Source organism: Oncorhynchus nerka, linkage group LG22 (genome assembly GCF_034236695.1).
Source record: "Oncorhynchus nerka isolate Pitt River linkage group LG22, Oner_Uvic_2.0, whole genome shotgun sequence".
Taxonomy (NCBI): Eukaryota; Metazoa; Chordata; class Actinopteri; order Salmoniformes; family Salmonidae; genus Oncorhynchus; species Oncorhynchus nerka.
Window position 1 is genome coordinate 294,409 of NC_088417.1, and position 72,089 is coordinate 366,497.

At 45.7% G+C, this 72,089-nt stretch overlaps 2 protein-coding genes across 2 annotated transcripts; both read right to left on the minus strand.

The window, feature by feature from the left end:
* Window positions 1-4,254: 4,254 nt before the first annotated feature.
* Window positions 4,255-20,202, minus strand: bdh1 (3-hydroxybutyrate dehydrogenase, type 1). The gene is made up of 5 exons (XM_065006852.1): window positions 19,556-20,202; window positions 18,669-18,779; window positions 18,261-18,402; window positions 15,011-15,163; window positions 4,255-9,907 (listed from the first exon to the last, which is right to left on the minus strand). The coding sequence occupies exons 1-5, from the start codon at window positions 19,766-19,768 to the stop codon at window positions 9,441-9,443; spliced, it is 1,086 nt and encodes a 361-aa protein (XP_064862924.1). The 5' UTR covers window positions 19,769-20,202; the 3' UTR covers window positions 4,255-9,440.
* Window positions 20,203-23,595: 3,393 nt separating this feature from the next.
* On the minus strand, window positions 23,596-45,864 carry gyg1b (glycogenin 1b). The gene is made up of 7 exons (XM_065006853.1): window positions 45,756-45,864; window positions 42,099-42,234; window positions 40,552-40,726; window positions 40,316-40,478; window positions 32,887-33,028; window positions 25,778-26,006; window positions 23,596-24,077 (listed from the first exon to the last, which is right to left on the minus strand). The coding sequence occupies exons 1-7, from the start codon at window positions 45,763-45,765 to the stop codon at window positions 23,892-23,894; spliced, it is 1,041 nt and encodes a 346-aa protein (XP_064862925.1). The 5' UTR covers window positions 45,766-45,864; the 3' UTR covers window positions 23,596-23,891.
* Between the last annotated feature and the right edge of the window lie 26,225 nt (window positions 45,865-72,089).

Below are 72,089 nucleotides of genomic sequence, written 5' to 3' on the forward strand. Positions count from 1 at the left end.
CAGTCTTCCAGAGATTTGATACTGGGACGGAGGTTCACCTTCCAGCAGGACAATAACCCTAAGCATACTGCTACAGCAACACTTTAAGGGGAAATATTTAAATGTCTTGGAATGGCCTAGTCAAAGCCCAGACCTCAATCCAATTGTGAATCTGTAGTATGACTTAAAGATTGCTGTACACCAGCGGAACCCATCCAACTTTAAGAAACTGGAGCAGTTTTGCCTTGAAGAATTGGGGAAAATCCCAGTGGCTAGATGTGCCAAGCTTGTAGAGACATACCCCAAGAGACTTGCAGCTGTAATTTCTGCAAAAGGTGTCTCTACAAAGTATTGATTTCGAGGGGGTGAATAGTTATGCACGCTCAAGTGTTTTGTTTGTTTCCTATAACAAATATTGGCTACCACAGCATTCTGCAGCAATACGCCATCCCATCTGGTTTGGGCTTAGTGGGTCTATCATTTGTTTTTCAGCAGGACGATGACCCAACACACCTCCAGGCTGTGTAAGAGCTATTTTACCAAGAAGGAGAGTGATGGAGTGCTGCATCAGATCACCTGGCCTCCACAATCACCAGACCTCAACCAAATTGAGATGGTTTGGGATGAGTCGGACTGCAGAGTGAAGGAAAAGCAGCCAACAGGTGCTCAGCATATGTGGGAACTCCTTCAGTAGTGTTGGAAAAGCATTCCAGGTGAAGCTGGTTGAGAGAATGCCAATAGTGTGAAAAGCTGTCAAGGCAAAGGATGGCTATTTGAAGAATCTCAAATTCTTTAATATATTTAGATTTATATTTAACACTGTTTTGGTTACTACTTGATTCCATATGTGTTATTTCATAGTTGATGTCTGCACTATTATTCTACAATGTTGAAAATAAATGAAACCCCTTGAATGAGTCGGCGTTGTAAAACCTTTGACCGGCGGTATATATGGTATATGTATATATATATATATACACACACATATATATGTAATAGAAAGATACCATTAACTGGAACACTGCTGCTGATAGACCACTCATTTATCTGTCTAACATGTTGAACTGTGCAGTTCTACCATCTAGTGGCCAGCTGTAGTAGTGAACGTTCCTCTGGTGGTTTGGACAGAAGTCAACGACATGAACTACAACGACATGGGAATGAAGGAAAGAAAGAATTGACTCAAACTTAGTTGATTTTTCAAATCGTCCTCTAACAACATTTTTACTATTAACTTTTAAAATGGACCAATTCCAATCCACACATATTTTCCACAGCAGGAAATGTTTAATGATAATAATAATAATTAACATGTATGAAAGGATTGAAACACATTTTAAAAGGCCAAAGTCCCATTTTTAAAACAAACTGTGTGGATGAATAGAATCTGACAGTAGCCAGCAACACAAGCCAGTCTGTTGTCATTATGTAACCTGCAGTGAATCTAGCCAAGGCTCACAGGGTCTTACAGTAGACAGCCTGGGTCTGTTCCGGACTGGGCCACAACAGAACAGCAGGAACCCTCCCTAGCTCTGGACCCTGTTAGACGTATCCACAAAGCGTCTTAGTGTTTTAGATTAAAATGATTCAGATTGTTAGGGACAAGGAGGACCTGATCCTAGACCAGTACTACTCTTAAAGACGCTTCGTGGAGAGACTACCCTCCTCAGAACCAACAGTAGAACAGAGGTTATCCTCCTCAGAACCAACAGTAGAACAGAGAGGTTATCCTCCTCAGAACCAACAGTAGAACAGAGAGAGAGGTTATCCTCCTCAGAACCAACAGTAGAACAGAGAGAGGTTATCCTCCTCAGAACCAACAGTAGAACAGAGAGAGGTTATCCTCCTCAGAACCAACAGTAGAACAGAGAGAGGTTATCCTCCTCAGAACCAACAGTAGAACAGAGAGGTTACCCTCCTCAGAACCAACAGTAGAACAGAGAGAGGTTATCCTCCTCAGAACCAACAGAGGTTATCCTCCTCAGAACCAACAGTAGAACAGAGAGAGAGGTTATCCTCCTCAGAACCAACAGTAGAACAGAGAGAGAGGTTATCCTCCTCAGAACCAACAGTAGAACAGAGAGAGAGGTTATCCTCCTCAGAACCAACAGTAGAACAGAGAGAGGTTATCCTCCTCAGAACCAACAGTAGAACAGAGAGGTTATCCTCCTCAGAACCAACAGTAGAACAGAGGTTATCCTCCTCAGAACCAACAGTAGAACAGAGAGAGGTTATCCTCCTCAGAACCAACAGTAGAACAGAGGTTATCCTCCTCAGAACCAACAGTAGAACAGAGAGGTTATCCTCCTCAGAACCAACAGTAGAACAGAGAGAGGTTATCCTCCTCAGAACCAACAGTAGAACAGAGAGAGAGGTTATCCTCCTCAGAACCAACAGTAGAACAGAGAGGTTATCCTCCTCAGAACCAACAGTAGAACAGAGAGAGGTTATCCTCCTCAGAACCAACAGTAGAACAGAGAGGTTATCCTCCTCAGAACCAACAGTAGAACAGAGAGGTTATCCTCCTCAGAACCAACAGTAGAACAGAGAGAGAGGTTATCCTCCTCAGAACCAACAGTAGAACAGAGAGAGGTTATCCTCCTCAGAACCAACAGTAGAACAGAGAGAGAGGTTATCCTCCTCAGAACCAACAGTAGAACAGAGAGGTTATCCTCCTCAGAACCAACAGTAGAACAGAGAGGTTATCCTCCTCAGAACCAACAGTAGAACAGAGAGAGAGGTTATCCTCCTCAGAACCAACAGTAGAACAGAGAGGTTATCCTCCTCAGAACCAACAGTAGAACAGAGAGAGGTTATCCTCCTCAGAACCAACAGTAGAACAGAGAGAGGTTATCCTCCTCAGAACCAACAGTAGAACAGAGAGAGAGGTTATCCTCCTCAGAACCAACAGTAGAACAGTAGAGAGAGGTTATCCCTCCTAGAACAGAGAGAGGTTATCCTCCTCAGAACCAACAGTAGAACAGAGAGAGGTTATCCTCCTCAGAACCAACAGTAGAACAGAGAGAGGTTATCCTCCTCAGAACCAACAGTAGAACAGAGAGAGGTTATCCTCCTCAGAACCAACAGTAGAACAGAGAGAGGTTATCCTCCTCAGAACCAACAGTAGAACAGAGAGGTTATCCTCCTCAGAACCAACAGTAGAACAGAGAGGTTATCCTCCTCAGAACCAACAGTAGAACAGAGAGAGGTTATCCTCCTCAGAACCAACAGTAGAACAGAGAGGTTATCCTCCTCAGAACCAACAGTAGAACAGAGAGGTTATCCTCCTCAGAACCAACAGTAGAACAGAGAGAGGTTATCCTCCTCAGAACCAACAGTAGAACAGAGAGAGAGGTTATCCTCCTCAGAACCAACAGTAGAACAGAGAGAGAGGTTATCCTCCTCAGAACCAACAGTAGAACAGAGAGAGGTTATCCTCCTCAGAACCAACAGTAGAACAGAGAGAGGTTATCCTCCTCAGAACCAACAGTAGAACAGAGAGAGAGGTTATCCTCCTCAGAACCAACAGTAGAACAGAGAGAGGTTATCCTCCTCAGAACCAACAGTAGAACAGAGAGGTTATCCTCCTCAGAACCAACAGTAGAACAGAGAGGTTATCCTCCTCAGAACCAACAGTAGAACAGAGAGAGAGGTTATCCTCCTCAGAACCAACAGTAGAACAGAGAGAGGTTATCCTCCTCAGAACCAACAGTAGAACAGAGAGAGGTTATCCTCCTCAGAACCAACAGTAGAACAGAGAGGTTATCCTCCTCAGAACCAACAGTAGAACAGAGAGAGGTTATCCTCCTCAGAACCAACAGTAGAACAGAGAGGTTACCCTCCTCAGAACCAACAGTAGAACAGAGAGAGGTTATCCTCCTCAGAACCAACAGTAGAACAGAGAGGTTATCCTCCTCAGAACCAACAGTAGAACAGAGAGAGGTTATCCTCCTCAGAACCAACAGTAGAACAGAGAGGTTATCCTCCTCAGAACCAACAGTAGAACAGAGAGGTTATCCTCCTCAGAACCAACAGTAGAACAGAACAGAACCAACAGTAGAACAGAGAGGTTACCCTCCTCAGAACCAACAGTAGAACAGAGAGAGGTTACCCTCCTCAGAACCAACAGTTAACACTAGCCGTCCAGTGTCCCTCTTTTCATAATTGAATGGAAACGTATGAATGTCAAGGCATTGCATCATTTATAATAAGTCAGACAGTAGCAGGTCAAACACCCTAATCTCAAGTATTCAGCCCCTTGGATTTTGTTGTTAAAATTGGATTGGAATGATTTTATTTATTGTTCTACACAAAATACATTTCTACAAATTAATAAAAACAAATCATTGCATAACAATTCACCTCCTTTGTTTAAGCAAACCTAAATGAGTTCATTATAAATGACCAGTACCGTATGAAATAGTAGGGGTTGACGTGATTCCTGATTGACTACCCCTTCATCTGTCCCCCATACATACGAAAGGTCCCTCGGTCAACTATTGAATTTCAAGCACACTACAAAGACCAGGGAGCTTTTTTGAAAGTCTCATTGCCACCCAGACACAACAAGTATACAGTCCTCCTTCTGAACGGAGGGCAGGAAGGACAATACCATGAGAGACCCTTGGTGAGTTTAAAACAGCTACAGATTGTAATGGCTGTGACAGGAGATAACCGAGGACGGCTCAACAACTCCAAAACAAGCATCCTGTATATAACAAGGCACTGAAGTAAAACTTTTTTTTTTTTTTAAACACTGCAAAAGGAATAAACATTTTGGCATAAATGCTAAGTCTTATGTTTGGGGCAAATCCAACATGTCACTCAGTAACTGCCTCGTCCTAACCTGACACACCAGGCTAAATAAAACTGGAGTGCCTTACCAAGATGACATCGCATGTTGCTGAGTGGCCTAGTTACAGTTTAGACACTTAAATCTGCTTGAAAATATGTATATATAATATATAATATGACAATTGAGGTGTGGAAAGCTCTCAGGGGGAAGTTCAGTACAGAGCGCTGTGTAATTTGGCTTTTTATACACTTTCCTGTCTACCTGACCTGACCTGACAGCCACGGTTGGTGCCGTTTGAGATTGAGGACGGCCTTATTTCTATTACAGCATATTGGATGACTGTCATTCATATTTCATTCACCCAGTTCAATGTATCGTCGATATGTTTAGGCCACGACATGATACTCTAATTTGACCTATACCCATCATGAGGTTGCTACAACAGACTTAGAATGAAAGTTTTACAATGCAGGTGAAAAGGTTGGGAGAATAATTTGAGTAATCAAGGTGACAGCCAGTGAAAACATTAAATACTGCCTTACACCCTCTTGCCTGCCTCTAGCGTGTAATCATTGGTTCTGTTTTGCTAATAAAAAGAGTTTCTATTGGACAAATTCAGGTAGGTCCCTCCTCATTTCGTGCCATTTGCTTAAGAAACGTTTTGTAACAGAATCGTCAGATTTACCTTCATTTTGTTCTTGATAGAAATAAAGCCATTCCTTGTCATTTATAATCATTTATTTAACTAGGGAAGTCAGTTAAGAACACATTCTTATTTTCAATGACGGCCTACCGGGGAATTGCCTTGTTCAGGTGCAGAACGACAGATTTGTACCTTGTCAGCTCGGGGATTTGAACTTGCTCTAACCACGAGGCTACCCTGCCGCTAGGTAAAATGAGGAAGCTGTTTGGAGATAGCTCTAACCACGAGGCTACCCTGCCGCTAGGTAAAATGAGGAAGCTGTTTGGAGATAGCTCTAACCACGAGGCTACCCTGCCGCTAGGTAAAATGAGGAAGCTGTTTGGAGATAGCCTACATATAGTAACTGTTCTAGATTATTTTTCCTGGGGACAAATGTGAAACCAGTCCTAAAGAGGCCAAATTAAAGTCATATCAACATGAGATGTGTTACGGCTCCTCGCCACAGTGAAATAGACTATAAATAGCTGTTATGCCCTAATAACTTGCAGGGATTGACATTTGAAGACCCTATACTCTATAGGCCTTTAAATGGCCGAACCTGCAGCCATGATTTATTCTCTTCAGAATGTTTTCATTGTTTTCTCAGTTTATCTTTACAATGTGTGACATGTTAAATATGAGCCACTATCGGGAGCCACCGTCAGTAATACCCACATGCAGTTCTAACTTTCACTATAGTTTCCTACATTTAGCACCATTCCCCTTCCTTCCTCGGTCGTCTGTCGTTGTTCCAGGCTAACGGTGTCTATTAGAGGCCTTATGGAACTCGGGACGTAGCAGTTTAAACCTGCCGCACGGTTCATCACAGTGCCATGTTTAGTTCATACGACTATTGTCCGCATTTTCCCACCTTCCAATATGTTATGGATTGAACTTGAACACGGCAACTTTCAGGATGATATATTTAACGGCTCACCAAACCGGATTAGAATGATTCACTTTCCTAACATCGGCACGAAATAATCCACACAAAAATATACGAGTTGGTGCTGAAAAGAGATCGATATATTTAGATGCTTACATTTCATTGATCCATAATATTCTCACGATAGTCTGTAGACTAAATTCAAATTTTAAAAAAGGTACAGCATATTTAAAGGGATGGCTTTCGATAAATGTACTGAAAACACTATTGAATGTGAACTTTGAACTTCACAACAAAGAAGATAATCGGTTAGCCAGCAAGTGGTTTGTCAGTGATTGAATGATATTTATTCATTGAGGGCATGGTGTAGAGCTGTAGAGCGCAATACGTGCTTGGTAAGTCTGAATACCAACTGAGAAGTGCAAAGGCATTTCCTCAGACGGAATCGGCCCCTTAGATACCAACCCAAGAAGACACACAGCTGTAATCGCTGCCAAAATGTGATTCTAACATGTATTGACTCAGAGGGTTGAATAATTCTCAATCAAGCTTTATATGGGTGGTGTCTAATCCTGGTTGGTTAAAACCACATTCCAGCCATTGTCTATTCTACAAGTTACCACAGGCTAAATCTATGACGTTAATGATGTCTATTTACTCTAAGCAATCCACTGTCTCATCAGCCCAACCAGGCAACTTATAAACTTGATCTCCACTATAAAAAGCATCTAGACATTATCTCACATTTCTTTTAGATTAACAATTGGTTTTCAACAGTGGAGATTTGTAATAACCTTGCATTTGCAAAAACAATAATACAAAAATACAATTTTGAAATTGGATCTCCAGCTGTTAATGTACATGTTGGGACAAACAGGCAGCTTCTCTCAGCATCATTTTTATGTATCTATACATGTATACATATATATTTATGTTTATATACATATGAAATGTCAACAGAACAACAGTAACTGCTCATCATTCCAGCTTCAGTTTGGGAAGAGAGAGAACCAGCCAGCGTTCCATGCCAGGAGAAATCCTTAGCTCATTGTTATGGAGGTATCCCGAAAGAGTCACTAGAAAACAGCTTAAACCCCAGCTACTGTGCTGTTATTCTGGCTACACTGTTTGACATGACTGTGTTAGCCAAATAGCAAGCAACGGATAAGATCATTGCCAGCCATCATGGCAATGGAACATTTAGAAAGAACGACTGGGTCGCGTCCCTAGACACAGAACAACGACTGGGTCGCGTCCCTAGACACAGAACAACGACTGGGTCTCGTCCCTAGACACAGAACAACGACTGGGTCGCGTCCCTAGATACAGAACAACGACTGGGTCTCGTCCCTAGACACAGAACAAAAGGACAACGACTGGGTCTCGTCCCTAGACACAGAACAAAAGCACAACGACTGGGTCGCGTCCCTAGATACAGAACAACGACTGGGTCTCGTCCCTAGATACAGAACAAAAGGACTACGACTGGGTCGCGTCCCTAGATACAGAACAAAAGGACTACGACTGGGTCTCGTCCCTAGACACAGAACAAAAGCACAACGACTGGGTCGCGTCCCTAGACACAGAACAAAAGGACAACGACTGGGTCGCGTCCCTAGATACAGAACAACGACTGGGTCTCGTCCCTAGATACAGAACAAAAGGACTACGACTGGGTCGCGTCCCTAGACACAGAACAAAAGGACAACGACTGGGTCTCGTCCCTAGACACAGAACAAAAGGACAACGACTGGGTCGCGTCCCTAGATACAGAACAAAAGGACAACGACTGGGTCTCGTCCCTAGACACAGAACAAAAGGACAACGACTGGGTCGCGTCCCTAGATACAGAACAAAAGGACAACGACTGGGTCTCGTCCCTAGACACAGAACAAAAGGACAACGACTGGGTCTCGTCCCTAGACACAGAACAAAAGGACAACGACTGGGTCTCGTCCCTAGACACAGAACAAAAGGACAACGACTGGGTCTCGTCCCTAGACACAGAACAAAAGGACAACGACTGGGTCTCGTCCCTAGACACAGAACAAAAGGACAACGACTGGGTCGCGTCCCTAGACACAGAACAAAAGGACAACGACTGGGTCGCGTCCCTAGACACAGAACAAAAGGACAACGACTGGGTCTCGTCCCTAGACACAGAACAACAAGGACAACGACTGGGTCTCGTCCCTAGACACAGAACAACAAGGACAACGACTGGGTCTCGTCCCTAGACACAGAACAAAAGGACAACGACTGGGTCGCGTCTCTGGCAACCGAACTGATAGAATGAACAACCAGCCGGCTTGGGTAGCAACCCCAGATTTGTGTCGGGACTATATCTCGTGGAAGGATGAAACTGTATGAGTAAATTCATCAAAATAATGTTTCTGAAAATATGTTAATAACCCGTATAAAAGTGATAATGCCCTGGGAGCTGGTGTTCACCTCGGGCCTAACACCCGCGCCAATATAACCTCCAAACTTCGGCTTCATCACTTGAATATTACAGCTTCAGTTATTACTTAAGAAGAAAAAATCCCATTTCCAAGGGGGTGAATAACGTATATATTGTAGATAGGACAATAGTGCATAATGTTCAAAATGGCTCAGTCACTGAGATTTCCAGTGTGAAGGAATCCTTAGCTACAGCAGTGGTCTCTGGACCTCATGATCCAAGGAGAATAGAAATTGTTAAATCAGTCAAGTCAGGAAATTCATTCAAATTAGATTAACATATTGAGAATCGATCGCTTGTAATTTTCCATAGGGAATTCCCCAATTTTAGACTCTAAAGTGGAACGGAACCCTAATGCAATAGGATACACTGTACGTATGGAGACGGTCGGAGACGGGGATCCTCCAGGTCAGAAGTAGAGACGGTCGGAGACAGGGATCCTCCAGGTCAGAAGTAGAGACGGTCGGAGACGGGGATCCTCCAGGTCAGAAGTAGAGACGGTCGGAGACAGGGATCCTCCAGGTCAGAAGTAGAGACGGTCGGAGACGGGGATCCTCCAGGTCAGAAGTAGAGACGGTCGGAGACGGGGATCCTCCAGGTCAGAAGTAGAGACGGTCGGAGACGGGGATCCTCCAGGTCAGAAGTAGAGACGGTCGGAGATGGCGGCCGGCAGGTGTGTCATCACCTGCATCCTGATCCACCAGTGAGGCTCCATGGGGTTATAGCGCGTGAACGGGCGGCGCGACGTGATGGCGTCGGTGATGTCATCTAGGACGGGCTGGACATCTTTCTGTCCGCTGCTACAGTATGACCTCATCAGAGCCATGCGTTTGTCGAAATGGGCGTGGCCATAGTCCTCCTGGACACCAGGGGGAGCCTCGCGCCACAGTTTATCAGCCGTGGTCGCCACAATGTCCCGGGTCAGGATGCCCGTTGCCACAATGAAGTTCCCCGGCTCGATGACGGAGACCTTGACCCCCCAGGCCTTCATCTCGTAACGTAGACAGTCGGAGAACGCTTCCACGCCATATTTAGATACGCAGTATGGAGAACGCAGGGCATTGCCCATCCGCCCATACATACTGGCCAGGTTGACCACACGACCTGCAACACAGTGGCATTAGGTTATTACATGGATCAATACCTATTGATCAACACAGTGCCATTAGGTTATTACATGGATCAATACCTATTGATCAACACAGTGCCATTAGGTTATTACATGGATCAATACCTATTGATCAACACAGTAGCATTAGGTTATTACATGGATCAATACCTATTGATCAACACAGTGCCATGAGGTCAATACCTATTGATCAACACAGTGCCATGAGGTCAATACCTATTGATCAACACAGTGCCATTAGATCAATACCTATTGATCAACACAGTGCCATGAGGTCAATACCTATTGATCAACACAGTGCCATGAGATCAATACCTATTGATCAACACCTATTGATCAACACAGTGATTTAGAACACATTTAAAAAGGTAGATTCATCACAATGCACAAAGAAAACAGCAATCGATTTCTGAAACAACGAAGAGCGTTGAAACACGGAAAAGTATTGCATCACTCTCATGTGAATATCTGAGGTGCTGCAGGTGACAACCACATAACGCCGAGTCTACCTTTTCACTTTTTATTTCAAGAAGAAAAGCAGTAAGAACCCAAGCTCTGAGCCGGTTAGTCAAAGCTCCAGTGGCGAGCCTCTACAGTCCAACTAGCCTCAAAACCACATCTTAAAAACATTCTTCAGGAGCTTTACAGAACAGCGACTGATTGACCAAAGCGCCAGTCAGTTTGTCACTCATTTTCTACCAGCTCAATGCAGTACATTACATTCCACACAAACAACATTTTGCCTAAACAGAGCCCCCGTACCACCACCACCTAAACAGAGCCCCCGTACCACCACCACCACCTAAACAGAGCCCCCGTACCACCACCACCACCTAAACAGAGCCCCCTGTACCACCACCACCACCTAAACAGAGCCCCCTGTACCACCACCACCACCTAAACAGAGCCCCCCGTACCACCACCACCACCTAAAAAGAGCCCCCCGTACCACCACCACCACCTAAACAGAGCCCCCTGTACCACCACCTAAACAGAGCCCCTGTACCACCACCACCACCTAAACAGAGCCCCCTGTACCACCACCACCTAAACAGAGCCCCTGTACCACCACCACCACCTAAAAGAGCCCCCTGTACCACCACCACCACCACCTAAACAGAGTACCACCACCACCACCACCTAAACCCCTGTACCACCACCACCTAAACAGAGCCCCCTGTACCACCACCACCACCTAAACAGAGCCCCCCGTACCACCACCACCACCACCTAAACAGAGCCCCCTGTACCACCACCACCACCTAAACAGAGCCCTCCGTACCACCACCACCACCACCTAAACAGAGCCCCTGTACCACCACCACCACCTAAACAGAGCCCCTGTACCACCACCACCACCTAAACAGAGCCCCTGTACCACCACCACCACCTAAACAGAGCCCCTGTACCACCACCACCACCTAAACAGAGCCCCCTGTACCACCACCACCACCTAAACAGAGCCCCTGTACCACCACCACCACCTAAACAGAGCCCCCTGTACCACCACCACCACCTAAACAGAGCCCCTGTACCACCACCACCACCTAAACAGAGCCCCTGTACCACCACCACCACCACCTAAACAGAGCCCCCTGTACCACCACCACCACCTAAACAGAGCCCCCTGTACCACCACCACCACCTAAACAGAGCCCCCTGTACCACCACCACCACCACCTAAACAGAGCCCCTGTACCACCACCACCACCACCTAAACAGAGCCCCCTGTACCACCACCTAAACAGAGCCCCTGTACCACCACCACCACCTAAACAGAGCCCCCTGTACCACCACCACCACCACCTAAACAGAGCCCCTGTACCACCACCACCACCTAAACAGAGCCCCCTGTACCACCACCACCTAAACAGAGCCCCTGTACCACCACCACCACCACCTAAACAGAGCCCCCTGTACCACCACCACCTAAACAGAGCCCCCTGTACCACCACCACCTAAACAGAGCCCCTGTACCACCACCACCACCACCTAAACAGAGCCCCCTGTACCACCACCACCACCACCTAAACAGAGCCCCCTGTACCACCACCACCACCTAAACAGAGCCCCCTGTACCACCACCACCTAAACAGAGCCCCCTGTACCACCACCACCACCTAAACAGAGCCCCCTGTACTTATATAGACAGGTGCTTGCCTGTCCAAATCAAGTCTAATCAATTGAATTTATCACAGGTGGACTCCAAGTTGTAGAACCATCTCAAGAATGAACATTGGCAACAGGATGCACCTGAGCTCAATTTTGATTCATAGCAAAGGGTCTGAATACTTATGTAAATAAGGAATTTCTGTTTTTGCTTTGTCATTATGGGGTATTGTGTGAGGATGGATTTTAGAATAAGGCTGTAACGTAACATGAGGAAAAAGTCAAGGGGTCTTAACACTTTCTAAATGTATAAATGGTAAGGTGACTAGGCATCGGCAATATATGATAAACAGAGTAGCAGCAGTCTATATGATGATTGTATGTGAGTGTGTGTAGAGTCAGTGTAAATGTGCATGTTATGTGTGTGTTAGAGAAAATACAAGGGTAAACTCAGTCTGTGTTACCATTCTGTTAGCTATTTAGCAGTCTAGATGCTGTTCAGGAGTCTGTTGGGTGTCAGACCATGGTTTGGGTGGCTGGGCCTTCCTTTTACACCGCCTGATTAGACCATGGTTTGGGTGGCTGGGCCTTCCTTTTACACCGCCTGATTAGACCATGGTTTGGGTGGCTGGGCCTTCCTTTTACACCACCTGATTAGACCATGGTTTGGGTGGCTGGGCCTTCCTTTTACACCGCCTGATCAGACCATGGTTTGGGTGGCTGGGCCTTCCTTTTACACCACCTGATTAGACCATGGTTTGGGTGGCTGGGCCTTCCTTTTACACCGCCTGATTAGACCATGGTTTGGGTGGCTGGGCCTTCCTTTTACACCGCCTGATTAGACCATGGTTTGGGTGGCTGGGCCTTCCTTTTACACCGCCTGATTAGACCATGGTTTGGGTGGCTGGGCCTTCCTTTTACACCGCCTGATTAGACCATGGTTTGGGTGGCTGGGCCTTCCTTTACACCGCCTGATTAGACCATGGTTTGGGTGGCCGGATTAGACCATGGTTTGGGTGGCTGGGCCTTCCTTTTACACCGCCTGATTAGACCATGGTTTGGGTGGCTGGGCCTTCCTTTACACCACCTGATTAGACCATGGTTTGGGTGGCTGGGCCTTCCTTTTACACCGCCTGATTAGACCATGGTTTGGGTGGCTGGGCCTTCCTTTTACACCGCCTGATTAGACCATGGTTTGGGTGGCTGGGCCTTCCTTTTACCACCTTTTACACCACCTGATTAGACCATGGTTTGGGTGGCTGGGCCTTCCTTTTACACCGCCTGATTAGACCATGGTTTGGGTGGCTGGGCCTTCCTTTTACACCACCTGATTAGACCATGGTTTGGGTGGCTGGGCCTTCCTTTTACACCGCCGGATTAGACCATGGTTTGGGTGGCTGGGCCTTCCTTTTACACCACCTGGTTTGGGTTAGACCATGGACCATGGGGTGGCTGGGCCTTCCTTTTACACCGCCTGATTAGACCATGGTTTGGGTTGCTGGGCCTTCCTTTTACACCACCTGATTAGACCATGGTTTGGGTGGCTGGGCCTTCCTTTTACACCACCTGATTCCTTCCTTTTACACCACCTGATTAGACCATGGTTTGGGTGGCTGGGCCTTCCTTTTACACCACCTGATTAGACCATGGTTTGGGTGGCTGGGCCTTCCTTTTACACCGCCTGATTAGACCATGGTTTGGGTGGCTGGGCCTTCCTTTTACACCGCCTGATTAGACCATGGTTTGGGTGGCTGGGCCTTCCTTTTACACCACCTGATTAGACCATGGTTTGGGTGGCTGGGCCTTCCTTTTACACCGCCTGATTAGACCATGGTTTGGGTTGCTGGGCCTTCCTTTTACACCACCTGATTAGACCATTGTTTGGGTGGCTGGGCCTTCCTTTTACACCACCTGATTAGACCATGGTTTGGGTGGCTGGGCCTTCCTTTTACACCGCCGGATTAGACCATGGTTTGGGTGGCTGGGCCTTCCTTTTACACCGCCTGATTAGACCATGGTTTGGGTGGCTGGGCCTTCCTTTTACACCGCCTGATTAGAGGTCCTGGATGGCCCCAGTGATGTACTGGGCTGTCTGCACCACTCTCCATGCGATCGAGGGCGGTGCCGTTGCCACACCAGGCGGTGATGCAACCAGTCAATATGCTCTCGATGGTGCAGCTGTACAACTTTCAGGATCTGAGGGAGATTAGGTGATGTTGTGCCTTTTTCACGACTGTGTGTGGACCATTTGAAGTTCTTAGTGATTTGGACAGGAAGTTGATGCTCTCGACCCGCTGCCGTCCATGTGGAAGGGGGCGTGCTCGCCCGCTCGTTTCCTGTAGTCCACAATCATCTCGTTTGTCTTACTGATGTTGAGGAAGAGGTTGTTGTTCTGGCACCACACTGCCCTCCTCCCTGTAGGCTGTCTCATCGTCGCCGGTGATCAGGCAAACTTGATGATGGTGTTGGGAAACGTGTTTGGCCACGCAACCGTGGGTGAACGGGGAGTACAGGAGGGGACTAAGCACGCACCCCTGAGTGGCCCCCGTGTTTAGGGTCAGCGTGGCGGAGGTGTTGTTACCTACCCTCACCACCTGGGGGTGGCCCATCAGGAAGTCCAGGCTCCAGTTGCAGAGGGAGCTCTTCAGTCCCATGGTCTTAAGCTTGGTGACAAGCATGGAGGGGACAATGGGTGTTTAACAGTGAGCTGTAGTCAATGAACAGCATTCTCACATAGGTATTCCTCTTATCTAGATGGGTGAGCACAGTGTGGAGTGCAATAGAGATAGTCTCATCTATGGATCGGGTGGGGTGGTATGAAAATTGGAGTGTGTCTAGGATGTCTGGGATGGTGGAGTTAATGTGAGCCATGACCAGCCTGTCAAAGCACTTCATGATTACAGATGTGACTGCTACAGGGCGGTAGTTATTTAGTACTTGTGTCTGAAGCAGTTGTGTGTGTGGCTGACCTTTGGCCCTACGGATGAGGGGCAGGAGGGCCTTGGTGACCCTGATAACCCCCCACAGGTTGACCTCTGACACCTGTCGGTACGTCTCCATGGTCGTAAACTCCACCTCTCCAAACGTAGACACGCCTGCGTTGTTCAGCACCGCCCACAGACCTGATCAGGGGAATAGAGAAGGTTATGACTTGGTCTCCTTCAGTGTCTCCATTGACACATTTTCTTCTTGATTTAAACATTTACACACAATAACGACAAAGTGAAAACATGTTTAGAAATGTATGCAAATTTACTGAAAATGAAATACAAAAAATCTCATTTACATACAGTACCAGTCAAAAGTTTGGACACACCTACTCATTCCAGGGCTTTTCTTTATTTTCACTATGTCATTCATTGTAGAATAATAGTGAAGATATTAAACTATGGAATCATGTGGTAACCAAAAAAAAAAGTGAAACAATATATTTTATATTTTCAAAATATATTTTAGATTCTTCAAAGTAGCCACCCTTTGACAGCTTTGCACACTCTTGGCATTCTCTCAAGAATCTTCATGAGGAATGCTTTTCCAACAGTCTTGAAGGAGTTCCCACATATGCTGAGTACTTGTTGGCTACTTTTCCTTCACTCTGCGGTCCAACTCATCCCAAACAATTGGGTTGAGGTCAGGTGATTGTGGAGGCCAGGTAATTTGATTGTGGAGGCCAGGTCATCTTATGCAGCACTCAATCACTCTCATTGGTCAAATAGTCCTTAGCCCTTTGTTGAAAAATGAATAGTGCCACTAAGCACAAACCAGATAGGATGGTGTATCGCTGCAGCCATGCTGGTTAAGTGGGCCTTGAATTCTCAATAAATCAGTCAGTGTCACCAGAAAAGCACCATCACACCTCCTCCTCCATGCTTCACGGTGGGAACCACACATCCGTTCATCCGTTCACCTACTCTGCATCTCACAAAAATACGACAGTTGGAACCAAAAATCTCACGTTTGGACTCATCAGACCAAGGGACAGATTTCCACCGGTCTAAAGTCCATTCCTCATGTTTCTTGGCCCAAGACAGTCTCTCCTTATTGATGTCCTTTAGTAGTGGTTTCTTTGCAGCAATTCGACCATGAAGGTCTGATTCACACAGTCTCCTCTGAACAGTTGATGTTGAGATGTGTCTGTTACTTGAACTCTGTGAAGCATTTATTTGGGCTGCAATCTGGGGTGCTGTTAACTCTAATGAACGTATCCTCTGCAGCAGAGGTAACTGGGTCTTCCTTTCCTGTGGTGGTCCTCAAGAGAGCCAGTTTCATCTTGATGGTTTTTGCGACATGACTTGAGGAAACCTTCAAAATACTTGAAATATTCCGTATTGACTGACCTTCATGTCGTAAAGTAATGGACCTGTCATTTGTTTATTTTTTCTTGCCATAATATGGACTTGGCCCTATTTGGTAAAAGACAATCTTCTCTATACCAACCCTACCTTGTCACAACAACTGATTGGCTCAAATGAGTGAGTAGGTGTGTCCAAACTTTTGACTGGTACTGTAAGTATTCACACCCCCTTGCCATGACACCCCAAATTGAGCCCAGGTGAATCCTGTTTCCATTGTTCATCCTTGAGATGTCACTACAACTTGGAGTCCACCGGAGGTAAATTCAATAGACTGGATTTTGTGATTTTGGAGAAGAAAAAAAACACCTGTCTATATAAGGTCCGCCAGTTGACAGTGCAGGAACTATACCATGAAGTTCAAGGAACTGTCCGTAGATCTCTAAGACAGGATTGTGATGAAGCATATATCTGGGGTGTAAAACCATTTCTAGTGTTGAAAGTTTCCAAGAGCACAGTGGTCTCCATCATTGGAAATAATATGGAACTACCCAGACTCAGCCTAGAGCTGGCCGTCTGAACAAACTGAGCAACCAGGCAAGAAGGACATTGGTCAAGGAGAAGACCAAGAACCCAATGACCACTAAGTTCTTCGGTTGAGATGGGAGAACCTGCCAGAAGGTCTCTACAGCACTTCACCAATCTGAACTTTATGGGACAGAAGCTACTCCTGAGAAGAAAGGCACATGACAGCCCACATGGAGCTAAAATGCATGTGAAAGACAGGGCATAAGGCAAAAGATTGTGGTTTGAGACAAAAAAATGTAACATTGGCCTGAATAGAAAACACTATGTCTGAAAACCAGGCCCAGCTCACCAGTCTAACGCCATCTGTACCATGAAGCATGGTGGTGGCAGCATAACGCTCTGGGGATGCTTTTCAGTGGAAGGGACTGGTAAGGATAGAGGGAACAATGAATGGAGCCAACCTTGATGAGAACCTGCTTCAGAGTGCAAATGACCTTAGACTGAGGCGAAGGTTTTACGTTCCAACAGGACAATGACCCCAATCATACAGCCAAAGCAACTCTGGAATGGCTTTAGAACGAGAATGTGAAAGTCCTTTAGTGGCCCAGACATGAATAGAAAGAGTTGAAGATTGCTGTTACCATCTAACTTAATAGAGCTTAAGTAAAGGAAGAATGGGACCAAAATAAATGAGATATTTCTTTATTTTCAATCTGCAAAAATGTCTTAAAACACGTTTCCATTTTGTCATTATGGGGTATCGTGTGTAGATGGTTGAGATTTTTTATTTTGAATTCAGGCTGTAACAAAATATTGAATATGTAAATGGGGACTACTTTCTGAATGCATCTGCTTTCACTGTCATGCAGATAATCACTATACCCAATAATTCAGATCGAAAATCAGCATATTTATTCTAGATAATGTACAAAGAGTTCTGCATGATGCCGTTCGTGTTGCTGTCTGACAGAGAGACAGACTGGTGTATTTATTCTAGATAATGTACAAAGAGTTCTGCATGATGCCGTTCGTGTTGCTGTCTGACAGAGACAGACTGGTGTATTTATTCTAGATAATGTACAAAGAGTTCTGCATGATGCCGTTCGTGTTGCTGTCTGACAGAGAGACAGACTGGTGTATTTATTCTAGATAATGTACAAAGAGTTCTGCATGATGCCGTTCGTGTTGCTGTCTGACAGAGAGACAGACTGGTGTATTTATTCTAGATAATGTACAAAGAGTTCTGCATGATGCCGTTCGTGTTGCTGTCTGGCAGAGAGACAGACTGGTGTTCTGCATGATGCCGTTCGTGTTGCTGTCTGGCAGAGAGACAGACTGGTGTTCTGCATGATGCCGTTCGTGTTGCTGTCTGGCAGAGAGACAGACTGGTGTTCTGTACCTCTCTGTGAGTCATCCAGGTGTGTGTTGACGTAGTCCACAGCTCTGTTCACCTGCTCCTCACTGCAGACATCCAGCTGAACCACCTTCATCCGATCTGACTGCATCTCCTCCAGCTCCTTGGACCCCTCCCCACCCTTATCCTGGAAAGGAAAGGCATCAAATCAGAAGAACTCAAACCACTGGCTGACGATAGTCAATGGCTCTCTGAATATTTCAACAATCAGCACAAACTCAGTCTACTGCGCCAGCCTATTATTTCACACACAGAAATCCTACTTCCCATTTCCTTAGCATCTTCTGCATTACCTTGACAGTTTACCTGGACATAAACATTACCTTGAACAGACAGTTTACCTGGATATAAGCATTACCTTGAACAGACAGTTTACCTGGATATAAACATTACCTTGAACAGACACCCAGCGAAGACAGTGAAGCCCAGTTTGTGGAGGTGCTTAGCCGTGGCATGACCAAAACCACTGTCACAGCCTGTGATGAATACTGCCTTTCCCTGTACCTGCAACATGGACACACTAATATTACCCATACTGCCTTTCCCTGTACCTGCAACATGGACACACTGATGTACCTGCAACATGGACACACTAATATTACCCATACTGCCTTTCCCTGTACCTGCAACATGGACACACTAATATTACCCATACTGCCTTTCCCTGTACCTGCAACATGGACACACTAATATTACCCATACTGCCTTTCCCTGTACCTGCAACATGGACACACTAATATTACCCATACTGCCTTTCCCTGTACCTGCAACATGGACACACTAATATTACCCATACTGCCTTTCCCTGTACCTGCAACATGGACACACTAATATTACCCATACTGCCTTTCCCTGTACCTGCAACATGGACACACTAATATTACCCATACTGCCTTTCCCTGTACCTGCAACATGGACACACTAATATTACCCATACTGCCTTTCCCTGTACCTGCAACATGGACACACTAATATTACCCATACTGCCTTTCCCTGTACCTGCAACATGGACACACTAATATTACCCAACACGACGTGTCATTGTAAAGGGTTTGAATAGATGGAAAGGCAAGCTGAGAAACTGCACTGCTTGGAATTGACCCATTTAATTTCAAACTATTGTGGGATACTTGTATATCTTATTAAGACATTAAATCATATCATATCTGCTTTGTTCAACTTTAAATCAGTATAGCGTAGATACAGTGTGGAATAAAATATTAAAGGCATTAGATTTTCAGTGGTATACAGTACAGGTGAGATATTTTAGGCTTCTGTACCTCTATCGTTCCTCTGGGTATCCGTGGTGTCGCGACATAGAGTACAAAAATGAAATACACCCCGACTATGCACTCCGACACACTGGTCTCAGGAAAACCACAGCATTCAGCGACAGCATTCAGCAACGCTGGGAGTCCGAACCCCAGAACTACAGTCAAAAGAACCGAAAACGACACGAGTAGAGCCCCTCGAACGAAAGGAAGCGAAGCCATTTCGTTATTAAAACTTCTGTGCTGTTAACTTCTTCTTCGGGGTTTAACGGCGGTTGGCATCCAATGTGTTGCATTACCGCCCCCAACTGGACTATAATATAAAGCCATTATACTGTGATACTAAATGGGGAAAATATCAAATAAACACCATTCCAACTAACTCTACACTAATTAAAAACTCACTTCCCCATTCCACTACTTTGACCATATCTACTCCTGCACCACCAGGGCAGAAAACCACCACTCAACACACCCTGTAACTCTTCTGAAGTCAAATCTTGTATGCCCAGCTACTTCTCTGCAGCTGCCACTACCTATATGTTCTGTGATTTACATTCCAAGAATAGTTTCAGAAGAAAGTCTTTGTTTCTGGCCATTTTGAGCCTGTAATCAAAAAACAGAAATGCTGATGCTCCAGATACTCAACTAGTCTAAAGACTAAAAGAAGGCCAGTTTTATTGCTTCTTTAATCAGAACAGTTTTCAGCTGTGATAACATAATTGTGAAAGGGTTTTCTAATGATCAATTAGCCGTTTAAAATGATAAACTTGGATTAGCTAACACAACGTGCCATTGGAACACATGAGGATGGTTGCTGATAATGGGCCTCTGTACGCCTATGTAGATGTTCCACAAAACAATCAGCTACAACATATTCCTGATTTTACTAGGCAAGTCTTATTTACGATGATTGCCTAGGTGGGTTAACTGCCTTGTTCAGGAGCAGAACTACAGATTTTTACCTTGTCGTCTCGGGGATTCGATCTTGCAACCTTTCAGTTACTAGTCCAACGCTCTAACCACTAGGCTACCCTGCTGCCGCCCCCCCTCCCCTGATCAATTTGAGGTTATTTTAATGGACAAAAAAAAGTGCTTTTCTTTCAAAAACAAGAACATTTCTAAGTGACCCCAAACTTTTGAACGGTAGTGTTTTTCCAGCAGCAGACTTTGATCGATAATGTCAAAAGCCACAATGAACAAACCTGCTCTGTTTTAATCATCATCATCATCATCATCATTGCATCATTTATCTCAGCCAATCAGTCATGTGTGTAAGTGTCCTTCCCTATAAGGGTGTTGAATGTTTGTCCATTTGTTTACTGTATAATAACATTGTATCTGGTCAAATACTAAGGTTTGGTAACCGGCTGATCGGTCAGCTATTTGAGCCAGTAAAGGGGGCTTTTACTATTCTTAGGTAGAGGAATGACTTCAGCTTCCCTCCAGGCCTGAGGGCACACACTCTCTAGTAGGTTTGGATTGAAGATATGTCAAATAGGAGATGCAATATCGTCCTCTATTATCTTCAGTCATTTTCCATCCAGGTTGTCAGACCCTGGTGGCTTGTCATTGTTGATAGACAATGTTTTCACCTTTTCAACACACTTTACAGATTTCAAAAGTACAACGCGTGTCTTTCATAATTTGGTCCGATATACATGGATGTGCAGTGTCAGCGTTTGTTGCTGGCACGTCATCCCTAAGTTTGTTTATCTTGCCAATGAAAAAGTAATTAAAGTAGTTTGCAATATCAGTGGGCTTTGTGATGAATAAGCCATCTGATTCAATTAATGAATTTGATTTAAAATTTCATTTAAGGGTGCTCCAAAGCTTTTTACTATCATTCTTTATATAGTTTATTTTTGTTTGTGTAGTTTCTTCTTTAGTTTAGTCACGCGATTTCTTCATTTGCAGTACGTTTTGTCCAATCGGTTGGGCTGCCAGACTTATTGCCATACCGTTTGCCTCATTCACATGTTGAATGAGGCAAAAGGTATGGCATACAATTTTTCAAATCCTCATCAATCCAAGGGGATTTAACAGTTTTTACAATGGGTGCATGCTTATTAGTAACTGAGATAAGCGTCAAGAGCAGCGTCTGTTTGCTACTCATTACACACCACAGATCATTAACATATCGTATATAGACAACCAGGGCAGACAGTGAACAGAGAGAGGTATGTAAATGTAATATATTTTTCTTCAGACTAAGCATTACTCGCTCAGGTCGGATGGTGTTTTCAGGTTTCTGTTGGTTTGCGAGAGCATTTACTGTGTAACTTGGGAATAATAATCCTTGGGTGTAGGAAACATTCCAGGTAAACCAAAACCAGGTTGTAGGGTTGGAGTGAAGGTTGTGTTGTTTAAGGTAGCATCCTGTATATGTCCATGTTTGTCTAACTCTAAACATGCTGAACAAAGTGGGAGCTCATCTGCTCATGACCTTTCTCTGTGCTATACTGTCTCTAGGTCTATGAATGAATGGCCAATAAGCCTTCACATGGGAATCCAACGAGGTACTCGTATCCTGATTTCTAAACACAGGTCTAACAGAGCAGAGATATGGGAGGTAATTGTGACAACGTAATGTATTCATGTCCTGTACCATTGAACCTTCCTGAATGAACCCTAGCACGTTATTGTGTCAAATAAAAGACCAAGCACAACTTATTCCACCAGTAGTTGATTTAGCATGTGACAGGGGCTGTGGTCCAGGCACTATGTGTCAAGTAAAAGAAGTGACCTGAAAGAAGCTGAACAAAAGGAGACCAACATGTCCCGGGGGTATGTGTCAGTACCAAGAGTACAGATATGATCAAACACAAGCCCAAGAATGGAGCCTTCAGCTCAAGAGTGTAACAGGTTCTCAAATCCAGCTTTGAGGGTTTAGGCCAACTGAAGACCTACCCTGGGATCAGGCCAACCCTGGGCTCAGGCCAACTGAAGACCTACCCTGGGCTCAGGCCAACTGAAGACCTACCCTGGGATCAGGCCAACTGAAGACCTACCCTGGGATCAGGCCAACTGAAGGCCTACCCTGGGATCAGGCCAACTGAAGGCCTACCCTGGGATCAGGCCAACCCTGGGATCAGGCCAACTGAAGGCCTACCCTGGGCTCAGGCCAACTGAAGGCCTACCCTGGGCTCAGGCCAACTGAAGGCCTACCCTGGGCTCAGGCCAACTGAAGGCCTACCCTGGGCTCAGGCCAACTGACGACCTACCCTGGGATCAGGCCAACTGAAGACCTACCCTGGGCTCAGGCCAACTGAAGGCCTACCCTGGGCTCAGGCCAACTGAAGACCTACCCTGGGCTCAGGCCAACTGAAGGCATACCCTGAAGACCTACCCTGGGATCAGGCCAACTGAAGACCTACCCTGGGCTCAGGCCAACTGAAGACCTACCCTGGGATCAGGCCAACTGAAGACCTACCCTGGGCTCAGGCCAACTGAAGGCCTACCCTGGGCTCAGGCCAACTGAAGACCTACCCTGGGCTCAGGCCAACTGAAGACCTACCCTGGGCTCAGGCCAACTGAAGACCTACCCTGGGATCAGGCCAACTGAAGGCCTACCCTGGGCTCAGGCCAACTGAAGGCCTACCCTGGGCTCAGGCCAACTGAAGACCTACCCTGGGATCAGGCCAACTGAAGACCTACCCTGGGATCAGGCCAACTGAAGACCTACCCTGGTGAAACAAGCCAGGGAAGAGCCACTTAGTGGCTGCAAAATGAATTGTAAACGATATAAAACAAAAGGCACCATCTTTCCACAAGAAGAGGAAGATATGGTAGTTTAGACATCCATTCAAGACATCCATTCATATCCAACTGACTGCATGGTAACACACAGTGCCTGGTTGTGCGGTGTGGAGACTCCATTCACACAGGACAATACATTAAATGCTTTGTTAGTTTGAGAATTCAAAAGTATTGCCACCCCTGCATTTATGAAAGGTGTATTTCAGTGTCCAAAAAAATGAAGTATTAATCTTTAAAATGTGTCAGTGTCCCCATGTAAGGCTCGTATGTTCATATATCTGACAAGGCCATATTTTATTGCATTTTTTATTCTCTTCACAAATACAGGAATTTCAAAACATTTTTTAAATCATGCGCATCAAAACAAATGGTGCTTCACAGTGTGGGCATTTTTACAGTATGTGACAGCCTAAACATACTAAGTATTGCATAGTGTATGCGCTCTGCCAACGATGTCAGAATGTTTCACACTGTAATCCTTAGAGCTGGTGTGGGTAGTGGTTCACTAGAGAACCAACTATTGGTGAGGGGGGGGGGGGGTGTCTACTAAATCAATCTGTCAAACTAAGTGATCCCTTGTAGACGTTTATTTGAGAAAAGCATCAAGCTTTTTCTGGATATTGTCAAACGAATCCATTCCCATGTAGTCCGCCTGGCCCTGCTCCCATTTCTGCTTGCGTTCCTCAGATGTCTCGGGTGGCACGTATGGCTCGGTGTGATGGGGCTCCTGGGACGTGCTGCTACACTGAGGGAGGAAACGCGTGCTGCTTCCCTGGAGGAGGAAACAAAACAATATTAACATCTAGAACGGAGATGAATTCAGGAAAAAGCTACAAAACTAAAAGCTACGGAGAAACACCCGTTTCCAGCTACACAACTGTGTAAATATGAATGAAGGTTTTACATATCAACTTCACAACAAACCATCAAATCGATCTATACTGAACAAATATATAAACTCAGAGCCAAGATTTTACTGAGTTACTGATCATTTAAAAGAAAATCAGTCAATTGAAACACATTCATGAGGCACTAATCTATGGATTTCATAACTGGGAAAACAGATGCATCTGTTGGTCAGTATCTAGCATGACCAACATTTGCCTCATGCAGCGTGAAACATCTCCTTCACATAGAGTTGCTCAGGCTGTTGATTGTGGCCTGTGGAATGTTGTCCCACTCCTCTTCAATGGCTGTGTGAAGTTGCTGGATATTGGCAGGAACTGGAACACGCTGTCGTACACGTTGATCCAGAGCACCCCAAACATGCTCAATGGGTGACATGTCTAGTGAGTACGCAGGCCATCTTCAGCTTCCAGATATTGTATACAGATCCTTGTGACGTGGGGCTGTGTATTATCATGCTGAAACATGAGGTGATGGCGGCGGATGAACGGCACAACAATGGGCCTCAAGATCTCGTCACGGTATCTCTGAGCATTCAAATTGCCATCCATTAAACACAAGTGTGTTCATTGTCCATAGATTATGCCTGCCCGTACCATAACCCCACCATGGGGCACTCTGTTCACCATGTTGGCAAACCGCCCGCCCACACCATACACATTGTCTGCAGTTTTGAGGCCGGTTGGATGTAATTTGGTAATTTGCCAAATTATCCTTTATGACCTCGTAGTTGGCTTACGGTAGATAAATTAACGGGGAATTGCTGCAGTAATCATACCAAATTTTACCCTCCCTCAACTTGAGACATCTGTGGCGTTGTGTAACAAAACTGCACATTTTAGAGTGACCTTTTGTCACCCAGCACAAGGTGCACCTGTGTAATGATCAGATCACAAATTAGCTTCTTCATATACACCTGTCAGGTAAATGGATTAACTTGGCAAAGGAGAAAATTCACCAACAGTGATGTAAACAAATTTGTGCACAAAATTAGAAATAAGCCATTTGTGCATATGGAATATTTCTGGGATTTTTTATTTCAGCTAACTTAACATAGGACCAACACTTTAAATGTTGCGTTTATATTTTTGTTCAGTTCATATAGCCAGCGAACACACTGCTATAGTATTATAGGGCTAGACGCTAAGCCAGGTTTGTTGTAGAACAGATTGCCCACAAGCAGCAGCCATTATTAGTGACGAGCGACAAGGCGTTGTCTGATAAGGCAGCATCACAACCAACTAGTCTCCTTCACCTTCCATCCATCCCCCTTGTGACTAAAGATCTGGGACCACAGCTCATGCCAGTGACCATGATGATAACAATTTTCTTTGACCGAGGATTGGAACTATCAGATGGACGAATGAGGGTTACACATCGCAACAGCCATCAGGACTGAAGTAACACTATTTCACAAATTGACTCATCGTAATTTATATCGTTTGGTATTAATTCAGGACGTGCGATGAGACAATATTACTTTTACTTACTAACAAGAAGCATCCAAGTAACCACTTAATTTAAATTGTTCCAGCTGTTGATACATTCTGTAGAAAAGGCTAATACTTCTAGACTGACTTCCACACAGCCAGAGTGGAAGGGCTGGTCTCCATATCCCTCCACCATCATGGGCACCACAGAGGAAGAGTAGAGGAACCACCAGTCCAGGAGGAAGCTGGTGTGTGTGGAGGTCTCCTGCATGTCCCCGCTGACCTCCTTGGTCTTGGGGTCGTACGTGTAGCTCCAGGGCTTGGTCTGACCCAGGAAGTGGACCACCTTGGCGTTGGCACCATATCTGGAACAGAATGCATGTTAATTTACTTCAAATTGATTTTATAAAGCCCCGGTCAACTGCCCGGCACCCTCCACAGCAACCCGCCAAAGAGCTGCAAAATCTGGACCCCTACAAATCAGCCGGGCTTGACAATCTGGACCCTCTCTTTCTAAAATGATCTGCCGAAATTGTTGCAACCCCTATTACGAGCCTGCTCAACCTCTTTCGTATTGTCTGAGATTCCCAAAGATTGGTAAACTGCCGCGGTCATCCCACATTTCATTATAGTACAACGGTTTGATTTGTCTAATCTTAGCAATTTCTTCTTAGCTAGCTACATAGCAGTCTTTGTATCAAAGATAATTGCGTAATTATCGTATTTCGTCGTCCTAACGTATCTGCCCAGCAGCTAGCCAGCTAGCTAACGCCCACCGTCTACATAGCTAGCTACATAGCCGTCTCTGTGTAGTCTAGAGCGATTTTCTAGGTTACCTAGCCAGCTATTGTCGTTCTTTTAACGCAACGTAACGTAATCAACACTGCTAGCTAGCTAGCCAGCTAGCCCCTGAATCAACAACGCAGCCAGCTATTTGTCGTCCTTAACGTAGGAGACACTGCTAGCTAGCTAACAGCTAGCCAACGTCTACCGATTAGAACTCAACAACCCGGTCGCATTCCGCCTCGCTCCACAGGTAGTATCACATTTTCATTTCATTTCATTACAACGGTTTGATTTGTTTGATCGTAGCTAGCTACATAGCTAGCTACATAGCCGTCTCTGTATCAAAGATAATTGTGTAGTCTAGAGCGATTTTCTAGGTTACCTAGCCAGCTATTGTCGTTCTTTTAACGTAACGTAATCAACAACGCAGCCACTGCCAGCTAGCCTACAAATCAACAACGCAGCCACTGCCACCAGTTTTAATCATTTTTAATCATTTTAGTCAATAAGATTCTTGCTATGTAAGCTCAACTTTCTGAACATTCGAGACGTGTAGTCCACTTGTCATTCCAATCTCCTTTGCATTAGCGTAGCCTCTTCTGTAGCCTGTCAACTATGTGTCTGTCTATCCCTGTTCTCTCCTCTCTGCACAGACCATACAAACGCTCCACACCGCGTGGCCGCGGCCACCCTAATCTGGTGGTCCCAGCGCGCACGACCCACGTGGAGTTCCAGGTCTCCGGTAGCCTGTGGAACTGCCGATCTGCGGCCAACAAGGCAGAGTTCATCTCAGCCCATGTTTCCCTCCAGTCCCTCGACTTCTTGGCACTGACGGAAACATGGATCACCACAGATAACACTGCTACTCCTACTGCTCTCTCTTCGTCCGCCCACGTGTTCTCGCACACCCCGAGAGCTTCTGGTCAGCGGGGTGGTGGCACCGGGATCCTCATCTCTCCCAAGTGGTCATTCTCTCTTTCTCCCCTTACCCATCTGTCTATCGCCTCCTTTGAATTCCATGCTGTCACAGTTACCAGCCCTTTCAAGCTTAACATCCTTATCATTTATCGCCCTCCAGGTTCCCTCGGAGAGTTCATCAATGAGCTTGATGCCTTGATAAGCTCCTTTCCTGAGGACGGCTCACCTCTCAGTTCTGGGCGACTTTAACCTCCCCACGTCTACCTTTGACTCATTCCTCTCTGCCTCCTTCTTTCCACTCCTCTCCTCTTTTGACCTCTCCCTCTCACCTTCCCCCCCTACTCACAAGGCAGGCAATACGCTCGACCTCATCTTTACTAGATGCTGTTCTTCCACTAACCTCATTGCAACTCCCCTCCAAGTCTCCGACCACTACCTTGTATCCTTTTCCCTCTCATCCAACACTTCCCACACTGCCCCTACTCGGATGGTATCGCGCCGTCCCAACCTTCGCTCTCTCTCCCCCGCTACTCTCTCCTCTTCCATCCTATCATCTCTTCCCTCTGCTCAAACCTTCTCCAACCTATCTCCTGATTCTGCCTCCTCAACCCTCTCCTCCCTTTCTGCATCCTTTGACTCTATGTCCCCTATCCTCCAGGCCGGCTCGGTCCTCCCCTCCCGCTCCGTGGCTCGACGACTCATTGCGAGCTCACAGAACAGGGCTCCGGGCAGCCGAGCGGAAATGGAGGAAAACTCGCCTCCCTGCGGACCTGGCATCCTTTCACTCCCTCCTCTCTACATTTTCCTCTTCTGTCGCTGCTGCTAAAGCCACTTTCTACCACTCTAAATTCCAAGCATCTGCCTCTAACCCTAGGAAGCTCTTTGCCACCTTCTCCTCCCTCCTGAATCCCCCCCCCCCCCTCTCTGCAGATGACTTAGTCAACCATTTTGAAAAGAAGGTCGACGACATCCGATCCTCGTTTGCTAAGTCAAACGACACCGCTGGTTCTGCTCACACTGCCCTACCCTGTGCTCTGACCTCTTTCTCCCCTCTCTCTCCAGATGAAATCTCGCATCTTGTGACGGCCGGCCGCCCAACAACCTGCCCGCTTGACCCTATCCCCTCTTCTCCAGACCATTTCCGGAGACCTTCTCCCTTACCTCACCCCGCTCATCAACTCATCCCTGACCGCTGGCTACGTCCCTTCCGTCTTCAAGAGAGCGAGAGTTGCACCCCTTCTGAAAAAAACCTACACTCGATCCCTCCGATGTCAACAACTACAGACCAGTATCCCTTCTTTCTTTTCTCTCCAAAACCCTTGAACGTGCCGTCCTTGGCCAGCTCTCCCGCTATCTCTCAGAATGACCTTCTTGATCCAAATCAGTCAGGTTTCAAGACTAGTCATTCAACTGAGACTGCTCTTCTCTGTATCACGGAGGCGCTCCGCACTGCTAAAGCTAACTCTCTCTCCTCTGCTCTCATCCTTCTAGACCTATCGGCTGCCTTCGATACTGTGAACCATCAGATCCTCCTCTCCACCCTCTCAGAGTTGGGCATCTCCGGCGCGGCCCACGCTTGGATTGCGTCCTACCTGACAGGTTGCTCCTACCAGGTGGCGTGGCGAGAATCCGTCTCACCACGTGCTCTCACCACTGGTGTCCCCCAGGGCTCTGTTCTAGGCCCGCTCCTATTCTCGCTATACACCAAGTCACTTGGCTCTGTCATAACCTCACATGGTCTCTCCTATCATTGCTATGCAGACGACACACAATTAATCTTCTCCTTTCCCCCTTCTGATGACCAGGTGGCGAATCGCATCTCTGCATGTCTGGCAGACATATCAGTGTGGATGACGGATCACCACCTCAAGCTGAACCTCGGCAAGACGGAGCTGCTCTTCCTCCCGGGGAAGGACTGCCCGTTCCATGATCTCGCCATCACGGTTGACAACTCCACTGTGTCCTCCTCCCAGAGCGCTAAGAACCTTGGCGTGATCCTGGACAACACCCTGTCGTTCTCAATTAACATCAAGGCGGTGGCCCGTTCCTGTAGGTTCATGCTCTACAACATCCGCAGAGTACGACCCTGCCTCACACAGGAAGCGGCGCAGGTCCTAATCCAGGCACTCGTCATCTCCCGTCTGGATTACTGCAACTCGCTGTTGGCTGGGCTCCCTGCCTGTGCCATTAAACCCCTACAACTCATCCAGAAAGCCGCAGCCCGTCTGGTGTTCAACCTTCCCAAGTTCTCTCACGTCACCCCGCTCCTCCGCTCTCTCCACTGGCTTCCAGTTGAAGCTCGCATCCGCTACAAGACCATGGTGCTTGCCTACGGAGCTGTGAGGGGAACGGCACCTCAGTACCTCCAGGCTCTGATCAGGCCCTACACCCAAACAAGGGCACTGCGTTCATCCACCTCTGGCCTGCTCGCCTCCCTACCACTGAGGAAGTACAGTTCCCGCTCAGCCCAGTCAAAACTGTTCGCTGCTCTGGCCCCCCAATGGTGGAACATACTCCCTCACGACGCCAGGACAGCGGAGTCAATCACCACCTTCCGGAGACACCCGAAACCCCACCTCTTTAAGGAATACCTAGGATAGGATAAAGTAATCCTTCTCACCCCCCCCCTTAAAAGATTTAGATGCACTATTGTAAAGTGGCTGCTCCACTGGATGTCATAAGGTGAATGCACCAATTTGTAAGTCGCTCTGGATAAGAGCGTCTGCTAAATGACTTAAATGTAAATGTGGGGTGACATTCTAGACCCAAACTGCTACAGACTTATATCTATCCTACCCTGTCTTTCTAAAGTCTTCGAAAGCCAAGTTAAACAGATTACTGACCATTTCGAATCCCACCATACCTTCTCCGCTATGCAATCTGGTTTCAGAGCTGGTCATCGGTGCACCTCAGGGTCCTAAACGATATCATAACCGCCATCGATAAGAGACATTACTGTGCCGCCATATTCATCGACCTGGCCAAGGCTTTCGACTCTGTCAATCACCACATCCTCATCAGCAGACTCGATAGCTTTGGTTTCTCAAATGATTGCCTCGCCTGGTTTACCAACTACTTCTCTGATAAAGTTCAGTGTGTCAAATCGGAGGGCCTGTTGTCTGGACCTCTGAAAGTCTATGGGTGTGCCACAGAGTTCAATTCTCAGGCCGACTCTTTTCTGTATACATCAATGATGTTGCTCTTGATGCTGGTGATTCTCTGATCCACCTCTACGCAGACGACACCATTCTGTAAACTTCTGGCCCTTCTTTGGACACTGTTAACTAACCTCCAGATGAGCTTCCATGCCATACAACTCTCCTTCCGTGGCCTCCAACTGCTCTTAAATGCAAGTAAAACTAAATGCATCGCAACAAAGCATCCTTCACTCATGCTGCCAAACATACCCTCGTAAAACTGACCATCCTACTGATCCTCGACGGTGATGTTATCTATAAAATTGCCTCCAACACTCTACTCAACAAACTGGATGCAGTCTATCACAGTGCCATCCGTTTTGTCACCAAAGCCCCATATTCTACGCACCACTGTGACATGTACGCTGTCGTTGGTTGGCCCTCTTCATACTCGTCGCCAAACCCACTGGCTACAGGTTATCTACAAGTCTCTGCTAGGTAAAGCCCCGCCTTATCTCAGCTCACTGGTCACCATAGCAGCACCCACTCGTAGCACGCTCTCCAGCAGGTGTATATATCACTGGTCACCCCCAAAGCCAATTCCTCCTTTGGTTGTCTTTCCTTCCAGTTCTCTGCTGACCATGACTGGAATGAATTGCAAAAATCTCTGAAGCTGGAGACTCACGTCTCCCTCACTAGCTTTAAGCACCAGTTGTCAGAGCATTTTACAGATCACTGCACCTGTACATAGCCCATATGTAAACAGCCCATCTACCTACCTCATCCCCATACTGGTATTTATTTATTTTGCTCCTTTGCACCCCAGTATCTCTACCTGCACATTCATCTTCTGCACATCTACCATTCCAGTGTTTAATTGTTATATTGTAATTACTTCGCCACCATGGCCTATTTAGTTCCTTAACTTACCTCATTTGCACTCACTGTATATAGACAGTTTTCTTTTGTTCTACTGTATTATTGACTATGTTTTGTTTATTCCGTGTGTAACTTTTTTTGCCAAATTGCAACGCTTTATCTTGGCCAGGTCGCAGTTGCAAATGACAACTTGTTCTCAACTAGCCTACCTGGTTAAATAAAGGTGTTCTCAACTAGCCTACCTGGTTAAATAAAGGTGTTCTCAACTAGCCTACCTGGTTAAATAAAGGTGTTCTCAACTAGCCTACCTGGTTAAATAAAGGTGTTCTCAACTAGCCTACCTGGTTAAATAAAGGTGTTCTCAACTAGCCTACCTGGTTAAATAAAGGTGTTCTCAACTAGCCTACCTGGTTAAATAAAGGTGTTCTCAACTAGCCTACCTGGTTAAATAAAGGTGTTCTCAACTAGCCTACCTGGTTAAATAAAGGTGTTCTCAACTAGCCTACCTGGTTAAATAAAGGTGTTCTCAACTAGCCTACCTGGTTAAATAAAGGTGTTCTCAACTAGCCTACCTGGTTAAATAAAGGTGTTCTCAACTAGCCTACCTGGTTAAATAAAGGTGTTCTCAACTAGCCTACCTGGTTAAATAAAGGTGTTCTCAACTGGCCACCTGGTTAAATAAAGGTGAAATAAATAACAAACGCCTGAGATACATTGATGAAATGTCTGATTTTGAGTAAAAATAAATGCCAGAGAGAGAGGGGGGTGGTGGGGGAGAGAGAATGAAGGGCAAGAGAGAAAGGAGAGGGAGAGATTTGTCACTGACCAGCAGAGGTCCTGTCTACAAGCATAAAGGTCTTTAAATAAATAGCTTTATTTTGGCCTCAGCTGTGAAGCGTCTGCTTGCTATCTAACCCAACAAGGCCTTGGGCCCGACAGTAGCTGGGAGAAGCCTTTAGCCTTTCTGTTGCTGCTCCGTAAAAGCTCCCATCACTGGTAACCTGATGCCGTAGCATGAGCACACTTTCATGTGACCGTATCACCTTACGTCTCTCGTTCTCACAGCCCACGGCAACAAACCTTTCCCTGCTAGGGGTTTTACAGGTAGTCTACTACTGCTGATCTTCCCGCCTAACGTTAGGCAAGCAGGGCGTGGTAGAGAACCTCAAATATTAACTTGAGGTAGCCATGTTTGTGATTCAGCTGAATGGTTTATCAATGTAAGAAATAGAGATCTATTCAGATAGTTGTTGGTTTAGGCAGTAACGACTATCATATGAGTACTGAAAGGGAGGAGTAGACTGAGTACTGACTGAATGCAGGAAGGTATCCAAGTGTAGATTGAGTACTTACTGTTTGAATGCAGGAAGGTAAGTGTAGATTGAGTACTTACTGTTTGAATGCTGAGTTTGAACTGACTGTTTGAATGCAGGAAGGAAGGATTGAGTACTGACTGAATGCAGGAAGGTAAGTGTAATTGAGTACTTACTGTTTGAATGCAGGAAGGTAAGTGTAGATTGAGTACTGACTGAATGCAGGAAGGTAAGTGTAGATTGAGTACTTACTGTTTGAATGAAGGTTGTAGATGAAGATGAAGGGGAGGTGTTTTGATATATCTGCTGTTGCCCAGTTACTGAAGAAGCCATTCAAGACCCCCTGGTCTCCACCTAGAGACAAGAACATCTGTTAGCAATTACACAACAGGAAGCACAAAATATTTTGCCCCAACATAAATGGTTATGACTGGTTCAAAACACCAGGAAGCCTAGAAGCAGAGGCTGGTTCAAAACACCAGGAAGCCTAGAAGCAGAGGCTGGTTCATAGAGGCTGGTTCAAGACTTACTCCATCTAGAAGTACTTCTAGTATCATCATGAGCTTTGCACCCTGTCCAGGATGACTAGACCAGACAGTGAGGCCAACAAGAAGCCCACCACAGAAAGACCAACGTTATTTAGTAAACAGATGCTGTGAAACAAACCCATTCTGTTAATATCCTCTGCACCCAAGCCACAACCTCAGAGACTATAAAACAGGTGGACACACAGACGTTGCTGATCGCTACTTTCAGGAAGAATTTACTTCCTATGATGTGGTTGTCTCGCCTAGATACCTTAAGATGGATGCACTAAGTCACTCTGCTAAATGACTAAAGTAATGTGAACAGGTTGTCGAAATGATAGACTTCAGAGAGAAGCATCTGTACCGATGTATGGCTCAGCTGGCTGTCAGTCATTCAGCAATCTAGCCAACCGATTCACCTCTGACCCCTAAAGCCATTTGACCTCCTGCCAACGCCACCACAGGCTCCTAGTCAGGTGACTGCTCAGATCAGTAAAACTGGATGTACACAAAGTCACTCAATGGTTACATAAGATAGAAGGTACCTTCAGAAAGTATTCATACCCCTTGACCTTATTCTACGTTGTTGTTGCAGCCCGAACTCAAAATGGATTCCATTTTTCCCCTCACTAAACTACACACACCTGAGATTCACACCCGAGATGACAGCTGTGAGTCTTCCTGGGTATGTCTAAGAGCTGCATTGTGCAACATATGTAGATTACCCTTTTCAAATGGTTATTGATCGTCGCTAGACAACAATTTCAGGTCTCACCATTCTGCAGATTTAAGTAGATGTAGGTAAAACATGGAACATTCACGGTCTTCTCAGTAAGCAACTCGTGTAGATTTGGCCTTGTGTTTTAGGTTATTGTCCAGCTGAAAGGTGAATTCATCTCCCAGTGTCTGGTTGAAAGCAGAATGAGCCAGGTTTTCCTCGAGGATGTTGCCTGTGCTGAGCTCTATTTGGTTAATTTTTTTTTCCTCCTGAAAAACTCTGGTCCTTAACAATGACAAGCACATCCATAAGATGCAGCCACCACTACACTTGAAAACATGGAGTGGTACTCAGTTAAGTGTAATATTGGATTTGCCCCAAACATACAGTTGAAGACTGAATGCAATGTTTTAAATCTTTTTTTGTAATAATGTTCAAACAAAGATTCCACTGACATTATGGGGTGTAGGGCAGTGGCAAAAAGGTACCTGAATCCATTTTTTTTAAATCATGCTTTAAAACCTGGAAAAAGTCCAGGGGTGTGAACACTTTCTGAAGGCACAGTACCCACAATGCTCTTTACACAGACTGCGGTGTAGGATATTTCTGGACGGTTGGATGGGGGTGGTGGCAGCAAACACAGCACTCCTCTCTCTCCTAACAGCCATGCATTTGTTACATCAGAAAATAGCACAAAGTGACCTTCTAATAGGTGGATCTTTCATTTAAAGCCAATATCTGGAATCCATTTCAGATCTGATACTTTGTGTAGGTCTCCAGGTCATGAAAATCTGAGCCACAGCCAGAAAGCCTCAGACAAATACTATTCCCTCCAGAAAAGGTATAAATCCTTCTCTTAACTCAACAGTAGTCAGCTCCAGCCACCGCACCGCACCAGCCGGCCACCGCACAGCCTCACAGCACCAGCCGATCACTGCACCGCACCAGCCGGCCACCGCACCAGCCTCACAGCACCAGCCTCACAGCACCAGCCTCACAGCACCAGCCTCACAGCACCAGCCTCACAGCACCAGCCTCACAGCACCAGCCTCACAGCACCAGCCTCACAGCACCAGCCTCACAGCACCAGCCTCACAGCACCGCACCAGCCGATCACTGCACCGCACCAGCCGATCACTGCACCGCACCAGCCGATCACTGCACCGCACCAGCCGATCACTGCACCGCACCAGCCGATCACTGCACCGCACCAGCCTCACAGCACCAGCCGACCACTACACAGCACCAGCCGAACACTACACAGCACCAGCCGAACACTACACAGCACCAGCCGACCACCAGGTTGACAGCTAGTCATTCCAGGGTTTCTTTATTTTTTACTATTTTCTACATTGTCGAATAATAGTGAAGACATGAAAACTATGAAATAAGTGTTAAACAACCACGCCAGCCCAGAGCCAGACGCAACCACGCCAGCCCAGAGCCAGACGCAACCACGCCAGCCCAGAGCCAGACGCAACCACGCCAGCCCAGAGCCAGACGCAACCACGCCAGCCCAGAGCCAGACGCAACCACGCCAGCCCAGAGCCAGACGCAACCACGCCAGCCCAGAGCCAGACACAACCACGCCAGCCCAGAGCCAACCACGCCAGCCCAGACACAACCACGCCAGCCCAGAGCCAGACACAACCATGCCAGCCCAGAGCCAGGCGCAACCACGCCAGCCCAGGACTTCCACAGGAGTTTATTTTCTCCATTCTAGTTAACCAATAGCTGCATTCAGCTCTTTACATACGTTGCTGTTAAGGTTTACCAACCGGTCTCACTTTGTCCCTTTTCTCTGCATTGTTGGGAAGGGCCTGTAAGTTAACATTTCACTGCTAGTCTACACCGGTTGTTTCCAAAGCCTGTGACAAATAACACTGGATTTGATATCCAGTCACTATGCTTTAGCCATCCAGAGATCGAAATAGCAAAATGTCTGAGCTGACAGAGTGTCTATCGCTATATGATAAAGTCACTATACAGTCGGTCACTTTCCACAGATGTATTTATAGGAAACGGTCTGGGCAGCCTGGCAGTGTGGCTATCACAGTGCCAGCATGTAGTGTGGTAATCACGCAATGTACAGAACATCACGAAGGACACCCCTGTATTCCTCTGGTAGTTAGACGTCATGGTGTCAGTGGATTTCTGTTTGGTTTAAAGGGTTTCCGTTGAAAAACATTTTGCCACAGATTAAGAGTTTTGGAATCTGACTAATGAAAATACCCCAGGTGTTTGTCAAACACTCGAGGCCGACATTCCGCCACTCGAGGCCGACATTCCGCCACTCGAGGCCGACATTCCGCCACTCGAGGCCGACATTCCGCCACTCGAGGCCGACATTCCGCCACTCGAGGCCGACATTCCGCCACTCGAGGCCGACATTCCGCCACTCGAGGCCGACATTCCGCCACTCGAGGCCGACATTCCGCCACTCTAGGCCGACATTCCGCCACTCGAGGCCGACATTCCGCCACTCTAGGCCGAGGAAGTCTTTAAATGACACACCAACAGCTGAGTAACCTTCTCAGAAGAGGCTCACATTCCTAGAGATGACAAACACACGTAAAAGGTATGAAAGAGGTCATTGAGTAATCTACACCCAAGGTTTCACAATCCACCAGTCAAATTACGACATGGAGAAAATGTATCTTGTGCTGGAGGTTGAGGACAAACTAGCCACACGTTAGAGTGGTCTATCTACTGTACACAGAGCGTGAGCAGGAGGACCTTTAAACTGGAGACTGTAGGCTGTGTGTTCAACAGCATAACGCTGTGTCTGCAGTCTAAACCCCTTGTTTCTACAGTTTATTATAAACAGAGGGGCTGCAGTACTATCCGTCTATTGTCAGCCCAACCCCAAACCGGCCAGATACCCCCCTTGAGGCTTCACTCTAGCAGAGAGGTTCCAGAAAGTTAATGAGCCCAAGAATCTTCATTTAGAGGGGCTGAGCAGAAGCCAGCAGGAATGCAGCTCTACCCCTGGGGGCACTGCCAGTGTACCTTGGCAGCAGATGATACTGAACCACAGGTCCAGCTACTGCCTCACTGCCACCTGGACAGCATGCAGTAATAAAGGGGAAATTGTATTGAGGCGCCCCCGGCCCAAGACCTGAAGTCTGATCTCTCCTGAACCATTTCATCACTCCGATCTGCCATTGCCCAATAGTTGGTTACATTTACATTTACATTTAAGTCATTTAGCAGACGCTCTTATCCAGAGCGACTTACAAATTGGTGCGTTCACCTTAAGACATCCAGTGGAACAGCCACTTTACAATAGTGCATCTAAATCTTTTAAGGGGGGGGTGAGAAGGATTACTTTATCCTATCCTAGGTATTCCTGAAAGAGGTGGGGTTTCAGGTGTCTCCGGAAGGTGGTGATTGACTCCGCTGTCCTGGCGTCGTGAGGGAGTTTGTTCCACCATTGGGGGGCCAGAGCAGCGAACAGTTTTGACTGGGCTGCGCGGGAACTGTACTTCCTCAGTGGTAGGGAGGCGAGCAGGCCAGAGGTGGATGAACGCAGTGCCCTTGTTTGGATGTAGGGCCTGATCAGAGCCTGGAGGTACTGAGGTGCCGTTCCCCTCACAGCTCCGTAGGCAAGCACCATGGTCTTGTAGCGGATGCGAGCTTCAACTGGAAGCCAGTGGAGAGAGCGGAGGAGCGGGGTGACGTGAGAGAACTTGGGAAGGTTGAACACCAGACGGGCTGCGGCGTTCTGGATGAGTTGTAGGGATTTAATGGCACAGGCAGGGAGCCCAGCCAACAGCGAGTTGCAGTAATCCAGACGGGAGATGACAAGTGCCTGGATTAGGACCTGCGCTGCTTCCTGTGTGAGGCAGGGTCGTAAGCTGCGGATGTTGTAGAGCATGAACCTACAAGAACGGGCCACCGCCTTGATGTTAGTTGAGAACGACAGGGTGTTGTCCAGGATCACGCCAAAGTTCTTAGCGCTCTGGGAGGAGGACACAATGGAGTTGTCAACCGTGATGGCGAGATCATGGAATGGGCAGTCCTTCCCCGGGAGGAAGAGCAGCTCAGTCTTGCCGAGGTTCAGCTTGAGGTGGTGATCCGTCATCCACACTGATATGTCTGCCAGACATGCAGAGATGCGATTCGCCACCTGGTCATCATGGTTAGCCAGCGCTACACAGCCACGGCAAAAATGACATTCACAATAATGGCCCCCGACTGTTTTCCAGTTGTAGTGGAGAGCCGGAGCATAAATGTTAAAGGTCAGAGAAGTGCAAGTCACAGCGAAACATTTAAAGACCAACGCTGACTAAAAACACCGCAGCTCTAGCCAGTTGGCACACCGCAGCTCTAGCCAGTTGGCACACCGCAGCTCTAGCCAGTTGGCATACAGCTAACCCATTAATGTGTGTAAGTCAACAGCACAGGGAATCCAGGCGGTCTAGAATATTCGCAGAGGATCAAGTCTGAATGGAAAATTATTAACAAATTAAATAAGATGGACAGGCGCCTCCAACAAGCTAGTGTGGGCTATGGAGAGACTGCATTGGACAGGCGCCTCCAACAAGCTAGTGTGGGCTATGGAGAGACTGCATTGGACAGGCGCCTCCAACAAGCTAGTGTGGGCTATGGAGAGACTGCATTGGACAGGCGCCTCCAACAAGCTAGTGTGGGCTATGGAGAGACTGCATTCTTGGATGATAAGTGATCGTAGTTTGTTTTGTCCCAGGTTCCTTTCGTGTCATACCAGCCCTGACAGGCAAGCCGAGATGGCGGCTGAGCCCTTTGTACCTCTGAAGTGTATATTAAGTCAAAGCTTTCTGGGTTTTTGTACCTGTGGTTCAGTATCATCTGCTGCCAAGGTACACTGGCAGTGCCCCCAGGGGTAGAGCTGCATTCCTGCTGGCTTCTGCTCAGCCCCTCTAAATGAAGATTCTTGGGCTCATTAGTCAAAGCTACTACGACTTTCTACCATCACCTCAACCAAATACTAAAGATGGCCGTGACTCACAGGTGACAAAAGACCATGTTAGAGGGAGAAAGGCAGGGAACTCGTTCTGCCAAATATTAAAAAGATACAAATTGACTGAAAAGGATTGGCATAAATGTAAAAACATACCAGTTTCATTTGAAGAATGAAACTGCCCCATACAGGTTGCAAAATAAAAAATGGGAAGAGATGTGCAATGTACCAATTCCACAGCACATGGTTTATAAACTGATACATAAAACCACTTGATTTGGTTTAACTTTAACAAACCTATTTCCACCATCAGAACGAGAGAGATCTCAATCTCATCTCGGTCTCTTCACAGCAAAATCTACAATCACTAGATGATCTATTCTAGTATAGTAGTATGTAGCTTGTTTCTAGTCACCCGCAGACTAGGCGTGTGCCCGCAGACTAGGCGTGTGCCCGCAGACTAGGCGCAGACTAGGCGTGTGCCCGTCCCGGTGGCAGATGGGTAAAAACCCAGAAAACACCAAACCCTACTTTGATGGTACCACAGCTTTTATCTTAATTAATTCATTTCATTTATTTTGAAAATGTACATCTTTGCTGCCCATCACTCATAGTCAATCTTACATTGGCAAGTAATAAGAGTAAACATCTGGAACGCAGCCTACTTCAGCCCTTTAAGGGGTGAGACACGTGCCAGTTGGATAACTATCGTCAGATCGCCAAACTGTGCACTTGAATTTTATCGACTTATCGAAAAGCCTTGAACCCACTGGTCCAATGCTTTTTACAGTATATAAATGACAGTGAAGACTGGACTCTGTATGCTAATGACAATTATTTATTTTAGGGTATCTAATATTGAGAAGGCTTTTCAGTATTTACAGTTGGCTTTTGAAAATTCTGTGGATATATTGAATCAACATCTCAAGACATCAGTCAGGAAGTTAAAGATTGGTCGCAAATGGGTCTTCCAAATGGACAATGACCCCAAGCACACCTCCAAAGTTGTGGCGAAATGTCTTAAGGACAACAAAGTCAAGCCATGACCTCAATCCCATAGAAAATGTGGGCAGAACTGAAAAAGTGTGTGAGCAAGGAGGCCTACAAACCTGACCCAGTTACACCAGCTCTGTCAGGAGGAATGGGCCAATTTCACCCCTTATTGTGGGAAGGTTAGACCATGGAACACTACAATATGCTGTATGACCTACCAGCAGACCATGGAAACACTACAATATGCTGCATGACCTACCAGCAGACCATGGAAACACTACAATATGCTGCATGACCTACCAGCAGACCATGGAAACACTACTCCGATAGACCTAAATTTGTACAAATGGTTTGCTCTATGTAATGAGTACAAGAGGTAGCATTAAAATACAGAAGTCATGGGATGGGGAAATGGACGTTACATTTCTTAACAAAAGGAAACATTACAAACATACACGTACCATCGAAGCTGCCATGTTCTGCGCAGTACTGGAGCAGTTTGCTGTACGTCTCGTTGGAGGGTCGGAACACGAACACACCGGAGTTGAAACAGTCTGGCCAGCCGGGATCCGGGGCCGCAGACAGCTCCTCTCTGTCAAACAACTCATCTATGTTCTGTACCACCTGCAACAAACACATACAGGTGAACTATACCGTAGCAGGGGGAGTCTGCACAAATCAACACCAACTGTCTCACCAGTGTGTCTGCATCCATGAAGACACATTTGGAGTAGTGTGTAAGGGTCCAGCAGTGTAGCTTGGTGAAGGTGACTCCCAGGTCAGGTCTCTTCATCAGGTCCAGGTGAGCTGCGTCTCCGCTGTCCAACACATCCACCAACAGTACCTCGTCAAAGATCTTGAGAAGCACTCCCCTGGTGGAGGTGGAGGAAGAGGAGAGGAGGAAGAGGAGAGGAAGCAGAGACTGCATGACGTACCGTCAACGTGGAAAGCATTCTGAATAACTGCAGTGGTGATGAGTCAGGGGCATGGGGCCAGGGAACACCTCTAGGGGCATGGGGCCAGGGAACACCTCTAGGGGCATGGGGCCAGGGAACACCTCTAGGGGCATGGGGCCAGGGAACACCTCTAGGGGCATGGGGCCAGGGAACACCTCTAGGGGCATGGGGCCAGGGAACACCTCTTCAAATAATTGATAAATATACCAATATGGGGCCCTACATTTGTTTTTTTTTAAACAGCCAAATTAGATTTTATGGCCATCAAACTCCATTTGTTAGCTGAGTAGGTATTGCATAGACCTATACGGGCATTAAGGGAAAGGTAACTGGGAAGTGGCTGGTTCTTACACATATGGTCAGAGAGTTCAACTCACACGTCGTCTGCTGGCATTTTCTAAACAATGCATATTATTGTATACTACCCTCAAAGTACATTTGTTTCAAAACTCTTAAGTCCTACAAAAATATTCTTAAAACTGTTTACAAATGGTCAAATATTGGAATAAGATTTGACAAAATATATCACCAAATACTGTTCCAAAAAATACAAAAATAAAATATTTTTCCTTAAGATAGGGGGAAGCTATTTTGTCATTACAAACTTTAATCTGGAATTTACCACCATTTTGCGCCACTCAAGCCTTTCCCCTATCCAGCCATGCCATTCTCTAGCCTACTGCTACAGGTACCAGCCAAAACAAAGGAAACAAAGCATCTTAACAGGGCATTGGGCCACCATAACAGTTTCAATGCCCGTTCGTTGGCATAGTTTCAATGCCCGTTCGTTGGCATAGTTTCAATGCCCGTTCGTTGGCATAGTTTCAATGCCCGTTCGTTGGCATAGTTTCAATGCCCGTTCGTTGGCATAGTTTCAATGCCCGTTCGTTGGCATAGTTTCAATTCGTTGGCATAGTTTCAATGCCCGTTCGTTGGCATAGTTTCAATGCCCGTTCGTTGGCATAGTTTCAACAGTTGTCTGGAACTTCCGGTGTGGAAGTTCCAGACAACATACTTTGTATCCTTCATTTACTGGCGTTCATTCATTTCCTTTATTTTAGGCAGTTACCTGTAGAATGGACGGAGGGGCATCGCACCCAATATCACACTGCCATTCTTTCATCCGCAATGTCAACAACATCTGAGGAACTGCATCACTACATTGAACGCTTTTCTGAAAAGACGTACTTGGGTGTCCCAACAAGGATGATGAAATGTAAAATCTGGTTGGAGTAAATTCTTCAACAAGTGAAACCATTTAGATTTGGTTGTAAAACATTGTTCTTACTTGCAGGGATCAGAGACGTGAGGTCCGATCATCACCACCAGCTTCCTGGTTGTCTGGTGGTTCCTCAGGGACTTGCCCAGGACCATGGCTCCTCTGGCATAGTTGTCATTGGTGGCCAATGTCACAAAAGCCTGGTCTGGATGGGGGGGGGCGTAACTTGTTAATACAAATTTAGGAATAACATTTGCATTAGGTTCAAATGGTGTGAATCCTACTCTTAAAACCTTCCCCCAAAAATACTTTGTAAGGACACAAATTTTTAAATATATTTTTAAACAGTGTGTCACATTGAGATTAAAAATCTATTTTACAAGAGAGCCCTGTACACATTACAATAGAAACAGATTAAAACCAACATATAAAACAATATCATTCAGCACAATAAAATATTATAAAAGCAATCCCATTGAACTACATAGAGGTCCTCGATCAATAATGTCAACTGCCTGAGGGGCACCAGCACATCTAACTGCAGTGAACTCTGCAGATTGATCCACAAAATAGGGGCAAAAACTAAACAGATTTCCCCAAATCTGTGGAGACTGGAGGGATCTCTTGTGTCATCGATTCCTGTGAACGGGTAACTTATGATTCTTATCCTAGTTAATGTTACATGGAGGGAGTTTGTCAGTTCGATTTGGAAATAATAGGGAATGCAGCTCTTAAAAACATCCATCCCACATGTTTATACAGACTACAATGAGTCCTTCCCGTGATGAAACGTAATGGAGACGGCGTCCGAGGGGTTGAAAACAGGTAAACATGTAAACAAAATCACCAACATCCAACAGGGAGAAGTTTGAATCATCTCTTATTTTTATTACTATAAATTACTATTTATTTCTATAAAAATAAAAAAAATAAACATAGCCAGATTTTCTATATATTCGTTACAAAGGACAATTTATCAATCCAGACTCCCAGGTACTGAGAAACTTCACTGCTTAACATGATGAAATCCTGGTTGAGAACAAATGAACAACGAAACAGCAAGTGAGTGAACAGAACAGGTTTTTGATGATGTTTTACTGGTTATGGGGACATGGGGAAATGCCAACCAAATAATTTTGGGGTGCGTGTTGCAACTATTTGGCTGTATTAGAATGCTTAAAAAGCAGCTAAAATGTCCAATATCGGTATCGGGTTTTTTGACATGGAAAATACCGGATATCGGGCAAAACTCATATCAGTGCATCAAACTAACTCAAATTGTATTTGTCACAAGCACTGAATACAACAGGTGTAGACCTTATCGTGAAATGCTTACTTACGAGCCCTTAATCAACAATGCAGTTGAAGAAATAGAGTTAAAGAAAATATTGATTAAAGTAAAAAAGAAAATTGTGAGGGAGTAATGTCCAATGGTCTGTTTTAACAATGACACCAATGTCTGAATGCCAGACAGAATGGTCTGTTTTAACAATGACACCAATGTCTGAATGCCAGACAGAATGGTCTGTTTTAACAATGACACCAATGTCTGAATGCCAGACAGAATGGTCTGTTTTAACAATGACACCAATGTCTGAATGCCAGACAGAATGGTCTGTTTTAACAATGACACCTATGTCTGAATGCCAGACAGAATGGTCTGTTTTAACAATGACACCAATGTCTGAATGCCAGACAGAATGGTCTGTTTTAACAATGACACCAATGTCTGAATGCCAGACAGAATGGTCAAGGTATTGATGATGTCTACTTTGGCATGCTGTGCCAGATAGGAAAAGCTATAAAACTGCCCATAGACTCACATCGCAACAATGAAGTGATTATGAGCTAACAAAGGGCAAATAGATTCATGTAATTATAATGACAAATGTAAAAACTGGCAGTTAATATTAGCAGGCCTGGCTGGTCAGTTACACAACCCACTGGTATAGTAAACACTACACTTGGTTTTGGGGGCCAACTGGATAACAGCCTGGTGAAAAGAAACCCACTGGATACAAAACCTCAAATTGTGTTCAGATGCCAAACCAGGTAGAGCTGAAGTGAAATTATGCATTTCACACTGTACCTCCCTCCTACCCCATATTACCATTGGGCCCAAGAAAACAGCTGATGTTATATTAGAAGCAAAGAAACCCCAAATCAATCTGCCACCCAAAAAAACAGTCAACAGAAGGCTGTTCTACTGGATCTCTGCTCCTTTATGACAAGCACAGAAAGACATGCCGTTGGCCTTCAGGCCTCAACCCACTGACTATATGAAGATCTAGAAAGTGCCGCAATCACAAAGGCAGATGACCATGGGATGACACCTTTTGTATGTCATGGGGACAGGATGTTTCACTACTACATTTGTCAGGTACATATATAACTGTCATTTCAGTGTGCACCTTGTATTGACTTTAGGTAGGCCTATAAAGGCTTAATATAATAAAACATAGCGAGAAGGCTGTGTAGGCTTACAGGACATGCAGTTTCACTTGGAACAGTAATTCAATAAACTAGTAGTAGCATACGTCTAGCTGGCTACAGCAATGCAGGTTATAGTGAGATTGAACCTAACACTAGATCTACACTGTCGTCTAGGGTTGATGCCCTCCGTGGACCGGCTCGTACATAAAGCATTCTCCATCTCCATCTCCATCTCAGGCTGCAAAGGCATCATTTTTCTCCTTAACTATATTTAATGACAGGCAGTCAAAAAGATAAAATTATATCACTTTATTGGTCAAGTGTGCAGGCGGTCCAACAAAAAGATGTCTTCTGCTTTTCACCAAACACCTCTAAAGACAGGTTTTGGAGAGGTGCGGGGGCTGCCACAGGGCGCCTGGGGTGCTGTGCCTTGCTTAATGGCACAACGGCAGGAATCTACGATTTGATTCTAGAAACCCTCAATGAAGGCCAGAATTGACGCATTGCACTGAGCCCAAAACTTATGGTTTTCGATAATATATATTTTTTAGGTTACTGTAACAAGCTTTAACGATGGGCTCGTTTTTTCCACCAGTTCCCAGCTGTATTAAATTGTTAATTAAATTGTTGCATTAATGAATGACTATGAATGAATGACTGACCATCTGAATTCTTTAGCAATACAATACCATCGTCTGACCATCGCTTAATTAGAGGTCTGGTTAGCAGATATCACTGAATTTGTTCAGGAAATGTGTCATTCTAATTCTCTGAATGGACGTTGTTGAACCGGTCCACACCAGTATTAACGGCTGGGTACATCGGTGCCAGACAGCACCGACTGAGCGGTCCCTGTCGGCTGTTTAGGGTACGTGTGAATATGGGGTTACAACTAGGGAGAGACTGAGCAACAGCGAAACTCATTGACCCAACCGTTATCCACACAGCCGTGAAACGTATCGATACGGCTCTATTAAGAAAGTCCATGTTGCAAAACACGCGGTGATGGAACGCGGATAATAGACTAAATAACGACTCAGACGGTTTCCACATACCGGTTGTGTCACCGGATCGACAACCAAAATAACTGCTACAAACCAAGCTGTACATTTCTCAACGTGCCTGCCATCCCATCATTTATATACGACGGACATTGCTGCAACTCCACAGTAACTTTTTTAGCCTCTGACAGTGGGAACAATCACGACAAGTTACTTAGTTTCCACAGTGTCTGCCACAGCCAAACTTCCATCACATCATCCAAGGATTACATTGTAACAAACCGTCACGTACCTTTTGACATATTGCTGGTAGAAGTTGCAGATCCTCTGTAGATTAGACACCTTCGTTAGGAAAGGACAAGCCTACGACATGGAGGTGAATTTATAGACGCATGTAGACAGTGGGTCACGTGACAGGGTCTTGGCGCACACCCACTCCTGCACTATCTATGGAAGTTGTTCCGCAACTGGCGGCCCGCGGATCACAATCTGGCCCGCAGTGGATTTTATTTCATCCCAGAGGTTGCTGAGCAAAATAAAATAAAAATATTGTTGGACACAAAAGACTGTAAAAAAAAACAGCAAATTAGCTCCAAGTGATTAACATTTAGTAAATCTGTTCCAAAGTATTCTCGGGCATGATAGAGAGACATATGTGACCGTATACAAACATAAGCAAGGTTTAATATGATTATGTTTTAGTCAAATATAATATATGTTTGGGCTTCTTGCAGTCAATTTGCAGTCTACAAATTATTTGTAATTATGTTCTGGTCCCCATGACCGTCCACTCATGAAAAAATCTGCCCGCAACTGAATCTAGTTGATGATCCCTGATCTATGGAGAAGGACCTCTTCGAGGTCCACCATCCGTTTTCATTTGCGGAGGCTTTCCAGACAGACGATGAGCAGTGTGGGGTTCGTATATATACTGAAAACGCAACATGTAAAGTGTTGGTCCCATGTTTTATGAGCTGAAATAAAAGATTCCAGAAATTTTCCAAACCCAAAAAAGCGTATTTCTTTCAAATGCTGTGCAGAAATTTGTTTACATTCCTGTTAGTGAGCATTTTCTCCTTTAGCCAAGATAATCCATCCACCTGACAGGTGTGGCATATCAAGAAGCTGATTAACAGCATGATCATTACACAGGTGCACCTTGTGCTGGGGGGGGGCAATAAAAGACCACTCTAAAATGTGCAGTTTTGTCAGACAACACCACAAATGTCTCAAGTTTTGAGGGAGCATGTAATTGGCATGCTGACTTCAGGAATAATGAATGTTAATTTCTCTACCATAAGCCACCTCCAACATCATTTTAGAGAATTCTTTACCTGTGGGATCGTCTGACACCAGCCACCTTTGACAGCTAATGAAATTGAGGAGTAATTATGTCTGTAATAAAGCCCCTTTGAGGGGAAAAACTCATTTTGATAGGCCAGGCTCCCCAGTGGGTGGGCCTATTGCACTCCCAGTCATGTGAAATGCATACAGTACCTGTCAAACGTTTGGAAAAACCTTCTCATTCAAGGGTTTTTCTTTCTTTCTTTTTTTACTTCTTTCTACGATGTAGAATAATAGTGAAGACATCACAACTATGAAATAACACATATGGAATCATGTAGTAACCAAAATAGCCAAAAGAGTGTTGAACAAATCAAAATATATTTTGTATTTGAGATTCTTCAAAGTAGCCACCCTTTGCCTTGATGACAGCTTTGCACATGCTTGGCGTTCTCTCAACCAGCTTCATGAGGTAGTCGCCTGGAATGCATTTAAATTAACAGGTGTGCCTTCTTAAAAGTGAATTTGTGGAATTTCTTTCCATCTTAATGTGTTTGAGCCAATCAGTTGTGTCCTGACAAGGTAGGTGGTATACAGAAGATAGCCCTATTTGGTTAAAAAAAAAAACTATTCCATATTATGCAAGAACAGCTCAAGTAAGCAAAGAGAAATGACAGTCCATCATTATTTTAAAACATGAAGGTCAGTCAATCCAGAAAATGTCAAGAACTTTTACAGTTTCTTCAAGTGCTGTCGCAAAAACCATCAAGCGCTATGATGAAACTGGCTCTCATGAGAACAGCCATAGGAAAGGAAGACCCAGAGTTATCTCTGCTGCAGAGGATAAGTTCATTAGAGTTGTCTGCACCTCAGATTGCAGCTTCACAGAGTATACGCAACAGACACATCTCAACATCAACTATTCAGAGGAGACTGCATGAATCAGGCCTTCATTGTCAAATTGTTGCAAAGAAACTACTACTAAAGGACACAAATGAGAAGAAGAGACTTGGGCCAAGAGTCCAAATTGGAGATTTTTGTATCCAACCCCTGTGTCTTTGTGAGAGATAGAGTAGGTGAATGGATAATCTCTGCTTCTGTGGTTCCCACCGTGAAGCATGGAGGAGGAGGTGTGATGGTGGGGGGGCTTTGCTGGTGACACTGTGATTTATTTAGAAATCAAGGCTCATTTAACCAGCATGGCTACCACAGCCTTCCGCAACAATACGCCATCCCTGCTTAGGTTGAGCTTAATTTGACTATCATTTGTTTTTCAACAGGACAATGACACAACACACTTCCAGGCTGTGTAAGGGCTATTTTTACCAAGAAGGAGAGTGATGGAGTGCTGCATCAGATGATCCCTCCACATTTCTATGGTGGGATTTTGGCTGTGGCTAGGTTAGGTGAGACAGGCCTCATAATATTTCATATTGGGGATTGTGGAGGCCAGATCATCCGATGCTGGAGGGCATTATTCTACATATACACTCTCCTGGTCTATTGGTCGTATTAGCATCCCTTAATCCTAGCCATATTAGCATCCCATGCTAGTTGATGATAATCCTAGTCGTATTAGCATCCCATGCTAGTTGATGATAATCCTAGCCGTATTAGCATCCCATGCTAGTTGATGATAATCCTAGTCGTATTAGCATCCCATGCTAGTTGATGATAATCCTAGTCGTATTAGCATCCCATGCTAGTTGATGATAATCCTAGTCGTATTAGCATCCCATGCTAGTTGATGATAATCCTAGTCGTATTAGCATCCCATGCTAGTTGATGATAATCCTAGTCGTATTAGCATCCCATGCTAGTTGATGATAATCCTAGCCGTATTAGCATCCCATGCTAGTTGATGATAATCCTAGCCGTATTAGCATCCTATGCTAGTTGATGATAATCCTGGTCGTATTAGCATCCCATGCTAGTTGATGATAATCCTGGTCGTATTAGCATCCCATGCTAGTTGATGATAATCCTGGTCGTATTAGCATCCCATGCTAGTTGATGATAATCCTGGTCATATTAGCATCCCATGCTAGTTGATGATAATCCTAGTCGTATTAGCATCCCATGCTAGTTGATGATAATCCTGGTCGTATTAGCATCCCATGCTAGTTGATGATAATCCTAGTCATATTAGCATCCCATGCTAGTTGATGATAATCCTAGCCGTATTAGCATCCCATGCTAGTTGATGATAATCCTAGCCGTATTAGCATCCCATGCTAGTTGATGATAATCCTAGTCGTATTAGCATCCCATGCTAGTTGATGATAATCCTAGTCGTATTAGCATCCCATGCTAGTTGATGATAATCTTAGTCGTATTAGCATCCCATGCTAGTTGATGATAATCCTAGTCGTATTAGCATCCCATGCTAGTTGATGATAATCCTAGTCATATTAGCATCCCATGCTAGTTGATGATAATCCTGGTCATATTAGCATCCCATGCTAGTTGATGATAATCCTAATCATATTAGCATCCCATGCTAGTTGATGATAATCCTGGTCATATTAGCATCCCATGCTAGTTGATGATAATGCTGGTCATATTAGCATCCCATGCTAGTTGATGATAATCCTGGTCATATTAGCATCCCATGCTAGTTGATGATAATCCTGGTCATATTAGCATCCCATGCTAGTTGATGGTAATCCTAGTCATATTAGCATCCCATGCTAGTTGATGATAATCCTAGTCATATTAGCAACACATGATAGTTGTTGCTTCTTTAGATCTCCCATCTTTCTATATTTTCTAACGGATAATTCCATCTCTGTCCCTGAAACCCCTTGCACTTGCGTTTTAAAACAGTATTTTTTTCCACAACATTTCATTTTGGAACATTCGCGATTAGGACTACATTGATGAAATAATAGTTTATCGGGATTTTAATATTCTAATCTGTTCCCTCAGCCTTATTAACTGATATGGCGTATAATTCTCTACATTGCTTTGATACGCATCATCGGGATTACAAAGTGGGTATGCGCAACAGTACGAAATGGCCATGACCGGCCCAGCAGATTCGACCGGCTCCACAACACCCTCTCCTCCCAAGGAGCCACCATTGGAAGACACGAGGAGTTACTGCAAAGCCCTATGGAGGGACTTCATACCCTGGCAGCACGCCATGACCATGTATTCGATACATTGCTGGAGCAATTCCGCTGATTCCCTATTAGGCAGCAAGCCACTACAGTAAAATCCCAGAATCTCAAGATCCCCAAGACCAGTGGCACTTCTTTCCAGCCTACCCAGGTGTCCTGAGAACCTTGCTCACCACCTCCGGAGCGCTACGCTGGAGATTCTGGAGCCTGCCGTGCTTTTCTCTCCCAATGCTCCCTCATCTTCGAGCTGCAGCCTTCTTCGTTCCCCCTCGGACCGCTCGAAGATAGCGTACCTCATAACGCTCATGAGCATAACGCTGATGTCCAGGAGCAACAATCCACCGTTTGCCTCAGTCTGTAGGAGTTAGTGACGGAGGTACGAAAAGTGTTCGATTCTCCGTTGTCCGGGAGAGGGGCTGATCCATCTACGTCAAGACTCCCGTAGTGTGGCAGACTACGCAGTGGATTTTCACACGTTGGCGGCTGAGAATGCCTGGAACCCGGAAGCCCTTTTCAACACGTTCCTTCAAGGGTTAAAGACGAGCTCGCAGCCCGGGAGCTTCCCATGGACCTCGACTCCCTCATCGCCTTGACCTTAAGGCTCGATGGGCATCTACGGAAACGTTGGCGGGAGAGGTCTGTTCCCGGAAACACTCGCTCATCCACTGCTCCCACCTGGCCTCTGAGGAATCCCGGAAGTGCCCAACGTCCACCTTATCGAGAGAATCCGAGGTCACCCGAGTGCCCACGAGAATGACAGAGGGTGGCCGACTCGCCTCCTCCAGAGCCAAAGCTACTGTGAAGGGGTAGATTGTCTACGGATTAACGTTTACGCAGGTTGAGCACCAGAAGCTGTCTGTATTGAGGGACTATAGGATATTATATTTCCAACTGTCCATTAAAAAGACCAGGCTCACCAGTAGGTTTTAGTACTCTGGTGAGCCATACGGGGATTTTCCAATCTCCGATTACTCGTACCCCTCTTCATGCCACCCTGTTGGGGTCTTCATGGCTCCAGAAGCACAATCTACTGATCGACTGGGCTACTGGTTCTATCGTGGGTTGGAGCCCGTTCTGCCATGCGCAGTGTCTTAAGTCAACACAGCCTGTCCGGGGCATCTTCTTGCAGGCTTGGGTGAAGCCTTGGATCTCTCCGCCATTCACGCCTCCAGGAGGTCTTCAACAAGGTACGCGCTACGTCTCTCCCTCCGCATCGACCCTACGATTACGCCATTGACCTTCTCCCAGGCACCCCTCCACCTCGGGGTCAGCTTTACTCCCTGTAAGGCTATGGAGGAGAACCTTGAGGACTCTCTCACTGCAAGGAGTGTTCATCCACCTGCCTCTCCCGCTGGCATGGGGGTTCTTCTTTGTGGAGAAGAAGAACAAAACCCTGCGCCGTGTATCGACTGCCGGGACCTTAATGACATCACGGTTAAAAAACGTTACCCTCTACCACTCATCTCCTCGGCTTTCAAACCTCTTCAGGGAGCGACCATCTTCTCAAAGTTGGACCTTCTGAATGCCTACCGTCTGGCTCGGATATGAAAAGGAGACGAGTGGAAGACAGCCTTTACCAGGGCTAGCTGCACTATATTCCAGGCCCTGGTCTACGATGTGCTCCGGGACATGCTGAACCGGTTCGTATTTGTCTACCTCCACGACATAATTGTATTTTCCCATTCAGGGGTCTAGCACCCTAGCCAGGGCTCTAGCACCACATCCAGGGCTCTAGCACCACAGCCAAGGCTCTAGAACCACCACCAGGGCAAAAGAACCATCATCGGGGCTCTAGAACCACAGCCAGGGTTCTACAACCATATTCAGGGCCCTAGAACCACCAACAGGGCTCTAGAACCACCACCAGGGGTCTAGAACCACAGCCAGGGCTCTAGCACCCCAGCCATGGCTCTAGCACCCTAGCCAGGGTTCCAGAACCACATCCAGGGTTCCAGCACCACATCCAGGGCTCTAGAACCACAACCAGAGCTCTAGAACCACCACCAGAGCTCTAGAACCACAGCCAGGGCTCAAGAACCCCACCCAGGGCTCTAGCACCACATCCAGGGCTCTAGCACCACAGCCAAGGCTCTAGAACCACAGCCAGGGCTCTAGCACCACAGCCAGGGCTCTAGCACCACAGCCAAGGCTCTAGAACCACAGCCAGGGCTCTAGCACCACAGCCAAGGCTCTAGCACCACAGCCAGGGCTCTAGCACCACAGTCAGGGCTCTAGTTTGTGCTATCCATCCATTGTTGATATTGTCAGGAGAGATAACCTACATTTGTTGTCTCTGGTCTCCTAACATCTGATGTTTGTGAGTGCCCACATCAACAAACCTTCAAAGAGCACGTCCTCAAGCTTTGTTTAAAACAGTTGAATTCATTCCTCAAGGCTTCAAAAAGTTGTCTTAATAATTGTGTGATGTTTTTGGTCATGACCTTACACTGAGCTTATTAAATATCTTATGCAATTCAATGTACTGTATATCTAGTCTTAAAATGTAAAATATTGGATGTTCAGGTACTGAGAAGAGATGATTTCCTAACAGGAAGAAGACCACTTGACACTGGTAGCTCCCTCAGCGCTGTGTCCAGTACATGACTGGCATCACAAACAGCTGTGACAAATTCAATTGAGTCCCACAGGTATTTTAATGTTGATAGAAATATGTTCACTTATAAATTCTCTGACCAAATGTGGCTAATCCATAACCATACATACTTGAATAGTGGGCCTATCAACAGTCTATCACCATACATCCTCTAATAGTGGGCCTAACAACAGTCTATCACCATACATCCTCTAATAGTGGGCCTAACAACAGTCTATCACCATACATCCTCTAATAGTGGGCCTAACAACAGTCTATCACCATACATCCTCTAATAGTGGGCCTAACAACAGTCTATCACCATACATCCTCTAATAGTGGGCCTAACAACAGTCTATCACCATACATCCTCTAATAGTGGGCCTAACAACAGTCTATCACCATACATCCTCTAATAGTGGGCCTAACAACAGTCTATCACCATACATCCTCTAATAGTGGGCCTAACAACAGTCTATCACCATACATCCTCTAATAGTGGGCCTAACAACAGTCTATCACCATACATCCTCTAATAGTGGGCCTATCAACAGTCTATCACCATACATCCTCTAATAGTGGGCCTAACAACAGTCTATCACCATACATCCTCTAATAGTGGGCCTATCAACAGTGATGTGCTGTATCTTGTGACGGGGTGATGTGCTGTATCTTGTGACATGGTGATGTGTTGTATCTTGTGACGGGGTGATGTGTTGTATCTTGTGTATCATCTTGTGGGTGATGTGTTGTATCTTGTGACAGGGATGTGTTGTATGATGTGTTGTATCTTTGTGATTCTTGTGACGGGGTGATGTGTTGTATCTTGTGACAGGGTGATGTGTTGTATCAGGGTGATGTGTTGTATCTTGTGACAGGGTGATGTGTTGTATCTTGTGACAGGGTGATGTGTTGTATCTGTGTGACAGGGTGATGTGCTGTATCTTGTGACAGGGTGACAGGGTGATGTTGTATCTTGTGACAGGGTGATGTGTTGTATCTGTGTTATCTGACAGTGATGGTATCTTTGTGATGTATCTTGTTGTATCTTGTGACAGTGGTGATGTGTTGTATCTTGTGACAGGGGATGTGTTGTATCTTGTGACAGGGTGATGTGTTGTATCCAGTTGTATCTTGTCAGACAGGGTGATGTGTTGTATCTTGTGATGATATGTTGTAGACAGGGTGATGTGTTGTATCTTGTGACAGGGTGATGTGTTGTATCTTGTGACAGGGTGATGTGTTGTATCTGTATCTTGTTGACAGTGATGTGCTGTATCAGGGTGATGTGACAGGGTGATGTGTTGTATCTTGTGACAGGGTGATGTGTTGTATCTTGTGTGACAGGGTGATGTGTTGTATCTGACAGGGCGTTGCTGACTTGTGAGGTCTTGTGACAGGGTGATGTGTTGTGACATCTGTGTTGTATTGACAGGGTGATGTGCTGTATCTTGTGACAGGGTGATGTGCTGTATCTTGTGACAGGGTGATGTGTGACAGGGTGTATCTTGTGACAGGGTGAGGGTGAGGGTGATGTGTTGTATCTTGTGACAGGGTGATGTGTTGTATCTTGCTGTATCCAGACAGGGTGATGTGTTGTATCTTGTGACAGGGTGATGTGTTGTATCTTGTGACAGGGTGATGTGCTGTATCTTGTGACAGGGTGATGTGTTGTATCCAGACAGGGTCTTGTTGTATCCAGACAGGGTGATGTGTTGTATCTTGTGACAGGGTGATGTGCTGTATCTTGTGACAGGGTGATGTGTTGTATCTTGTGACAGGGTGATGTGTATCTTGTGACATCTTGTAATCCCAGACAGGGTGATGTGTTGTATCTTGTGACAGGGTGATGTGTTGTATCTTGTGACAGGGTGATGTGTTGTATCTTGTGACAGGGTGATGTGTTGTATCTTGTGACAGGGTGATGTGTTGTATCTTGTGACAGGGTGATGTGTTGTATCTTGTGACAGGGTGATGTGTTGTATCTTGTGACAGGGTGATGTGTTGTATCTTGTGACAGGGTGATGTGTTGTATCTTGTGACAGGGTGATGTGTTGTATCTTGTGACAGGGTGATGTGTTGTATCTGTGTGACAGGGTGATGTGTTGTATCTTGTGACAGGACAGGGTGATGTGCTGTATCTTGTGACAGGGTGATGTGCTGTATCTTGTGACAGGGTGATGTGTTGTATCTTGTGACAGGGTGATGTGTTGTATCTTGTGACAGGGTGATGTGTTGTATCTTGTGACAGGGTGATGTGTGATGTGACAGGGTGTATCTTGTGACAGGGTGATGTGTTGTATCTTGTGACAGGGTGATGTGTTGTATCTTGTGACAGGGTGATGTGTTGTATCTTGTGATGTGTTGTATCTTGTGACAGGGTGATGTGTTGTATCTTGTGACAGGGTGATGTGCTGTATCTTGTGACAGGGTGATGTGTTGTATCTTGTGACAGGGTGATGTGTTGTATCTTGTGACAGGGTGATGTGCTGTATCTTGTGACGGGGTGATGTGTTGTATCGTGTGACAGGGTGATGTGTTGTATCTTGTGACAGGGTGATGTGCTGTATCTTGTGACAGGGTGATGTGCTGTATCTTGTGACAGGGTGATGTGCTGTATCTTGTGACAGGGTGATGTGTTGTATCTTGTGACAGGGTGATGTGTTGTATCTTGTGACAGGGTGATGTGCTGTATCTTGTGACAGGGTGATGTGCTGTATCTTGTGACAGGGTGATGTGCTGTATCTTGTGACAGGGTGATGTGACAGTGATGTATGTATCTTGTGACACAGTGATGTGTTGTATCTGTGACAGGGTGATGTGTTGTATCTTGTGACAGGGTGATGTGTTGTATCTTGTGACAGGGTGATGTGTTGTATCTTGTGACAGGGTGATGTGTTGTATCTTGTGACAGGGTGATGTGCTGTATCTTGTGACAGGGTGATGTGTTGTATCTTGTGACAGGGTGATGTGTTGTATCTTGTGACAGGGTGATGTGTTGTATCTTGTGACAGGGTGATGTGCTGTATCTTGTGACAGGGTGATGTGTTGTATCTTGTGACAGGGTGATGTGTTGTATCTTGTGACAGGGTGATGTGTTGTATCTTGTGACAGGGTGATGTGTTGTATCTTGTGACAGGGTGATGTGTTGTATCTTGTGACAGGGTGATGTGCTGTATCTTGTGACAGGGCGATGTGCTGTATCTTGTGACAGGGTGATGTGCTGTATCTTGTGACAGGGTGATGTGTTGTATCTTGTGACAGGGTGATGTGCTGTATCTTGTGACAGGGTGATGTGTTGTATCTTGTGACAGGGTGATGTGTTGTATCTTGTGACAGGGTGATGTGTTGTATCTTGTGACAGGGTGATGTGCTGTATCTTGTGTGACAGTGATGTGCTGTATCTTGTGACAGGGTGATGTGTGTATGACAGGGTGATGTATCTTGTGACAGGGTGATGTGTTGTATCTTGTGACAGGGTGATGTGTTGTATCTTGTGACAGGGTGATGTGCTGTATCTTGTGACAGGGTGATGTGTTGTATCTTGTGACAGGGTGATGTGCTGTATCTTGTGACAGGGTGATGTGTTGTATCTTGTGACAGGGTGATGTGTTGTATCTTGTGACAGGGTGATGTGTTGTATCTTGTGACAGGGTGATGTGTTGTATCTTGTGACAGGGTGATGTGCTGTATCTTGTGACAGGGTGATGTGCTGTATCTTGTGACAGGGTGATGTGTTGTATCTTGTGACAGGGTGATGTGCTGTATCTGTATCTTGTGACAGGGTGATGTGTTGTATCTTGTGACAGGGTGATGTGTTGTATCTTGTGACAGGGTGATGTGCTGTATCTTGTGACAGGGTGATGTGCTGTATCTTGTGACAGGGTGATGTGCTGTATCTTGTGACAGGGTGATGTGTTGTATCTTGTGACAGGGTGATGTGCTGTATCTTGTGACAGGGTGATGTGCTGTATCTTGTGACAGGGTGATGGTGATGTGACAGGGTGATGTATCTTGTGACAGGGTGATGTGTTGTATCTTGTGACAGGGTGATGTGCTGTAACTTGTGACAGGGTGATGTGCTGTATCTTGTGACAGGGTGATGTGCTGTAACTTGTGACAGGGTGATGTGTTGTATCTTGTGACAGGGTGATATGCTGTATCTTGTGACAGGGTGATGTGCTGTATCTTGTGACAGTGATGTGCTGTGACATGTGTGACAGGGTTGTATCTTGTGACAGGGTGATGTGTTGTATCTTGTGACAGGGTGATGTGTTGTTGTATCTTGTGACAGGGTGATGTGTTGTATCTTGTGACAGGGTGATGTGTTGTATCTTGTGACAGGGTGATGTGTTGTATCTTGTGACAGGGTGATGTGTTGTATCTTGTGACAGGGTGATGTGTTGTATCTTGTGACAGGGTGATGTGTTGTATCTTGTGACAGGGTGATGTGCTGTATCTTGTGACAGGGTGATGTGTTGTATCTTGTGACAGGGTGATGTGTTGTATCTTGTGACAGGGTGATGTGTTGTATCTTGTGACAGGGTGATGTGTTGTATCTTGTGACAGGGTGATGTGTTGTAACTTGTGACAGGGTGATGTGTTGTATCTTGTGACAGGGTGATGTGTTGTATCTGTTGACTGTGATGTGCTGTAACTTGTGACAGGGTGATGTGTTGTATCTTGTGACAGGGTGATGTGCTGTATCTTGTGACAGGGTGATGTGTTGTATCTTGTGACAGGGTGATGTGTTGTATCTTGTGACAGGGTGATGTGCTGTATCTTGTGACAGGGTGATGTGCTGTATCTTGTGACAGGGTGATGTGTTGTATCTTGTGACAGGGTGATGTGCTGTATCTTGTGACAGGGTGATGTGCTGTATCTTGTGACAGGGTGATGTGCTGTATCTTGTGACAGGGTGATGTGCTGTATCTTGTGACAGGGTGATGTGTTGTATCTTGTGACAGGGTGATGTGCTGTATCTTGTGACAGGGTGATGTGCTGTATCTTGTGACAGGGTGATGTGTTGTATCTTGTGACAGGGTGATGTGTTGTATCTTGTGACAGGGTGATGTGTTGTATCTTGTGACAGGGTGATGTGTTGTATCTTGTGACAGGGTGATGTGTTGTATCTTGTGACAGGGTGATGTGCTGTATCTTGTGACAGGGTGATGTGCTGTATCTTGTGACAGGGTGATGTGTTGTATCTTGTGACAGGGTGATGTGCTGTATGACAGGGTGATGTTGTATCTTGTGACAGGGTGATGTGTTGTATCTTGTGACAGGGTGATGTGTTGTATCTTGTGACAGGGTGATGTGTTGTATCTTGTGACAGGGTGATGTGCTGTATCTTGTGACAGGGTGATGTGCTGTATCTTGTGACAGGGTGATGTGTTGTATCTTGTGACAGGGTGATGTGTTGTATCTTGTGTGATGTGCTGTATCTTGTGACAGGGTGATGTGCTGTATCTTGTGACAGGGTGATGTGTTGTATCTTGTGACAGGGTGATGTGTTGTATCTTGTGACAGGGTGATGTGCTGTATCTTGTGACTTGTATGACAGGGTGATGTGCTGTATCTTGTGACAGGGTGATGTGCTGTATCTTGTGACAGGGTGATGTGTTGTATCTTGTGACAGGGTGTAATCTTGTGACAGGGTGATGTGTTGTATCTTGTGACAGGGTGATGTGCTGTATCTTGTGACAGGGTGATGTGTTGTATCTTGTGACAGGGTGATGTGTTGTATCTTGTGACAGGGTGATGTGTTGTATCTTGTGACAGGGTGATGTGTTGTATCTTGTGACAGGGTGATGTGCTGTATCTTGTGACAGGGTGATGTGTTGTATCTTGTGACAGGGTGATGTGCTGTATCTTGTGACAGGGTGATGTGTTGTATCTTGTGACAGGGTGATGTGTTGTATCTTGTGACAGGGTGATGTGCTGTATCTTGTGACAGGGTGATGTGCTGTATCTTGTGACAGGGTGATGTGTTGTATCTTGTGACAGGGTGATGTGTTGTATCTTGTGACAGGGTGATGTGCTGTATCTTGTGACAGGGTGATGTGCTGTATCTTGTGACAGGGTGATGTGTTGTATCTTGTGACAGGGTGATGTGTTGTATCTTGTGACAGGGTGATGTGCTGTAACTTGTGACAGGGTGATATGTTGTATCTTGTGACAGGGTGATGTGCTGTATCTTGTGACAGGGTGATGTGTTGTATCTTGTGACAGGGTGATGTGTTGTATCTTGTGACAGGGTGATGTGCTGTATCTTGTGACAGGGTGATGTGCTGTAACTTGTGACAGGGTGATGTGCTGTATCTTGTGACAGGGTGATGTGCTGTATCTTGTGACAGGGTGATGTGTTGTATCTTGTGACAGTGATGTGTTGTATCTGTTGACAGTGATGTGTTGTATCTTGTGACAGGGTGATGTGCTGTATCTTGTGACAGGGTGATGTGTTGTATCTTGTGACAGGGTGATGTGCTGTATCTTGTGACAGGGTGATGTGTTGTATCTTGTGACAGGGTGATGTGCTGTATCTTGTGACAGGGTGATGTGTTGTATCTTGTGACAGGGTGATGTGTTGTATCTTGTGACAGGGTGATGTGTTGTATCTTGTGACAGGGTGATGTGCTGTATCTTGTGACAGGGTGATGTGCTGTATCTTGTGACAGGGTGATGTGCTGTATCTTGTGACAGGGTGATGTGCTGTATCTTGTGACAGGGTGATGTGTTGTATCTTGTGACTTGTGACAGGGTGATGTGCTGTATCTTGTGACAGGGTGATGTGTTGATCTCAGACAGGGTGATTGTATCTTGTGACAGGGTGATGTGTTGTATCTGTTGACAGTGATGTGCTGTATCTTGTGACAGGGTGATGTGTTGTATCTTGTGACAGGGTGATGTGTTGTATCTTGTGACAGGGTGATGTGCTGTATCTTGTGACAGGGTGATGTGTTGTATCTTGTGACAGGGTGATGTGCTGTATCTTGTGACAGGGTGATGTGTTGTATCTTGTGACAGGGTGATGTGCTGTATCTTGTGACAGGGTGATGTGTTGTATCTTGTGACAGGGTGATGTGTTGTATCTTGTGACAGGGTGATGTGTTGTATCTTGTGACAGGGTGATGTGTTGTATCTTGTGACAGGGTGATGTGTTGTATCTTGTGACAGGGTGATGTGCTGTATCTTGTGACAGGGTGATGTGTTGTATCTTGTGACAGGGTGATGTGTTGTATCTTGTGACAGGGTGATGTGTTGTATCTTGTGACAGGGTGATGTGTTGTATCTTGTGACAGGGTGATGTGTTGTATCTTGTGACAGGGTGATGTGCTGTATCTTGTGACAGGGTGATGTGTTGTAACTTGTGACAGGGTGATGTGCTGTATGTGACAGGGTGATGTGCTGTATCTTGTGACAGATGGTGTATCTTGTGACAGGGTGATGTGCTGTATCTTGTGACAGGGTGATGTGCTGTATCTTGTGACAGGGTGATGTGTTGTAACTTGTGACAGGGTGATGTGTTGTATCTTGTGACAGGGTGATGTGTTGTATCTTGTGACAGGGTGATGTGCTGTATCTTGTGTGACAGTGATGTGTTGTATCTTGTGACAGGGTGATGTGTTGTATCTTGTGACAGGGTGATGTGTTGTATCTTGTGACAGGGTGATGTGTTGTATCTTGTGACAGGGTGATGTGTTGTATCTTGTGACAGGGTGATGTGCTGTATCTTGTGACAGGGTGATGTGCTGTATCTTGTGACAGGGTGATGTGTTGTATCTTGTGACAGGGTGATGTGCTGTATCTTGTGACAGGGTGATGTGTTGATCTTGTGACAGGGTGATGTGTTGTATCTTGTGACAGGGTGATGTGCTGTATCTTGTGACAGGGTGATGTGCTGTATCTTGTGACAGGGTGATGTGTTGTATCTTGTGACAGGGTGATGTGCTGTATCTTGTGACAGGGTGATGTGTTGTATCTTGTGACAGGGTGATGTGTTGTATCTTGTGACAGGGTGATGTGTTGTATCTTGTGACAGGGTGATGTGTTGTATCTTGTGACAGGGTGATGTGTTGTATCTTGTGACAGGGTGATGTGTTGTATCTTGTGACAGGGTGATGTGCTGTATCTTGTGACAGGGTGATGTGCTGTATCTTGTGACAGGGTGATGTGTTGTATCTTGTGACAGGGTGATGTGTTGTATCTTGTGACAGGGTGATGTGCTGTATCTTGTGACAGGGTGATGTGCTGTATCTTGTGACAGGGTGATGTGCTGTATCTTGTGACAGGGTGATGTGTTGTATCTTGTGACAGGGTGATGTGCTGTATCTTGTGACAGGGTGATGTGCTGTATCTTGTGACAGGGTGATGTGTTGTATCTTGTGACAGGGTGATGTGTTGTATCTTGTGACAGGGTGATTGTTGATCAGACAGGGTGATGTGTTGTATCTTGTGACAGGGTGATGTGCTGTATCTTGTGACAGGGTGATATGTTGTATCTTGTGACAGGGTGATGTGCTGTATCTTGTGACAGGGTGATGTGTTGTATCTTGTGACAGTGATGTGTTGTATCTGTTGACAGTGATGTGTTGTATCTTGTGACAGGGTGATGTGCTGTATCTTGTGACAGGGTGATGTGTTGTATCTTGTGACAGGGTGATGTGCTGTATCTTGTGACAGGGTGATGTGCTGTATCTTGTGACAGGGTGATGTGTTGTATCTTGTGACAGGGTGATGTGTATCTTGTGACTGTGATGTGCTGTGTGACAGGGTGATGTGTTGTATCTTGTGACAGGGTGATGTGTTGTATCTTGTGACAGGGTGATGTGCTGTAACTTGTGGTGATGTGTTGTATCTTGTGACAGGGTGATGTGTTGTATCTTGTGACAGGGTGATGTGTTGTATCTTGTGACAGGGTGATGTGTTGTATCTTGTGACAGGGTGATGTGTTGTATCTTGTGACAGGGTGATGTGTGACAGGGTGATGTGTTGTATCTTGTGACAGGGTGATGTGTTGTATCTTGTGACAGGGTGATGTGTTGTATGTGTTGTATCTTGTGACAGGGTGATGTGCTGTATCTTGTGACAGGGTGATGTGTTGTATCTTGTGACAGGGTGATGTGTTGTATCTTGTGACAGGGTGATGTGTTGTATCTTGTGACAGGGTGATGTGCTGTATCTTGTGACAGGGTGATGTGGTGATGTGTTGTATCTTGTGACAGGGTGATGTGTTGTATCTTGTGACAGGGTGATGTGTTGTATCTTGTGACAGGGTGATGTGCTGTATCTTGTGACAGGGTGATGTGCTGTATCTTGTGACAGGGTGATGTGCTGTATCTTGTGACAGGGTGATGTGTGTATCTTGTGACAGGGTGATGTGCTGTATCTTGTGTGACATCTTGTGACAGGGTGATGTGTTGTATCTTGTGACAGGGTGATGTGTTGTATCTTGTGACAGGGTGATGTGTTGTATCTTGTGACAGGGTGATGTGTTGTATCTTGTGACTGATGTGCTGTATCTTTGACAGGGTGATGTGTTGTATCTTGTGACAGGGTGATGTGTTGTATCTTGTGACAGGGTGACAGGGTGATGTGCTGTATCTTGTGACAGGGTGATGTGCTGTATCTTGTGACAGGGTGATGTGTTAAGTTGTATCTTGTGACAGGGTGATGTGTTGTATCTTGTGACAGGGTGATGTGCTGTATCTTGTGACAGGGTGACAGGGTGATGTGTTGTATCTTGTGACAGGGTGATGTGTTGTATCTTGTGACAGGGTGATGTGTTGTATCTTGTGACAGGGTGATGTGTTGTATCTTGTGACAGGGTGATGTGTTGTATCTTGTGACAGGGTGATGTGTTGTAACTTGTGACAGGGTGATGTGTTGTATCTTGTGACAGGGTGATGTGTTGTATCTGTTGACTGTGATGTGCTGTAACTTGTGACAGGGTGATGTGTTGTATCTTGTGACAGGGTGATGTGTTGTATCTTGTGACAGGGTGATGTGTTGTATCTTGTGACAGGGTGATGTGCTGTATCTTGTGACAGGGTGATGTGTTGTATCTTGTGACAGGGTGATGTGTTGTATCTTGTGACAGGGTGATGTGTTGTATCTTGTGACAGGGTGATGTGCTGTATCTTGTGACAGGGTGATGTGCTGTATCTTGTGACAGGGTGATGTGCTGTATCTTGTGACAGGGTGATGTGTTGTATCTTGTGACAGGGTGATGTGCTGTATCTTGTGACAGGGTGATGTGTTGTATCTTGTGACAGGGTGATGTGTTGTATCTTGTGACAGGGTGATGTGTTGTATCTTGTGACAGGGTGATGTGCTGTATCTTGTGACAGGGTGATGTGCTGTATCTTGTGACAGGGTGATGTGTTGTAACTTGTGACAGGGTGATGTGCTGTATCTTGTGACGGGGTGATGTGTTGTATCGTGTGACAGGGTGATGTGCTGTAATCTTGTGACAGGGTGATGTGTTGTATCTTGTGACAGGGTGATGTGTTGTATCTGTGTGACAGGGTGATGCTGTATCTTGTGACAGGGTGATGTGCTGTATCTTGTGACAGGGTGATGTGTTGTATCTTGTGACAGGGTGATGTGCTGTATCTTGTGACAGGGTGATGTGCTGTATCTTGTGACAGGGTGATGTGTTGTATCTTGTGACAGGGTGATGTGTTGTATCTTGTGACAGGGTGATGTGCTGTATCTTGTGACAGGGTGATGTGCTGTATCTTGACAGGGTGATGTTGTATCTTGTGACAGGGTGATGTGCTGTATCTTGTGACAGGGTGATGTTGTATCTTGTGACAGGGTGATGTGTTGTATCTTGTGACAGGGTGATGTGTTGTATCTTGTGACAGGGTGATGTGTTGTATCTGTTGACAGTGATGTGCTGTATCTTGTGACAGGGTGATGTGCTGTATCTTGTGACAGGGTGATATGCTGTATCTTGTGACAGGGTGATGTGTTGTATCTTGTGACGGGGTGATGTGTTGTATCTTGTGACAGGGTGATGTATCTTGTGACAGGGTCTTGTATCTTGTGACAGGGTGATGTGTTGTATGACAGGGTGATGTGTTGTATCTTGTGACAGGGTGATGTGTTGTATCTTGTGACAGGGTGATGTGTTGTATCTTGTGACAGGGTGATGTGTTGTATCTTGTGACAGGGTGATGTGTTGTATCTTGTGACAGGGTGATGTGTTGTATCTTGTGACAGGGTGATGTGCTGTATCTTGTGACAGGGTGATGCTGTATCTTGTGACAGGGTGATGTGTTGTATCTTGTGACAGGGTGATGTGTTGTATCTTGTGATCTTGTGACAGGGTGATGTGCTGTATCTTGTGACAGGGTGATGTGTTGTATCTTGTGACAGGGTGATGTGCTGTATCTTGTGACAGGGTGATGTGTTGTATCTTGTGACAGGGTGATGTGTTGTATCTTGTGACAGGGTGATGTGTGTATCTTGTGACATGATGTGTTGTATCTTGTGACAGGGTGATGTGACATGTGTTGTATCTTGTGACAGGAGTGATGTGCTGTATCTTGTGACAGGGTGATGTGTTGTGACAGGGTGATGTGTTGTATCTTGTGACAGGGTGATGTGTTGTATCTTGTGACAGGGTGATGTGTTGTATCTGTTGACTGTGATGTGCTGTAACTTGTGACAGGGTGATGTGTTGTATCTTGTGACAGGGTGATGTGTTGTATCTTGTGACAGGGTGATGTGTTGTATCTTGTGACAGGGTGATGTGTTGTATCTTGTGACAGGGTGATGTGTTGTATCTTGTGACAGGGTGATGTGTTGTATCTTGTGACAGGGTGATGTGTTGTATCTTGTGACAGGGTGATGTGTTGTATCTTGTGACAGGGTGATGTGCTGTATCTTGTGACAGGGTGATGTGCTTTATCTTGTGACAGGGTGATGTGTTGTATCTTGTGACAGGGTGATGTGCTGTATCTTGTGTGACAGTGATGTGTTGTATCTTGTGACAGGGTGATGTGTTGTATCTTGTGACAGGGTGATGTGTTGTATCTTGTGACAGGGTGATGTGCTGTATCTTGTGACAGGGTGATGTGTTGTATCTTGTGACAGGGTGATGTGCTGTATCTTGTGACAGGGTGATGTGTTGTATCTTGTGACAGGGTGATGTGTTGTATCTTGTGACAGTGATGTGTTGTATCTTGTGACAGGGTGATGTGTTGTATCTTGTGACAGGGTGATGTGCTGTATCTTGTGACAGGGTGATGTGCTGTATCTTGTGACAGGGTGATGTGTTGTATCTTGTGACAGGGTGATGTGCTGTATCTTGTGACAGGGTGATGTGCTGTATCTTGTGACAGGGTGATGTGCTGTATCTTGTGCTGACAGGGTGATGTGCTGTATCTTGTGACAGGGTGATGTGTTGTATCTTGTGACAGGGTGATGTGTTGTATCCCAGACAGGGTGATGTGCTGTATCTTGTGACAGGGTGATGTTGTATCTTGACAGGGTGATGTGTTGTATCTTGTGACAGGGTGATGTGTTGTATCTTGTGACAGGGTGATGTGCTGTGACATGATGTGCTGTATCTTGTGACAGGGTGATGTGTTGTATCTTGTGACAGGGTGATGTTGCATGTCTTGTGACAGACAGGGTGATGTGTTGTATCTTGTGACAGGGTGATGTGCTGTATTGACAGGGGATGTGTTGTATGTGACAGGGTGATGTGTTGTATCTTGTGACAGGGTGATGTGTTGTATCTTGTGACAGGGTGATGTGTTGTATCTTGTGACAGGGTGATGTGTTGTATCTTGTGACAGGGTGATGTGTTGTATCCAGACAGGGTGATGTGTTGTATCTTGTGACAGGGTGATGTGCTGTGATCCAGACAGGGTGATGTGTTGTATCTTGTGACAGGGTGATGTGCTGTATCCAGACAGGGTGATGTGTTGTATCTTGTGACAGGGTGATGTGCTGTATCTTGTGACAGGGTGATGTGTTGTATCTTGTGACAGGGTGATGTGTTGTATCTTGTGACAGGGTGATGTGTTGTATCTTGTGACAGGGTGATGTGTTGTATCTGTGTGACAGGGTGATGTGTTGTATCTTGTGACAGGGTGATGTGTTGTATCTTGGTGATGTGTTGACAGGTGATGTGTTGTATCTTGTGACAGGGTGATCTTGTGACAGGGTGATGTGTTGTATCTTGTGACAGGGTGATGTGCTGTATCTTGTGACAGGGTGATGTGTTGTATCTGACAGGGATGTGTTGTATCTTGTGACAGTGATGTGTTGTATCTTGTGACAGGGTGATGTGTTGTATCTTGTGACAGGGTGATGTGTTGTATCTTGTGACAGGGTGATGTGCTGTATCTTGTGACAGGGTGATGTGCTGTATCTTGTGACAGGGTGATGTGCTGTATCTTGTGACAGGGTGATGTGCTGTATCTTGTGCTGTATCTTGTGACAGGGTGATGTGTTGTATCTTGTGACAGGGTGATGTGTTGTATCTTGTGACAGGGTGATGTGCTGTATCCAGACAGGGTGATGTGCTGTACAGACAGGGGTGATGTGCTGTATCCAGACAGGGTGACAGGGTGTGATGTGCTGTATCTTGTGACAGGGTGGGTGATGTGCTGTATCTTGTGCAGGGTGATGTGTTGTATCCAGACAGGGTGATGTGCTGTATCTTGTGACAGGGTGATGTGTTGTATCTTGTGACAGGGTGATGTGTTGTATCTTGTATCAGACAGGGTGATGTGTTGTATCTTGTGACAGGGTGATGTGTGTGATCTTGTGACAGGGTCTTGCTTGTGACAGGGTGATGTGTTGTATCTTGTGACAGGGTGATGTGTTGTATCTTGTGACAGGGTGATGTGTTGTATCTTGTGACAGGGTGATGTGTTGTATCTTGTGACAGGGTGATGTGATGTGCTGTATCTTGTGACAGGGTGATGTGCTGTATCTTGTGACAGGGTGATGTGCTGTATCTTGTGACAGGGTGATGTGTTGTATCTTGTGACAGGGTGATGTGCTGTATCTTGTGACAGGGTGATGTGTTGTATCTTGTGACAGGGTGATGTGTTGACAGACAGGGTCTTGTGATCTTGTGACAGGGTGATGTGTTGTATCTTGTGACAGTGATGTGCTGTATCTTGTGACAGGGTGATGTGTTGTATCTTGTGACAGGGTGATGTGTTGTATCTTGTGACAGGGTGATGTGTTGTATCTTGTGACAGGGTGATGTGTTGTATCTTGTGACAGGGTGATGTGCTGTATCTTGTGACAGGGTGATGTGTTGTATCTTGTGACAGGGTGACATCTTGTGACAGTGATGTGCTGTATCTTGTGACAGGGTGATGTGTTGTATCTTGTGACAGGGTGATGTGCTGTATCTTGTGACAGGGTGATGTGTTGTATCTTGTGACAGGGTGATGTGTTGTATCTTGTGACAGGGTGATGTGTTGTATCTTGTGACAGGGTGATGTGTTGTATCTTGTGACAGGGTGATGTGTTGTATCTTGTGACAGGGTGATGTGATTGTATCTTGTGACAGGGTGATGTGTTGTATCTTGTGACAGGGTGATGTGCTGTATCTTGTGACAGGGTGATGTGTTGTATCTTGTGACAGGGTGATGTGCTGTATCTTGTGACAGGGTGATGTGTTGTATCTTGTGACAGGGTGATGTGTTGTATCTTGTGACAGGGTGATGTGTTGTATCTTGTGACAGGGTGATGTGTTGTATCTTGTGACAGGGTGATGTGTTGTATCTTGTGACAGGGTGATGTGTTGTATCTTGTGACAGGGTGATGTTGTATCTTGTGACAGGGTGATGTGCTGTATCTTGTGACAGGGTGATGTGTTGTATCTTGTGACAGGGTGGTGATGTGCTGTATCTTGTGACAGGGTGATGTGTTGTATCTTGTGACAGGGTGATGTGTTGTATCTTGTGACAGGGTGATGTGTTGTATCTTGTGACAGGGTGATGTGCTGTAATGACAGGGTGATGTGTGACAGGGTGATGTGTTGTATCTTGTGACAGGGTGATGTGCTGTATCTGTGTGACAGGGTGATGTGCTGTATCTTGTGACAGGGGTGATGTGTTGTGATGTGTTGTATCTTGTGACAGGGTGATGTGTTGTATCTGTTGTGACAGGGTGATGTGTTGTATCTTGTGACAGGGTGATGTGCTGTATCTTGTGACAGGGTGATGTGCTGTATCTTGTGACAGGGTGATGTGTTGTATCTTGTGACAGGGTGATGTGCTGTATGATGTGCTGTATCTTGTGACAGGGTGATGTGTTGTATCTGTGTGACAGGGCAGGGTGATGTGTTGTATCTTGTGACAGGGTGATGTGTATCTATGTGACAGGGTGATGTGTTGTATCTTGTGACAGGGTGATGTGTTGTGTATATCTTGCTGTATCTTGACAGGGTGATGTGTTGTATCTTGTGACAGGGTGATGTGTTGTATCTTGTGACAGGGTGATGTGTGATCAGACAGGGTGATGTGCTGTATCCAGACAGGGTGATGTGATGTATGTTGTATCTTGTGATGTTGTATCTTGTGACAGGGTGATGGTGATGACAGGGTGATGTGCTGTATCTTGTGACAGGGTGATGTGTTGTATCTTGTGACAGACAGGGTGATGTGTTGTATCTTGTGACAGGGTGATGTGTGCTGTATCTTGTGACAGGGTGATGTGCTGTATCTTGTGACAGGGTGATGTGTTGTATCTTATCTTGTGACAGGGTGATGTGTTGTATCTTGTGACAGGGTGATGTGTTGTATCTTGTGACAGGGGGTGATGTGCTGTATCTTGTGACAGGGTGATGTGTTGTATCTTGTGACAGGGTGATGTGTATCTTGTGACAGGGTGATGTGTTGTATCTTGTGACAGGGTGATGTGTTGTATCTTGTGACAGGGTGATGGGTGAGGGTGATGTGTTGTATCCAGACAGGGTGATGTGTTGTATCTTGTGACAGGGTGATGTGCTGTATCTTGTGACAGGGTGATGTTGTATCTTGTGACAGGGTGATGTGTTGTATCCAGACAGGGTGATGTGTTGTATCTTGTGACAGGGTGATGTGCTGTATCTTGTGACAGGGTGATGTGTTGTATCTTGTGACAGGTGTGATGTTGTATCTTGTGACAGGGTGATGTGCTGTAATCTTGTGACAGGGTGATGTTGTATCTTGTGACAGGGTGATGTGTTGTATCTTGTGACAGGGTGATGTGCTGTATCTTGTGACAGGGTGATGTGTTGTATCTTGTATCTTGACAGACAGGGTGATGTGTTGTATCTTGTGACAGGGTGACAGGGGTGATGTGTTGTGTGACAGGGTGATGTTGTATCTTGTGACAGGGTGATGTGTTGTATCTTGTGACAGGGTGATGTGTTGTATCTTGTGACAGGGTGATGTGTATTGTATCTTGTGACAGGGTGATGTTGTATCTTGACAGGGTGATGTGTTGTATCTGTTGACAGTGATGTGCTGTAATCCAGACAGGGTGATGTGCTGTATCTTGTGACAGGGTGATGTGTTGTATCTTGTGACAGGGTGATGTGTTGTATCTTGTGATGTGCTGATATGTTGTATCTTGTGACAGGGTGATGTGTTGTATCTTGTGACAGGGTGATGTGTTGTATCTTGTGACAGGGTGATGTGTTGTATCTTGTGACAGGGTGATGTGCTGTATCTTGATGTGTTGTATCTTGTGACAGGGTGATCCAGACAGGGTGATGTGCTGTATCTTGTGACAGGGTGATGTGTGCTGTATATGATGTGCCAGACAGGGTGATGTGTTGTATCTTGTGACAGGGTGATGTGCTGTATCTTGTGTGATGTCTGTATCTTTGACAGGGTGATGTGCTGTGTGACAGGGTGATGTGTTGTATCTTGTGACAGGGTGATCTTGTGACAGGGTGATGTGCTGTATCTTGTGACAGGGTGATGTGTTGTATCTTGTGACAGGGTCTGTTGACAGTGATGTGCTGACAGACAGGGTGATGTGTTGTATCTTGTGACAGGGTGATGTGTTGTATCTTGTGACAGTGGTGATGTGTTGTATCTTGTGACAGGGTGATGTGCTGTATCTTGTGACAGGGTGATGTGTTGTATCTTGTATTGACAGACAGGGTGATGTTGTATCTTGTGACAGGGTGATGTGTTGTATCTTTGACAGTGATGTGCTGTATCTTGTGACAGGGTGACATCTTGTGACAGGGTGATGTGTTGTATCCCAGACAGGGTGATGTGTTGTATCTTGTGACAGGGTGATGTGCTGTATCTTGTGACAGGGTGATGTGCTGTATCTTGTGACAGGGTGATGTGTTGCTGATGTTTTGTATCTTGTGACAGGGTGATGTGTTGTATCTTGTGACAGACAGGGTGATGTGCTGTATCTTGTGACAGGGTGATGTGTTGTATCTTGTGACAGGGTGATGTGTTGTAATCTGTGACAGGGTGATGTCTTGTGACAGGGTGATGTGTTGTATCTTGTGACAGGGTGATGTGTTGTATCTTGTGACAGGGTGATGTGCTGTATCTGTGACAGGGTGATGTGTTGTATCTTGTGACAGGGTGATGTGCTGTATCTTGTGACAGGGTGATGTGCTGTATCTTGTGACAGGGTGATGTGTTGTATCTTGTGACAGGGTGATGTGTTGTATCTTGTGTGATGTGTTGTGATCTTGTGACAGGGTGATGTGCTGTATCTTGTGACAGGGTGATGTGTTGTATCTGTTGTGACAGACAGGGTGATGTGTTGTATCTTGTGACAGGGTGATGTGCTGTATCTTGTGACAGGGTGATGTGTTGTATCTTGTGACAGTGACAGACAGGGTGATGTTGTATCTTGTGACAGGGTGATGTGCTGTATCTTGTGACAGGGTGATGCTGTATCTTGTGACAGGTGATGTTGTATCTTGTGACAGGGTGTATCTTGTGACAGGGTGATGTGCTGTATCTTGTGACAGGGGTGATGTATCTGTATCTTGTGACAGGGTGATGTGTTGTATCTGTGACAGGGTGATGTGTTGTATCTTGTGACAGGGTGATGTGCTGCTGTATCTTGTGACAGGGTGATGTGCTGTATCTTGTGACAGGGGGTGATGTGTTGTATCTTGTGACAGGGTGATGTGTTGTATCTTGTGACAGGGTGATGTGTTGTATCTTGTGACAGGGTGATGTGTTGTATCTTGTGACAGGGTGATGTGTTGTATCTTGTGACAGGGTGATGTGTGACAGACAGGGTGATGTATCTTGTGACAGGGTGATCTTGTATGACAGGGTGATGTGTTGTATCTTGTGACAGGGTGATGTGTTGTATCTTGTGACAGGGTGATGTGCTGTATCTTGTGACAGGGTGATGTGCTGTATCTTTGTGACAGGGTGATGTGTTGTATCTTGTGACATGGTGACAGGGTGATGTGTTGTATCTTTGTATCTTGTATCTTGACAGTGATGTGTTGTATCTTGTGACAGGGTGATGTGTTGTATCTTGTGACAGGGTGTGTATCTTGTGTTGTACAGACAGGGTGATGTGTTGTATCTTGTGACAGGGTGATGTGCTGTGTATCTTGTGACAGGGTGATGTGTTGTATCTTGTGACAGGGGTGATGTGCTGTAATCTTGTAGACAGGGTGATGTGATCTTGTGACAGGGTGATGTGTTGTATCTTGTGACAGGGTGATGTGTTGTATCTTGTGACAGGGTGATGTGTTGTATCTTGTGACAGGGTGATGTGCTGTATCTTGTGACAGGGTGATGTGTTGTATCTTGTGACAGGGTGATGTGCTGTATCTTGTGACAGGGTGATGTGTGACAGGGTGATGTGTTGTATCTTGTGACAGGGTGATGTGTTGTATCTTGTGACAGGGTGATGTGCTGTATCTTGTGTGACAGTGATGTGTTGTATCTTGTGACAGGGTGATGTGTTGTATCTTGTGACAGGGTGATGTGTTGTATCTTGTGACAGGGTGATGTGTTGTATCTTGTGACAGTGATGTGTTGTATCTTGTGACAGGGTGATGTGCTGTATCTTGTGACAGGGTGATGTGCTGTATCTTGTGACAGGGTGATGTGCTGTATCTTGTGACAGGGTGATGTGCTGTATCTTGTGACAGGGTGATGTGTTGTATCTTGTGACAGGGTGATGTGTTGTATCTTGTGACAGGGTGATGTGCTGTATCTTGTGACAGGGTGATGTGTTGTATCTTGTGACAGGGTGATGTGTTGTATCTTGTGACAGGGTGATGTGCTGTATCTTGTGACAGGGTGATGTGTTGTATCTTGTGACAGGGTGATGTGTTGTATCTTGTGACAGGGTGATGTGCTGTATCTTGTGACAGGGTGATGTGTTGTATCTTGTGACAGGGTGATGTGCTGTATCTTGTGACAGGGTGATGTGCTGTATCTTGTGACAGGGTGATGTGTTGTATCTGTTGACAGTGATGTGCTGTAACTTGTGACAGGGTGATGTGCTGTATCTTGTGACAGGGTGATATGCTGTATCTTGTGACAGGGTGATGTGTTGTATCTTGTGACGGGGTGATGTGTTGTATCTTGTGACAGGGTGATGTGCTGTATCTTGTGACAGGGTGATGTGCTGTATCTTGTGACAGGGTGATGTG

What these genes read in the sequence shown, in the direction of transcription:
- bdh1 (XM_065006852.1), bottom strand. Translation starts at nt 19,768, where the DNA reads ATGGCTTCGCTTCCTTTCGTTCGAGGGGCTCTACTCGTGTCGTTTTCG. An exon ending in CCTGGATGACTCACAGAGAG is followed by an intron (nt 15,164 to 18,260) that starts GTACAGAACACC and finishes TCCCCTGATCAG; the next exon opens with GTCTGTGGGCGGTGCTGAAC. An exon ending in CCTCATCCGTAGGGCCAAAG is followed by an intron (nt 9,908 to 15,010) that starts GTCAGCCACACA and finishes ACTGTGTTGCAG; the next exon opens with GTCGTGTGGTCAACCTGGCC.
- gyg1b (XM_065006853.1), bottom strand. An exon ending in CACGTCTCTGATCCCTGCAA is followed by an intron (nt 40,727 to 42,098) that starts GTAAGAACAATG and finishes CACCTCCACCAG; the next exon opens with GGGAGTGCTTCTCAAGATCT. An exon ending in GTGTGGAAGTCAGTCTAGAA is followed by an intron (nt 24,078 to 25,777) that starts GTATTAGCCTTT and finishes TTCCTCCTCCAG; the next exon opens with GGAAGCAGCACGCGTTTCCT.